This window comes from Triturus cristatus, chromosome 12 (genome assembly GCF_964204655.1).
Source record: "Triturus cristatus chromosome 12, aTriCri1.1, whole genome shotgun sequence".
In the NCBI taxonomy this organism is placed as follows: Eukaryota; Metazoa; Chordata; class Amphibia; order Caudata; family Salamandridae; genus Triturus; species Triturus cristatus.
Window position 1 is genome coordinate 424,460,845 of NC_140595.1, and position 72,089 is coordinate 424,532,933.

Sequence of the window (72,089 nt, forward strand, 5' to 3'; positions counted from 1 at the left end):
AAGGTCATCCTATTAAACTCAGGGTGAATGCCACTTGTGAATCCAGCAATTTAATTTATGGGATAAGATGCCCATGTGGGAAGATGTACGTGGGTAAGACAGAGCGTCGCATTAAGATACGACTAACAGAACATAAATCCAACATTCGATTGAAGAACACAAAATCAGCCCTATCATCTCATTTCGTAGAAGAAAATCATAATGTTTCCCAAATCAAATATATTATACTCGAAACAGTCCGGAAATTTGAGGGGAGAGACAATTCTAAACATCTCCTTAGAAGAGAGAACCACTGGATTCAAAAACTTTCCACCCAAAAACTGACAGGTTTGAATGAAAGAATTGAATTTTCTTGTTATTTGTAATTAATTGCTCCGCAGACTGTACCTTCGTGAACACTGTGTTCGTTCACAATCATATCTGACACCCACCGTATCATTGTTTATTGTACTCGCACTTTCCCTGTAAACCTGCCAGATGCGCTAGTGGCACCACTCACAAAACGAGATGATATGTACACATATCTACACAGGTTTGCGCCCCGATGAGTTCCCAACACCTTTTCATTTTTTCGTTTCCTTTATTTTCATACCACTTTTTTTTGGAAGCTGATGACCACCTCCGTTTTACAGTGTCAACTCCCTGATGAAGAGCATGACCCTAATGCCCGAAATGCATTGGATAGGATAAATGATGATGACATTGCCTGGGATAAAAACGTTTGAGAATATGTGAAAGAATAACAAATTATGCTCGAAATTAAGCCAAAGTGCTAATGAAATAAATTACCTGCAAACCATTGATTTAACAGAGTGGAAGTCTTTCTTTCTGTGGAAAAGACAACAAAATGTGTGACCATAAAGGGATGACTCTAGAGAACCTCTAGTATCACTTTTTCAACTTATGTTCTAGACGCCGTTGGACCCTCGGCGCCACCTTTTGGTGCACCATAAAAATCAACTAAACCTAATATAATCACAGGTACAACAAATTTGCTGTGCATCTATCCAACCAAACAATGAAATGGAGTTTGACATAGGAGCCAGGCCCTGGGGACAATCCAGCACTGCATCTGCACCACACAGCGTTCCCGAAAATAGGGATGAGCAGGGACCATATCCATGAACTTGAGGCACATGCTGCATAGGTAATACTGAAAACATGCCCACCATGACTGGCTCACTGCACCTTGAGTGTATGTCCAGACAAACATCACACACTGGCCAGACCTAGAAAGTGGAATTCTGGTTTTGACACGTAGGCTTTGCCCGCACCAACCACCCCCTACATGAGACAATTTGTTGAGACACAGGTGGCACTTACATCTCTTAGTCTGGGTGAAATACACAGGGGCTGCATAAATGCAAGATTGGACGCCAAATACCCAAGGTGCGCCTGTCCAAATAATCATGTACAAATGGCCATCATCAGATGATTGTAACAAGACACACAGGCACTGGCCACCGTGAGTATGAACAAGGAAATTCAGGTCAGGCTGTACAGTGGACACTTGTACTACATTTTACGTCAATATACATGGTGCCAGGGGACAATGGCACAGAGCACAACCTATGCTGTAGACACTGAGAGTGTCCACGTTTTGTGATGACACACATGACACCTATGAAAACATGCCCCAGGGGACAGTAGTGGCCACACAACTCCATGGTCCTGAATGGGAATGACTGCAACACACGCCACCATCCCTATGCGTATCGCACACTCATGCACATCATGTCACAGGCCACAACATAGGACATGCGTGCTGTGAGGCATGACACTTGAGAGACTAACTCCCATGTCTGGACTCAGCATCAGTGCCAACTGACATGGAACCCACATGTACTGAACTGGACAGGGCACAGGCAAGTTCCCAAAACCTGTTACACACCACCCCCACACATGATGCTACAGGCATAGTTCACGTGGAGAAAGCGCCAGCCTACATTACCTTGTGAAGGAGTGACTACACACAGACCAGGGAACACATTGCAAGGAGGGGAAGGGAGGCAGGAGAGCACCGCTATACTGTGGGTAACTGGATCTGCACAGGACCTTTAAACCCTGGCAGTGTATCCATGCAACTGTGCACTTACAAATGCTGGTGACACACAACAAACACACATGTACCTACCCCCTTCCTGCTGCTGCTTCTCCTGTAAGCGCCTGTCCAAGTCTGCAAATACCACCGCCAGCACACGCTTGTGGATGAGGGTCAGACGGCGGCGCCCGCGGTTCTTATGGGTCTCAGGTGAGTCCCACAGCAGGACCCGTGCGATCCTCCGCATCCAGCACCGGATATCCTGCCAGCGTTTCCTCACCTGGGCCAGGCGTCGCTTGCGACCATCCGCACTCCTCACGGCACTGACGGCGGTCAACCATAGGTCAACCATATCTGCTTCTTGGCAGAGGCGCCTACCTGTGAGGATGAACAAGTGACACTACATCAATACACCAGGCACATGTCACAGAGAGACATATTGGAACAAATTTGCTGTTTACAACAAGGCATAGTATGCATCCAACGCATTGCACCTTTGTCATAGGGACATGATCCTCTGGGGAAGGGCAAAAGCAGTACGTGCCATTGAAAGTACACAGGTGGAATGAGGGCAACGACACAATCAATGATCCAGGCTCACACTGTGCATCACAAGCTACACCAGGATAATGTGCAGCACCTCTAAGCAGTCACATGCCACAGGCCACTGACGCTACCGCAGCAGAGTACACAGACACACACAGGCACAGGACATGCACCTGCCATTGCCACATGCAGCGACAAACCTCACTCTGCACATGTGCCACTAGACGGGGGGGGGCTCACAGGTGTGGGGCTGGCCCTGCACATCAGACACACAGCACTGCTCCCTGCTCACATCACATGGGCAGGGTATATCCATCCCTCATGCAGCCCGGGGGCCACACTCCACATATGCACCCACCCACATGACAGGGGACTTACACACACACCGATGTCCAGGGTACGAACACATCATGTGTACACTCTCAACACAGGTACACAGAACTAACACACATCTGTGGGTACAGTCACCTGTCACACTGGGCTGACCACATCATAAAATGAGGACTGTAGAGGCTACATTCCCAGGAGGACAAGACAGGCAGAATGTGGCATGCACCATGCAGGGATTGTCACAGTAAACACAATGCAAGTGAGGATGGCAGACATGCACCACAGCATGCACTGGCTGGGAGACAGCAGGCATTCCCCCCCCGGGACCCTCCCTACAGTACATAGCATGTGTGCCACACCTGGACACAATGCCAGAAGTCACAGTCACAAACAAGGGACACAGTCTGTGCTAGTAGACTCTGCACTCACCTGATACCCTGGTCGGCCATACAGCAGGGGGTACTGTGGGAGCATCACATCCAGCAAAGCCAGGTTCTCCTCCAGGGTGAAAGGCTGTGACCTCTCCACAGACCTTGACATGGTTCCAGGGAATCAGTAGCAGCAGCTGGGTCGTCGAATACAAAGATGTGCAGGCAAGTGCTCCCTCATGGGACCTGGCTGCCTTATATCTGCCTTGCTGGCCTGTTTCATGCACAGGAGTACAGAGTGATTGGTCACTCACATTTGCATCCTATGTTTCCTCCAATCCCTTCAAACCTAGCACAGTCAGTGGGTTCTTATTGTGTTTTTTTCTTGAGCATGATGTCAACTCCAGAACCACATTGCAACAAAGTAGATTCATTCAAACTGACTACTGCTGTGCACCTGCTTAAAAAAATTCAAACTTTAAACTTGGTCTCCATGACAACCAGCATGCATGTAGGCCTTTATACTTGTCCCTCATGTGTCCCCTATGTAATTTGGAGTTTCACACACAGGTACGGTGCGTACCGGGGCCCTAGGGCACCACAAATGCATAGCAACGGCCCATACAGGCGTGTGTACGGTCCGTACCACTATGGGTACGCATACGCGAGAACACCCATAGTGACAGTGAGCGTACGCGCGTGTGTACGGTCGTATCACTATGGGTGTTCTCGCGTATGCGTACTCATAGTGGTACGGACCGTACACACGCCTGTACGCTCACTATCACTATGGGTGTGCTCGCGTTTGCGTACTCATGGTGGTACGGACCGTACACACGCCTGTACGCTCACTATCACTATGGGTGTGCTCGCGTATGCGTACTCATAGTGATAGTGAGCGTACAGGCGTGTGTACGGTCCGTACCACTATGAGTACGCATACGCGAGCACACCCATAGTGATAGTGAGCGTACAGGCGTGTGTACGGTCCGTACCACTATGAGTACGCATACGCGAGCACACCCATAGTGATAGTGAACGTACAGGCGTGTGTACGGTCCGTACCACTATGAGTACGCATACGCGAGAACACCCATAGTGAGACTGACCGTACACACGCCTGTACGCTCACTATCACTATGGGTACACATACGGCAGCACTCCCATGGTGATAGGGAACGTACATAGGGCTGACATACTTGTCCATGGATGGACATCGAGGCATTGTCTGGGCAGTACTACATGTGTGGGGCACAGGTGTGAAAGGCTGTGATGTGGCACATCACTCCTGAGTGGAGAAGGCACCAGATGTATGATGAGATGTGTACAGATGTTATGTGTGACGGTGCAATGTGTGCCAAGCATGGCCTTAACTCCTTTGACATGTGTGCATGTCGTACTGCACACTTGGGATGAGCGTCACTGGCATGGCACAGTCAACAACACACGCAAGTGTCCCCTGATGCCCGCTACTGGGGTTACCACACCAGAAATGTGACTACCCACGGTGCACGATGTGACTATGTCATGTATGTGTGGGGGGTGGCCATTTGCTTGATGTTGGAGCTCCCTCAAAAGCATCAGCTGTTGCAGCAACCAACATGTGTCTGTGTGTAGATGGACATGGCACACTGTTCTGCACACCAGGCCACATGTGGTATCGGATGTGAGGTGCGTATGTATGCATGGGACACGGAGTAGCGTAACAAGGACATGTCTGCATCCTCTCTATGAATGTGTGGTGAGTCATTAGATGTACACCTTATTGGCAAGGTGTGTGGGCTGTCCTAGTGTAATGTCATGTGACCTGTGGCTCTAGTGTTCCGCTACCAGTCTCTGCAATCGACATCCTATTTCTGCTGATGTGTTGATGTATGTCACTCCTGTGTTGCGTCTGGCTGTTCACTTACACTGGGACACAGCTAATCCCATGCCATGGCATGTGGAGGTTCACAATCTCTGTTAGAAGGCGACCTCAGAGGAGCCCGGAGGGGGCCCTGACTATCCTGAGACCAACCCTCGAGGTATCGTAGCCAGGCACTGGCGGGAGGCTCCTCAGGGGAGGAATCTCGTATCTAGGATCGTACACTCGGCACCACACGACAAAGAGACACCACACCGGGAGTTCTTAAGAACAAATCTTTATCCGATCGGAGTTGTAGGATCTTTATGATCAGCAAGGCAAATATATACAAGTGGAGCGCGGGCTCACAGAGTCTTGGAGGGGGGTAGGAGGTAGCGGGACAGTCTTTGGGGATATGGATCAAATGCAGGGGCGTACCCGTCGCACAGCTCACAATCCTCGAGCTGGGGGATACACTTGTCGTCGTCGGGGTCCGGCGGGACCAAGAGAGTCTGTGGGAGCCGCGAGTCACTCAGCAGGGCTCAAGCACAAGTCGGGGGTCTTACGATCTTTCCGGGGAGCCGCGAGTCACTCAGCAGGGCTCAAGCACAGGTTCGGAGGTCTTACAATCTTCAGGGAGCCGCGAGTCACTCAGCAGGGCTCAAGCACAAGTTCGGAGATCTTACGCTCTTCAGGGAGCCGCGAGTCACTCAGCAGGGCTCAGGTGTTTCCAAAGGCGAATCTGCCGGACAGTCCCAGAGTGTAACGCCCTGAACGCCTCAGGATCGTTTAACAGACACGATAATGAGGACGCAACCACTTGTGAAGGGTTAGTTATTTTAATGAAGGCAAAAATAATACAAAGATAAACAAAAGTTATAGTCACTGGAATCCTCCAGGCTAAGTACGTTACCAGCCCACCGCACGGATGGTCCTAACCGTCCTCTGCATATACGCCGATCCCGGCGTATGCCAACAGAGGGCAGAAATGAAATGGCCGACAATGCCAATCGGTAGGCTGTGAGGGGCACGAAGAGTGTTGGGGAGAATCGAGGAGTCAGGGAAACACCCAGCCGGGGTCTCTACCTGAAGGGAGCAGCCGCTCAACCTCTTCCTCAGACTGCACCGGGACGCGGAGTCACCTCCTGGTGATGCGCCACCGATACCCCAATCAAATAGCAAGAAGACTGAACCGAGAGCAGCCGCTCGATCGATCGATCCTGTGGACTTCCGAGTCTGTAACGCGGCAAACACCTCCTGGTGTGCGTTACAGCTGGCAGTCCCTGTATCTCTGGTCTGGCTGGCAGTTACGACTCCAACCAGCAAAAGCGCCACTGCGCTTTGACTCAGCCGAGTCAAGAAGCGAAGCTCAATGGTGGACCGGTAGAGCTTCCGGGTCCTTCACAGGTGACGATGGGGCAAGACACGGCCCAGGGAGTAACGACTCGACCTACCTCCGTTCTTGCCTTACTGGAGCACCACTCCGGAACACTGCTCTTCACGAAGCAGGTACGTCGGTGTAAACACAATATCCGACAGCGTTGTACCTCCCGGTTCCTCCCTTTATAGGGCGTGTTTTTCTTGAGTTATGTAACAGCTCTCCTGTTTACATAAGGGCGTGCTTTCCTTGAGTTATGTAACAGCTCTCCTGTTTACATAAGGGCGTGTTTTCCTTGAGTTATGTAACAGCTCTCCTGTTTACATAAGGGCGTGTTTTCCTGGAGTTATGTAACAGCTCTCCTGTTTACATAAGGGCGTGTTTTCCTGGAGTTATGTAACAGCTCTCCTGTTTACATAACCTCTCAACCGCTAAGCATCCTGGGAGATGTAGTCCGTTTTCGCTGGTTACCGTTTTCTTCCCCTCGCATGACAGGAATTCTTGACAGTACATCCTCCCTCTCAGCGGCTCCCCACGGGTCCAGCGCTGGCAGGAAAACGCCGATGGAACAAGGAGACCAAGCGCGGAGCATGAACCCCTTCAGCCGGTTCCCATGATTGCTCCTCCGGGCCATAGCCTTTCCACGCAACCAGGTACCACAGCTTCCCCCTGCGCCATTTGGACGCCCGTATGCCCGATACTTCATACTCCACCTCCGACTCCACGCATACCGGCCTAGGTGTCCCAGACGGCTTGGAGGGTGCAGGTTTGAGCAATGATACATGAAAGACAGGGTGAATCCGCAAGGACTGGGGCAAGCACACCTTCACGTTCACGGGACCCATACACTTGGCAATTCGATAGGGGCCCATGTACTTGGGATGGAACACACTGTTCTTTCGAAACCTCATGTTTCTTGTGGATATCCAGACGTAGTCTCCAGTGCGGTACAGTGGCCCGGGCCTTCTCTTCCTGTCTGCCGCAGCCTTGTATTTTCTCTTGGCCTCTATTAGGACAGCCCTTGAGCGCATCAACGTGTCTTTTATGTGTGCCACCCTGTCTGCTGTGGCGGGTATCCTGTCCTCTCTGAACGGATGTAGAAATGGCAAGAACCTGGGATGTTGGCCATAGTTGCTATAGAACGGAGATGACTGTGTGGAGCTGTGAGTGGCGTTTTTATAGGCTATCTCTGCAACCCATAGCAAGTCGACCCATTCTTCCCTGCCCTGGTCCACAAAACATCGCAGATACTGTTTGAGCGTTTGGTTCAGGCGCTCGGTCTGGCCGTCCGTTTGAGGGTGGTAGCTGGTGGACAGGGCGGTCTTAACATGCAGCGCAGTGCACCAAGTCTTCCAGAATTGCGCAGTAAACTGCGACCCCCGGTCCAACACGATCACCCCAGGTAATCCATGCAGTCGTACCACATTCTTTAGAAGTAGTGACGCCAATTCCCCGGCCGTAGGGACTCTCTTGCAGGGGATGAAGTGCCCCATTTTCGTCAAGTAATCCACCACCACCAGTATTGCCGTCATCCCCTGGTCTACCGGTAGGCCCACCACGAAGTCCAGTGATATGCTATCCCATGGTCTATCCGGGGTCGGAAGTGGATGTAAGAGCCCTTGGGTTCGGCCATGGTCGGCCTTCATGGTAGCACACGTAGGACACTCCTGTCCCCACCTCCTGACATCCACTCTCATGGTTGGCCACCAGAAATGCCGTCCCATGCTAGCCACCGTTTTTTCAAAGCCCAAATGACATGCGCATGGAGAGTCATGGCACCAGGTGAATGCTTGTTTCCTTAGCCTAGGCATGGGTATCAATAGGCACCTGCCCTTTAGGGGTATCCCGTCCTTCAGCTGCCATTCTCTGTGACTGAGGAGCCACCTCCGCCATGCGAACGACCTGATCCCTCTCTTTATTCCCCTCAGGAAAGTATCCGGTTGGATAACCCCCAATACCATCCTCGGGGAAATGATGGAACGCTCGGTCGCAGGCAACGGTTCCTTAACTGCAGATTGACGGGACAGGGCGTCCGCCTTCCGGTTTTCCGTCCCCGGCCGATATGTGATGCGGAAGTTGAACCCCGCAAAGAAGATCATCCACCGCAGCTGCCTGGGAGAAAGGTGTCTTGCGGCCGTCATGAACTGTAGATTCCGATGGTCCGTGTACACCGATACCACATGTCTTGCCCCCATCAACCAATGCCTCCATTCGGTGAAGGCGTCCTTGATTGCAAGAAGCTCCTTCTCCGCAATATGGTAGTTGCGTTCGGCGTCGTTGAGTTTGCGGGACATGTACGCAACGGGATGAAGCACCCCTGTGTCGTGCTTGCGTTGGGACAAGATAGCCCCCAGCGCCACATCCGAAGCGTCTGCTTCCACCACGTAGGGGAGATCCGGATCGGGGTGAGCCAACACCGGCGCCTTACCAAAGGCGCTTTTCAGGGCCTCAAAGGCTGTGTTCGCTTCAGGGGACCAGACAAACTCCTTGGACTTCCTCAGTAGCTGTGTGATTGGGGCCACCAATCCTGAAAATCCATCTATAAACCGCCTGTAAAAGTTGGCGAAGCCAATGAAACTTTGGACGTCCTTCACGCTTTGGGGCACCGGCCATTCTTTCACCGCCTTGATCTTTCGTTCTGCCATCTCCTGTCCCTCTGGACTCAGCATCACTCCGAGGAATTCCACGGACGTGACATGGAAGTCACACTTGCTGAGTTTACAAAACAGCTTGTTTTCCCTCAGCTTTTGGAGCACAGCTTTGACGTGGTGTACGTGCTCCTCCACACTGGACGAGTAGATGAGAATGTCGTCGATATATACGACCACGTAGATATCCAACTCCTCTCTGAATACCTCATTCAAAAAGTACTGAAAGGCTGCCGGGGCGTTGGACAGACCGAACGGCATGACGAGGTACTCAAAAAGGCCGAACCTGGTCTTAAAGGCGGTCTTCCACTCGTCTCCGTCCCTCATGCGCACCAGATGGTATGCCCCTTTCAAATCCAACTTGGTGTAGATACGAGCTTTCTTGACCTGTTCCAGAAGTACACTGATGAGAGGCAAGGGGTACCAATTCTTTATGGTGATCGCATTCAATGCCCTAAAGTCCACACAGGCTCTCAGCTCCCCATTAGCTTTCGGGATGAAGAAGAGTGGCGAGGCGGCCGGAGACTTGGACGGGCGGATGAATCCTAGCTTGAGGAGTTTATCCAGGTACCCCCGGAGATGCACGTTTTCAGGCTCTGTCAGGGCATACAGCCTGCCGCTGGGAACGCTGGCCCCTGGCACCAGGTCGATCTGGCAGTCAAACTGTCTATGTGGTGGTAGCACTTCCGCCTTCACCTCATCAAATACAGCCTCAAAACTGTGATAAGCCTGGGGGAGAGCCACATCTTTTTCTGCCGCTGTAGCCACCGTCTGACTCCCGCTCTCATCTGCGTCAAGGGATTCCGTTCTTTTTCCACAATGCAGGATGCAATACGGTGACGTCATTTCGACGCGATGTGTTGGCCAATCCACAGAGGGGTTGTGTTTCTGTAGCCAAGGCAATCCCAATATGACGCCATATTGGGGCGCTCGGATGATGTTAAAATCGATTTGTTCCAAATGGTTCCTCCCATATCTCATCGGAAGGACCCCCGTGTGCGGCCCGATGGGCCCCGTCACCAATCGCCTTCCGTCTACAGCATAGACGTCTTCGGGTACGGCTTTGGGAAGAAGCACTAGCCCTAGCCTGCATGCCTCGTTGTGGTCCATAAACATGCCAGTGGCCCCGGAATCCACCATGGCCACAATGGGTATCCACTGGTCATGCACTCCCACGTGCACCGTGAGAAACAGGTGTCGGTGTCCCTTAGTGACCGAGTTGGAAAGTGAAGGGATGGATGAGTGACTCCGAGATGCCCCTTCTTTGGTCTGGGAGTTCTCTAGTTTTCCGCCGGTATGTCCACCACGGCTGTTACCGACCGGTTGGCCCGATAACATGACGTCTTCGGTTTGGCAGGGCATTCCCGTACGTAGTGGCCTTTTTTGCCACAATATAGGCACAATCCTTGTTTACGGCGTGACTCTTTCTCCGTGGCTGTGAGGCTCGCTCGTATTGCGCCGATGTCCATGGGTTCTCCCTTGGATGCGGTGGAAGTTTCAGGACTTCCCACCGTCACATAGGATGGAAGGGATTTTCCTTTTCTCCCATGATCCCCTTTTCTTTCACTTAGCCTATGTTCCATCCGTAATACCAGGTTGATAAGGCCCTCACATGTCTTGGGTTGAGGGTCAATATGAGCCACGGCGTCTTTGAGCTCATCGCACAGCCCGTGATGGAAGAGCGCCGTCTGTTTAGCAACAGGCCACTTGGTTTCCGCAACCAGCCGTCGGAACGCGTTGAGATACTGCACCAGGTCGTTGGATCCCTGTCTCAACTCAAGCATTTCAAGGTCCGCCGTGTACGAGTCAGCCCTTCTGTCGAATACCTTCAGGAATTCCTCGCAAAAAGCACCCCAATCACATAAGATGGGGTCGTCCCTGCTCACCAGAGGTACGGCCCATTGTGCCGCGTTTCCAGCCAAATAGGAAATAAGGAAAGCCACACGAGCCTGACTCGTGGGGAACGCCTTTGGTTTGCACGATAAATGTAGCGCTACTTGTGTGAGGAATACCTGCACTGTGTTAGGATCCCCGCTGTACCTCTCCGGTGTTGCCAAGGGGACGGCTACCGGCATTTCCACTACTACAGCAGGGGTCTGGTCCGTGAGGGAGGTGCTGGGCGTGAGCGGGTCCAAGTGGATAGCATCCAGTCTGGCTTTTACATCGGCTGTTTCTTGCCTAGAGGCAGCCAATTCAACTTGCACAGTCACTAAAGCAGCCAGCACATCATCAAGTGTTACCATGTCTGTTATCGACCGGGAGACAGTTAGTGTATTAAGGTCGGATATTTTGTAACGCCCTGAACGCCTCAGGATCGTTTAACAGACACGATAATGAGGACGCAACCACTTGTGAAGGGTTAGTTATTTTAATGAAGGCAAAAATAATACAAAGATAAACAAAAGTTATAGTCACTGGAATCCTCCAGGCTAAGTACGTTACCAGCCCACCGCACGGATGGTCCTAACCGTCCTCTGCATATACGCCGATCCCGGCGTATGCCAACAGAGGGCAGAAATGAAATGGCCGACAATGCCAATCGGTAGGCTGTGAGGGGCACGAAGAGTGTTGGGGAGAATCGAGGAGTCAGGGAAACACCCAGCCGGGGTCTCTACCTGAAGGGAGCAGCCGCTCAACCTCTTCCTCAGACTGCACCGGGACGCGGAGTCACCTCCTGGTGATGCGTCACCGATACCCCAATCAAATAGCAAGAAGACTGAACCGAGAGCAGCCGCTCGATCGATCGATCCTGTGGACTTCCGAGTCTGTAACGCGGCAAACACCTCCTGGTGTGCGTTACAGCTGGCAGTCCCTGTATCTCTGGTCTGGCTGGGAGTTACGACTCCAACCAGCAAAAGCGCCACTGCGCTTTGACTCAGCCGAGTCAAGAAGCGAAGCTCAATGGTGGACCGGTAGAGCTTCCGGGTCCTTCACAGGTGACGATGGGGCAAGACACGGCCCAGGGAGTAACGACTCGACCTACCTCCGTTCTTGCCTTACTGGAGCACCACTCCGGAACACTGCTCTTCACGAAGCAGGTACGTCGGTGTAAACACAATATCCGACAGCGTTGTACCTCCCGGTTCCTCCCTTTATAGGGCGTGTTTTTCTTGAGTTATGTAACAGCTCTCCTGTTTACATAAGGGCGTGCTTTCCTTGAGTTATGTAACAGCTCTCCTGTTTACATAAGGGCGTGTTTTCCTTGAGTTATGTAACAGCTCTCCTGTTTACATAAGGGCGTGTTTTCCTGGAGTTATGTAACAGCTATCCTGTTTACATAAGGGCGTGTTTTCCTGGAGTTATGTAACAGCTCTCCTGTTTACATAACCTCTCAACCGCTAAGCATCCTGGGAGATGTAGTCCGTTTTCGCTGGTTACCGTTTTCTTCCCCTCGCATGACAGGAATTCTTGACAGTACATCCTCCCTCTCAGCGGCTCCCCACGGGTCCAGCGCTGGCAGGAAAACGCCGATGGAACAAGGAGACCAAGCGCGGAGCATGAACCCCTTCAGCCGGTTCCCATGATTGCTCCTCCGGGCCATAGCCTTTCCACGCAACCAGGTACCACAGCTTCCCCCTGCGCCATTTGGACGCCCGTATGCCCGATACTTCATACTCCACCTCCGACTCCACGCATACCGGCCTAGGTGTCCCAGACGGCTTGGAGGGTGCAGGTTTGAGCAATGATACATGAAAGACAGGGTGAATCCGCAAGGACTGGGGCAAGCACACCTTCACGTTCACGGGACCCATACACTTGGCAATTCGATCGGGGCCCATGTACTTGGGATGGAACACACTGTTCTTTCGAAACCTCATGTTTCTTGTGGATATCCAGACGTAGTCTCCAGTGCGGTACAGTGGCCCGGGCCTTCTCTTCCTGTCTGCCGCAGCCTTGTATTTTCTCTTGGCCTCTATTAGGACAGCCCTTGAGCGCATCAACGTGTCTTTTATGTGTGCCACCCTGTCCGCTGTGGCGGGAATCCTGTCCTCTCTGAACGGATGTAGAAATGGCAAGAACCTGGGATGTTGGCCATAGTTGCTATAGAACGGAGATGACTGTGTGGAGCTGTGAGTGGCGTTTTTATAGGCTATCTCTGCAACCCATAGCAAGTCGACCCATTCTTCCCTGCCCTGGTCCACAAAACATCGCAGATACTGTTTGAGCGTTTGGTTCAGGCACTCGGTCTGGCCGTCCGTTTGAGGGTGGTAGCTGGTGGACAGGGCGGTCTTAACATGCAGCGCAGTGCACCAAGTCTTCCAGAATTGCGCAGTAAACTGCGACCCCCGGTCCAACACGATCACCCCAGGTAATCCATGCAGTCGTACCACATTCTTTAGAAGTAGTGACGCCAATTCCCCGGCCGTAGGGACTCTCTTGCAGGGGATGAAGTGCCCCATTTTCGTCAAGTAATCCACCACCACCAGTATTGCCGTCATCCCCTGGTCTACCGGTAGGCCCACCACGAAGTCCAGTGATATGCTATCCCATGGTCTATCCGGGGTCGGAAGTGGATGTAAGAGCCCTTGGGTTCGGCCATGGTCGGCCTTCATGGTAGCACACGTAGGACACTCCTGTCCCCACCTCCTGACATCCACTCTCATGGTTGGCCACCAGAAATGCCGTCCCATGCTAGCCACCGTTTTTTCAAAGCCCAAATGACATGCGCATGGAGAGTCATGGCACCAGGTGAATGCTTGTTTCCTTAGCCTAGGCGTGGGTATCAATAGGCACCTGCCCTTTAGGGGTATCCCGTCCTTCAGCTGCCATTCTCTGTGACTGAGGAGCCACCTCCGCCATGCGAACGACCTGATCCCTCTCTTTATTCCCCTCAGGAAAGTATCCGGTTGGATAACCCCCAATACCATCCTCGGGGAAATGATGGAACGCTCGGTCGCAGGCAACGGTTCCTTAACTGCAGATTGACGGGACAGGGCGTCCGCCTTCCGGTTTTCCGTCCCCGGACGATATGTGATGCGGAAGTTGAACCCCGCAAAGAAGATCATCCACCGCAGCTGCCTGGGAGAAAGGTGTCTTGCGGCCGTCATGAACTGTAGATTCCGATGGTCCGTGTACACCGATACCACATGTCTTGCCCCCATCAACCAATGCCTCCATTCGGTGAAGGCGTCCTTGATTGCAAGAAGCTCCTTCTCCGCAATATGGTAGTTGCGTTCGGCATCGTTGAGTTTGCGGGACATGTACGCAACGGGATGAAGCACCCCTGTGTCGTGGTTGCGTTGGGACAAGATAGCCCCCAGCGCCACATCCGAAGCGTCTGCTTCCACCACGTAGGGGAGATCCGGATCGGGGTGAGCCAACACCGGCGCCTTACCAAAGGCGCTTTTCAGGGCCTCAAAGGCTGTGTTCGCTTCAGGGGACCAGACAAACTCCTTGGACTTCCTCAGTAGCTGTGTGATTGGGGCCACCAATCCTGAAAATCCATCTATAAACCGCCTGTAAAAGTTGGCGAAGCCAATGAAACTTTGGACGTCCTTCACGCTTTGGGGCACCGGCCATTCTTTCACCGCCTTGATCTTTCGTTCTGCCATCTCCTGTCCCTCTGGACTCAGCATCACTCCGAGGAATTCCACGGACGTGACATGGAAGTCACACTTGCTGAGTTTACAAAACAGCTTGTTTTCCCTCAGCTTTTGGAGCACAGCTTTGACGTGGTGTATGTGCTCCTCCACACTGGACGAGTAGATGAGGATGTCGTCGATATATACGACCACGTAGATATCCAACTCCTCTCTGAATACCTCATTCAAAAAGTACTGAAAGGCTGCCGGGGAGTTGGACAGACCGAACGGCATGACGAGGTACTCAAAAAGGCCGAACCTGGTCTTAAAGGCGGTCTTCCACTCGTCTCCGTCCCTCATGCGCACCAGATGGTATGCCCCTTTCAAATCCAACTTGGTGTAGATACGAGCTTTCTTGACCTGTTCCAGAAGTACACTGATGAGAGGCAAGGGGTACCGATTCTTTATGGTGATCGCATTCAATGCCCTAAAGTCCACACAGGCTCTCAGCTCCCCATTAGCTTTCGGGATGAAGAAGAGTGGCGAGGCGGCCGGAGACTTGGACGGGCGGATGAATCCTAGCTTGAGGAGTTTATCCAGGTACCCCCGGAGATGCACGTTTTCAGGCTCTGTCAGGGCATACAGCCTGCCGCTGGGAACGCTGGCCCCTGGCACCAGGTCGATCTGGCAGTCAAACTGTCTATGTGGTGGTAGCACTTCCGCCTTCACCTCATCAAATACAGCCTCAAAACTGTGATAAGCCTGGGGGAGAGCCACATCTTTTTCTGCCGCTGTAGCCACCGTCTGACTCCCGCTCTCATCTGCGTCAAGGGATTCCGTTCTTTTTCCACAATGCAGGATGCAATACGGTGACGTCATTTCGACGCGATGTGTTGGCCAATCCACAGAGGGGTTGTGTTTCTGTAGCCAAGGCAATCCCAATATGACGCCATATTGGGGCGCTCGGATGATGTTAAAATCGATTTGTTCCAAATGGTTCCTCCCATATCTCATCGGAAGGACCCCCGTGTGCTGCCCGATGGGCCCCGTCACCAATCGCCTTCCGTCTACAGCATAGACGTCTTCGGGTACGGCTTTGGGAAGAAGCACTAGCCCTAGCCTGCATGCCTCGTTGTGGTCCATAAACATGCCAGTGGCCCCGGAATCCACCATGGCCACAATGGGTATCCACTGGTCATGCACTCCCACGTGCACCGTGAGAAACAGGTGTCGGTGTCCCTTAGTGACCGAGTTGGAAAGTGAAGGGATGGATGAGTGACTCCGAGATGCCCCTTCTTTGGTCTGGGAGTTCTCTAGTTTTCCGCCGGTATGTCCACCACGGCTGTTACCGACCGGTTGGCCCGATAACATGACGTCTTCGGTTTGGCAGGGCATTCCCGTACGTAGTGGCCTTTTTTGCCACAATATAGGCACAATCCTTGTTTACGGCGTGACTCTTTCTCCGTGGCTGTGAGGCTCGCTCGTATTGCGCCGATGTCCATGGGTTCTCCCTTGGATGCGGTGGAAGTTTCAGGACTTCCCACCGTCACATAGGATGGAAGGGATTTTCCTTTTCTCCCATGATCCCCTTTTCTTTCACTTAGCCTATGTTCCATCCGTAATACCAGGTTGATAAGGCCCTCACATGTCTTGGGTTGAGGGTCAATATGAGCCACGGCGTCTTTGAGCTCATCGCACAGCCCGTGATGGAAGAGCGCCGTCTGTTTAGCAACAGGCCACTTGGTTTCCGCAACCAGCCGTCGGAACGCGTTGAGATACTGCACCAGGTCGTTGGATCCCTGTCTCAACTCAAGCATTTCAAGGTCCGCCGTGTACGAGTCAGCCCTTCTGTCGAATACCTTCAGGAATTCCTCGCAAAAAGCACCCCAATCACATAAGATGGGGTCGTCCCTGCTCACCAGAGGTACGGCCCATTGTGCCGCGTTTCCAGCCAAATAGGAAATAAGGAAAGCCACACGAGCCTGACTCGTGGGGAACGCCTTTGGTTTGCACGATAAATGTAGCGCCACTTGTGTGAGGAATACCTGCACTGTGTTAGGATCCCCGCTGTACCTCTCCGGTGTTGCCAAGGGGACGGCTACCGGCATTTCCACTACTACAGCAGGGGTCTGGTCCGTGAGGGAGGTGCTGGGCGTGAGCGGGTCCAAGTGGATAGCATCCAGTCTGGCTTTTACATCGGCTGTTTATTGCCTAGAGGCAGCCAATTCAACTTGCACAGTCACTAAAGCAGCCAGCACATCATCAAGTGTTACCATGTCTGTTATCGACCGGGAGACAGTTAGTGTATTAAGGTCGGATATTTTGTAACGCCCTGAACGCCTCAGGATCGTTTAACAGACACGATAATGAGGACGCAACCACTTGTGAAGGGTTAGTTATTTTAATGAAGGCAAAAATAATACAAAGATAAACAAAAGTTATAGTCACTGGAATCCTCCAGGCTAAGTACGTTACCAGCCCACCGCACGGATGGTCCTAACCGTCCTCTGCATATACGCCGATCCCGGCGTATGCCAACAGAGGGCAGAAATGAAATGGCCGACAATGCCAATCGGTAGGCTGTGAGGGGCACGAAGAGTGTTGGGGAGAATCGAGGAGTCAGGGAAACACCCAGCCGGGGTCTCTACCTGAAGGGAGCAGCCGCTCAACCTCTTCCTCAGACTGCACCGGGACGCGGAGTCACCTCCTGGTGATGCGTCACCGATACCCCAATCAAATAGCAAGAAGACTGAACCGAGAGCAGCCGCTCGATCGATCGATCCTGTGGACTTCCGAGTCTGTAACGCGGCAAACACCTCCTGGTGTGCGTTACAGCTGGCAGTCCCTGTATCTCTGGTCTGGCTGGGAGTTACGACTCCAACCAGCAAAAGCGCCACTGCGCTTTGACTCAGCCGAGTCAAGAAGCGAAGCTCAATGGTGGACCGGTAGAGCTTCCGGGTCCTTCACAGGTGACGATGGGGCAAGACACGGCCCAGGGAGTAACGACTCGACCTACCTCCGTTCTTGCCTTACTGGAGCACCACTCCGGAACACTGCTCTTCACGAAGCAGGTACGTCGGTGTAAACACAATATCCGACAGCGTTGTACCTCCCGGTTCCTCCCTTTATAGGGCGTGTTTTTCTTGAGTTATGTAACAGCTCTCCTGTTTACATAAGGGCGTGCTTTCCTTGAGTTATGTAACAGCTCTCCTGTTTACATAAGGGCGTGTTTTCCTTGAGTTATGTAACAGCTCTCCTGTTTACATAAGGGCGTGTTTTCCTGGAGTTATGTAACAGCTCCCCTGTTTACATAACGGCGTGTTTTCCTGGAGTTATGTAACAGCTCTCCTGTTTACATAACCTCTCAACCGCTAAGCATCCTGGGAGATGTAGTGCGTTTTCGCTGGTTACCGTTTTCTTCCCCTCGCATGACAGGAATTCTTGACACAGAGTACCCCTTGTTATAGGACGACTCCTCTTTGATGTCCGGAGTCTGTGCAGGCAGGGGTCTTGTCACCTGGGGGTCGCTTGTCGGGGTTTCCTGCCACTGTCTTTTGATCCTTTCAGGGCCGGGTCGGGAGGAGTCCCAGACACCCAGCAGGCGTGGAGCCAGCCCTCGGGGAGGCCAGCGGGCCGATCGAAACCCACCTTCCCAGGGGAGCTCAGAGGTGCGATGGAAACTGCTCCTCCCTCTCTCATCCCAATGGGAGCGCGATGTCCCCCAGCCGGAGTGGCGCCTCTAGGCCAGGGTCGCGCTGGGGCCGGGCGGCCATCCTGGTGCATGAAGTGGGCTCGCGGGCCCGGTGTGGCCGAAAGGAGGAAGGCCACGGACGGGGAAGTCCGGGTCAGGTGTGTGTGTGTTCTGGTGGGAAGGATCGGCTAGGCCGTGGGCTCGGGGGCTGCGTGAGGTGCATGGGTCAGGTTATGTGGTGCGGGGACAGGGGTGGCTAGGCTACGAGGCCGGGTCTAACACGCGTCCCCCCCAGCTGAAACCCGGAGAGAACTACCCATCCTCTTGGGGGTTCTCTTCGCTGAGGCGGAAGAACCGGGAGAGGCCATCGGCGTTGGCGTGGTCAGTACCAGGGCGATGTTCCACGGTGAAATATATCCCCTGGAGGGAGATTAACCACCGCAGTAGCTCGGGGTTTTCTCCTCTCATCTGCATGAGCCATCGCAAGGGGCGATGGTCGGTTTGGACCTTGAAATGGGTGCCGAACAGATAAGGGCGTAACTTCTTGAGGGCCCAGACTACGGCGAACGCCTCGCGCTCGATGGTGCTCCATCTCTGTTCTGTGGGCAACAGCCTTCGGCTGAGGAAGGCTACGGGCTGGTCTAGGCCTTAGTCATTCACCTGGGACAGGACGACCCCAATTCCATGCTCGGAGGTGTCCGTTTGTACCACAAACTCCTTGGAGTAGTCGGGAGCCTGAAGGACGGGGGCTGTGCACATGGCCGTTTTTAGGGCATCGAACGCCTCTTGGCAGGCAGGGGTCCACTGCACTTTCTTGGGCTGTTTCTTGGACGTGAGTCCCGTGAGGGGACCGACTAGGCTGCCGTACCCCCGGATGAATCTCCGGTAGTAGCCCGTGAGGCCCAGAAAGGCTCGGACCTCCGTTTGGGTAGTGGGGGGTTCCCAGGCTAGGATGGCGTCGATCTTGGGCTGTAGAGGGGTGACCTGGCCGCTTCCGACCTGGTGCCCCAGGTAGGTTACCGAACCTTGCCCAATCTGGCACTTGCTGGCTTTCACGGTGAGGCCTGCCTGGCGCAGGGCGGTTAGCACCCTCCGGAGGTGCTGGAGGTGCTCACTCCATTCGGAACTGAAAACTGCGATATCGTCTAGATAGGCAGCGCTGAATTTTTCCAGCCCGGCCAGGACTCTATTTACCAGTCGCTGGAAGGTGGCCGGGGCATTTTTCATCCCGAAGGGCATCACGCGAAATCGATAGTGCCCATCCGGGGTGGAGAAGGCGGACCGCTCCTTGGCTCCTTCTGTGAGCGCAATTTGCCAGTAGCCGCAGGTGAGATCGAAGGTGCTGAGGAACCGAGCAGCCCTGAGTCGGTCAATGAGCTCGTCGGCTCGGGGAATGGGGTGGGCATCGGCTCGGGTGACTTCATTGAGTCCCCGGTAGTCCACGCAGAAGCGGAGTTCTGGGGCGACTCCGGGGGCAGCTGCGTTCGGGACCAGGACCACGGGGCTGGCCCAGGGACTGTCTGAGGGTTCGATCACTCCTAAGGTCAACATCTTCGAGACCTCGGCTTGAATGCAGGACCGAACCCGATCAGGGACTCGGTAGGCTCGGTGTTTTACCGGTGGGCTGTCTCCGGTATCCACGTCATGGACACACCAGTCGGTGACTTGGGGGACCAGGGAGAAGAGGTCAGAAAACTGCCCTAGGAGCTGGCGGCAATCCTCACGTTGCTGGGAAGTGAGGGATGGGGAGAGGTTCACTCCCTCTACGGAGCCGTCCTTCTCTTTGGTGCACAGGAGATCAGGGAGGGGATCCGACTCCTCCTCGGCCCCGGCATCAGTGGCCAGCAGGAGGCTCAGCTCCGTCCGCACAAAGTGGGGCTTGAGGCGGTTCACGTGGAGGACCCGGAGGAGGTCCCGTGGTGACTGGACGTCCACCAAGTACGTGACCTGGCTCTTCCGCTCAATCACTTTGAAGGGCCCGGTCCATTTATCCTGGAGGGCGCAGGGTTTCACGGGGGCCATGACCCATACCTGCTGTCCCGGCTGGAACTTGACCAGAGTGGCATTCTGGTCGTACCAGTGCTTCATCTCTTCCTGGCTCGCCTTCAGGTTGGCCTCGGCCATCTCTCGGAACTTCCTAGTCTGGTTTCGGAGGGTCAGGACGTACCGGAACACATCTCGGGGGTGGCCTCGGTGCGCCGCCTCCCACCCTTCCTTGACCAGGCTGAGGGGCCCCCGGACGGGGTGCCCGTAGAGTAACTCAAAGGGGCTGAACCCCAAGGATTTCTGGGGAACCTCTCGGTAGGCGAACAGGAGGCAGGGGAGCAGGACGTCCCACTTACGCCGGGGGGGCTCTTCCAGGCCCGCGATCATCCCTTTCAGAGTCCGGTTAAACCGCTCTACCAGGCCGTTTCCTTGGGGGTGGTACTGGGTGGTGAATTTATAGGACACTCCGCATTGTTGCCACAAGGACGTCATGTATCTGGAGATGAAGTGCTTACCGCGATCGCTCACGACCTCGCGGGAAAAACCCATACGGGAAAAGATTCCCATCAACGCCCGGCCCACCACGGGGTCTGTGACGGTGCGCAGGGGTATGGCCTCAGGGTATCGGGTGGCATGATCCACCAGGACGAGGATAAAGCGGTGCCCTTGGGAGGTTGGGGGGTTCAGTGGCCCCACGATGTCGATCCCGACCCGTTCAAAAGGGGTACTGACGACAGGGAAGGGTTGGAGGGGAGCCTTGCGCTTTCCTCCACTCTTCCCACTGGCCTGGCACGTGGGACAGGACTTGCAGTGGGCTTCTACATCTGCTTTCATTCTGGGCCAGTAGAAGTAAATCACGAGGCGACTGTAGGTTTTGTCCTGGCCCAAGTGGCCTGCGAGGGGAACGTCGTGGGCCAAGCCCAGGAGGAGGTCTCGGAAGCGTAGGGGTACCACCAGCACCCGGGCGGATCCTAGCTCCACCGACTTCTGCTCGCTGTACAAAAGGTCATTCTCCCAATACACCCGGTGCGTTCCAGTTTGGTCGCCCGCGGCCTGGGCCTCTGCCTGTTGCCGGGGCCCGACCAGAGAAGGATAGGTAGCGTGCTCTCGGCAGAACTCCTCTCGGGAGGGGCCCCCCTCGTGGCGCCACTGGGCCAATTCGGGCAGATCGCCTAACTCGGTGACCTGTGCGGAGTCGGAAGGTGGGGGTTCGTCACTGGCGACCGACCCTCCTTGTGGGGGGATATGGGGACCCTCGGCGGGGACCATCCTGTCTTCAGTGGTCGGGGCGTCGTCGACTTCCCCAAGGGGGGTCAGTCGGGCTGCCATGGATCGGGTGGTGGCGCACACCCACTCAGGGAGACCCATCATCCCTAGGTGGGCCTTGCGCTCGACTTGTTTCCAGGGGGAACTTTCCAGGTCGTTCCCCAGGAGACAGTCGACTGGCTGGGAGGTTCTCACTGCGACTTTCAGTTTACCGACCACCCCTCCCCATTCAAAAGGAACCAGGGCTACCTTACACAGACTTTCCGTATTATCAGCGGAAATGACCGGGCAAAAGACGTTGGGGAGGACCTGGTCTTCGTTGACCAAATGACTGAGGACCCCCGGTGATGCTGGCCCCGGTGTCACGAAGGGCTTCTACTTGGTGGCCATTGATCGTTACAAGCTGCCCATATTTCTTCGTGTTGGAGGGCAGGAGGCTTCCAGGGACCATTTCTCTATCTCCTAAGGATACTAGGGCCATGGCTGCGGGTTCCCACGCTACGGTCTCCTCAACCTCCTCCCCTAGTGCTACATTGGCTATCTGTCTAGCGGGGGGTGCTGCCTGGGTGATGTGTGGGGCCATGGGGCATTCAGGGTTGTTAGCGTAATGCCCGGGCTTCTGACAACGGAAACAAGTGATGGTCACCCGGTGCCCCCGTCTCAGGGGGGGGCCGGATACAGCTGGTGGGGGTGCCGGGAAAGGTGGAGGTTGGGTTTTCGGGGGATTGGACTGGGACTCTCTCTGCCCTCCCTGGTTCCCCCCCCTCTCTGGCGGGGTGGTCCCTGACTGGCTCGGGGGTACTCTCCTACAGGGCCCCGGGAGACCCGGGTGTTGGTCCAGCGATCCGCCTCGACAGCCAGCTTTCTCGGATCTGTGAGCTTGCTGTCGAGCAGATGCTGGCGCAGTTCCACAAAGCAGGTCGCAGCCAGGTGTTCCCACAACATAAGGTCGGTTAGTTCTTCTAGGGTGGTTACCTTGCTGCCCTTGATCCACCCATCGAATGCGCGGCTGAAGAAGTTTACATACTCCACCCAGGTGGTGCCCGGGATCTTCCTGCAGTCCTGGAACCGCTGGCGGTACATCTACAGGGTGAGGCCGTACCATGTGAGGAGGGCCTCTTTCATGTGGTCGTAGGAGGTCTGCATGGAGGTTGGTAGGTCGAGCAGGGTATCTCTCCCCTCGCTCAGGAATCGTCCCCACAACCCGGCCCCCCAATCCTTCTGCGGGACCCGATGGGAGGTCATGGCGACCTCGTAGGCCCTGAACCACTGTTGAATGTCATCGTTTTTGTAATATTCTTTGACCACATCCTTGGGGATGTGGACCTTCTGCTCCGCCGGGGAGGCCGCCTCTCGGTTCCCCGGGGGCCGCGCTTCTTCGCTTTTTGCTTTTAGCTCCATTTCCTTCAAGCTGCGTTCGTGCTCCAGTTGAAGTCTCCTTCCTTCGTGTTCCCGTTGGAGTTTCTTCTCTTCTAGTTCTCCTTGCACCCGCATCTGTTCCACTGCTAGCTTTTTCTCGGCTAATTTCAATTCGCCCTCGATTTTGAGTTTGGCTAATTCGAGTTCGTGATGGCGACTTCTTTCTTTGTCTGCGAGTTTCTCCGGGGATAGGCCCCCGTCTGGTACGAAGCTCCGCACCTGGTTGCTGCTGCGTTCTCCTTGGGAGGATCCAGCTTCGTCGTGGGGCTCCACCGCTCCTTCTGGGCGGGGCGCTCCAGAATCCATCCAAGCTTTCAGTGCCTTCTGCATATCTTCTTTGGTGTTGAGACCAGTGGTAGCGATTTTGAGTTCTTTGCAGAATTGCTTCAGTTCTCTGTGTGTGTACTCCTCCAGTTGTTCCGCCTGGAACACGGTACTGGTGTTGTTTTCTGTGAGAACCACGGCGTTTCCTTCTGCCATCTTTGTCGGTAGTGCGTCAGCCATTCACGGTACGATCTCTAGATTATGGGCCCGAATCCCGTCGCTTGCCACCAATGTTAGAAGCCGACCTCAGAGGAGCCCGGAGGGGGCCCTGACTATCCTGAGACCAACCCTCGAGGTATCGTATCCGGGCACTGGCGGGAGGCTCCTCAGGGGAGGAATCTCGTATCTAGGATCGTACACTCGGCACCACACGACAAAGAGACACCACACCGGGAGTTCTTAAGAACAAATCTTTATCCGATCGGAGTTGTAGGATCTTTATGATCAGCAAGGCAAATATATACAAGTGGAGCGCGGGCTCACAGAGTCTTGGAGGGGGTAGGAGGTAGCGGGACAGTCTTTGGGGATATGGATCAAATGCAGGGGCGTACCCGGCGCACAGCTCACAATCCTCGAACTGGGGGATACACTTGTCGTCGTCGGGGTCCAGCGGGACCAAGAGAGTCTGTGGAAGCCGCGAGTCACTCAGCAGGGCTCAAGCACAAGTCGGGGGTCTTACGATCTTTTTGTGGAGCCGCGAGTCACTCAGCAGGGCTCAAGCACAGGTTCGGAAGTCTTACGATCTTCAGGGAGCCGCGAGTCACTCAGCAGGGCTCAAGCACAAGTTCGGAGGTCTTACGATCTTCAGGGAGCCGCGAGTCACTCAGCAGGGCTCAGGTGTTTCCAAAGGCGAATCTGCCGGACAGTCCCAGAGCACCCCTTGTTATAGGACGACTCCTCTTTGATGTCTGGAGTCTGTGCAGGCAGGGGTCTTGTCACCTGGGGGTCGCTTGTCGGGGTTTCCTGCCACTGTCTTTTGATCCTTTCAGGGCCGGGTCGGGAGGAGTCCCAGACACCCAGCAGGCGTGGAGCCAGCCCTCGGGGAGGCCGACGGGCCTATCGAAACCCACCTTCCCAGGGGAGCTCAGAGGTGCGATGGAAACTGCTCCTCCCTCTCTCATCCCAATGGGAGCGCGATGTCCCCCAGCCGGAGTGGCGCCTCTAGGCCAGGGTCGCGCTGGGGCCGGGCGGCCATCCTGGTGCATGAAGTGGGCACGCGGGCCCGGTGTGGCCGAAAGGAGGAAGGCCACGGACGGGGAAGTCCGGGTCGGGTGTGTGTGTGTTCTGGTGGGAAGGATCAGCTAGGCCGTGGGCTCGGGGGCTGCGTGAGGTGCATGGGTCAGGTTATGTGGTGCGGGGACAGGGGTGGCTAGGCTACGAGGCCGGGTCCAACAATCTCCGTGTGTAGCTGGGTCTTGGTAGGAGTGTCACCTGGCAGCCATACGTGTCCAGGGCATGTGGCACATACCTCACTCCGTATTTCGCATATGTGTATTGACAGATTAACATGTGCTCAGCACCCAAAAATTGTTGTAGTAGTGCACTCACTCTTCCTTGTCACTTCCAAATTACTGCAGAGCGCCGCCTCTTCCCCGAGCAATTCCGGACTTGGCTGACATGCGGGAGAATGACTGTATCCGGTGCTACCGCTTCCCCCAACCGTTGATTCTGGATTTGACGGCGAGGCTGGCACCACACCTGCAACCGCTGCACAGGTATCCTACGGCACTGACACCCAAGCTGAAGGTAATGGCAGCCCTACATTTTCTTGCCACGGCTACCTTTCAAAATACCATTGCTCATGTTGGTGGCATGTCCCAGAGCATGTTCTGCCGTGTGCTGCATGATTTCTTAGAGGCCATGTTGCTTCACCTGGATGAGTTCATCCATTTCCCAACCCCTGAAATGTTGACTGGTGTCAAGCGTGGATTCTATGCCCTGGGAGGGATGCCCCATGTCATTGGGTCCATAGATGGGACACATGTGGCTTTGGTACCACCACAGGCACAGGAGGTAGCGTACAGGAATCGCAAACACTACCACTCCATCAATGCCCTTGTGGTGTGTCTGACCAACATGGTGATTTCACATGTCTGTGCTCGTTTTCCAGGATCAGCACATGATGCCTACATCATGAGGCGTAAGCAGGGTGCCTGAAATGATGACGCAGCTGCGCAACGAACGAGCATGTGTTGTTGGTGGGTACACTCTGTCTGTCCTGTATTTTGCGTAGACTTCCAGCACGACCGCTTCTCCTGTCCTACTTATGTCCATGTGCTTTCCATGTAGGGGATGCTGGCTATCCCAACATGCCATGGCTGATCACACCTCTCCGCAACTCCATCACGCCGGCCCAGCTCCGCTACAACACCGCCCATGGCCGGACAAGGCGAGTGATAGAGAGGACATTTGACCTCCTGCAAGAGCCGATTCCGATGCCTCCACAAGACCGGCGGCGCCCTCCCATATGCCCCGGCGAACGTCTGCAAAATCTTCATGGTCTGCTGCATGCTGCACAACATGGCAGTTGAGAAAGCTGTGCCACTCATCCTGGATCAAGATGATCAGGACCATCCACCCGTGGAGGACGAAGGTCTTGGCAATGGGGCTAGTGATGTGGAGGATGTGGTTCCGCAAGAGGACATCTGGACTCGGCTCATACGTGACTTCTTTGCTTAGTGGTGAGTACCAGTGTCTGTGTGTGCACGCATTGGTCTCCGTGTGGCATGTGTTGCGATGTGTGTGTCCATCTGCATGTATGGCACCTGAGTCAGAGGTGTGTGTGGATGTGTCACTGGAGTGATGGTGCCAGTGATGTGTATTTCCCCAGTCATAATTGTGACCTAGCATGTTGTCATCCATACATGTGTCGAGTACATGCACATGCAAGTGGCTGTGCTTTTTGTGGCTGACTTCTTGTGTGTCTCTCTTCCCCAGGTACTTGCGCATGCCGTCTGCTGCTTGCATTGTTGTGGCACTGCTATTCCTCATGGACACGTCATCGTGTGCTGACTCAGCGTTACACGCACGGACAAGTTTGGAAGTCTCCTTAGGGTAAGGGATGCATCAGGGGTGTATTGGGTGTGGCAGTTGTTTACGATGTATGCACACTGCCCCTGTCGATGTTTGGTTCCTCTGCAGACATGTCGCATCACCATGGTACACATGACATGCTGCTGGGTACACCTGAATAGATGGTCAGACTTGTTGACAGTCATCAGTGATGGGATTGTGGAATGTGATGATGGCATCAATGTGTGTTACACTGCCCTCGGACACATACGCTTTGCATTGGCTTGACATGGTGTGGGACTTCCACATCAGCGGATCAATGGTGTATGGCAGTCTCTCCGTGAGCAGCAGGGGGTGTTTAGCTGTTAGACGACACTTGTGTGCCAGTTCCATGGCTATCACGCATTTGTGCTGCAGAAGGGGGGTTCCAGTGTTGGACCCACATGTTACTCCACATGTCCCGTTCATGTGTACTCCGAGTTGCCTCTGCAATCCCGAATACATGACTAATAAATGTGTCCCTATGCCTCCAAGGTGCCTATTCTCAGTCAATGCTGGTGTGTTGCCACGGTGCATCCGGCATGTCTGGCATGGTTTTCCGTGACAGTGGCTATGTGTCTATGTGTAGAGTGGCAAGATGCAAGCTGTTTGTGTGGGATTAGACTGTGTATTGTGCATGATGTCCATGACTGTGTGGGTATTGTGGTTTTAAAATATATGTATATAATTTTTATATGTTAATAATGGTTTTTAAGTTAATTTTGTGTTTTAGTACCGTAGCGGGTTGTGGGTTTATAGGGGAATAGGGTGGGAAGTAATTTAATTATTAGTCTTGGTTTGTTTAGAAATAGGGAAAGACATCCAAGAAGGAGAAAATACTCTACATGCCAAGACATTCGAAAGCCTTTTGCAAGAGCTCAAACAGACTAACATTGTCAACTTTGCTGACAATTGTTTACGGGACAGGTCCTCATTACAAGGCCAATTTTTCAAATATTTAAGGACCTTATTCACATCCAACAAAACGAAATATCTAGGTTCGGGGGGAAAATTTATCTGAATCCCTCTCATCAGTTTACAAACAAAATGGTGATTTCCAACTGGCATATCTTCCAGTGGAGAATGCCCTACTGAAATAGCTGATCGCTAATTATTCACTGACCTATACGCCAGACCAGGGCAGAACATTAACTATCATGCTTAATTCCTCCTCCTTGGGATCAGTTTCCCGTTCAATACACCAACTAATCCATTTGCGCCATGCTGAAGAATATTGTTTTAAAGCATTTGATGACCAGGCTTGTTGAATATATAAGTGAGCTTGTGGAAAAAGCCTGGCAGACACCAGTGCTCCGTGAAACTCTCCAAGCCACGAGGCTCAGTTGTCCTGTTAGAATCAACGAGTGCTCCATCCTGAGAGGATCTGTCAGAAGTCCCTGGCACATTGGGATCCTCTCGAGAACATTTCATGCCATGTTTAGGAGGACGAGGAACCATGGCTGTGCCCTCCACAAGAGAGTTGTGAGAAGTTGGTCTAGTATATGCTGTCCACTAGTTATAGTGGGCATCTTCCACCAGTCCAAATGACCCTTATTGATGATTAGGTCAAAAACAACCTTTAAAGAAAGCTATCCTAGTGGTAGCTGTGGAGAGCAGCCTTCAGGATAAGTCTCAAAGGAATGTAAAACAGCTTGTTTTACCACTCTATAACTTCCTGCATGACCAAATTAATAGAGAACCACACCAGATATATATATAAAATATATGTATTTAGGTTAACATACACTCCTCTAGTCTCTTTATGAGACTGGAGTTCGAAGTACTTAAGTTACAAGTGAGCAATCATCAGTAATAGCACAAATACACGTTTGGGCCCTAGGGGCGTACCAAACCACATACCAAAAAAAGTGGTATAAGAACCACAACTGAACTAGACACAAGGCCTAGAGCCTGTAGAATCGCTGGGACCCCAAGGAACCACCCAAGGTAGTGACACAGAGGACCCACGGGTACTGTATTCAGTGCATAAACACAACCGCGGGTTCCCGTTATCTTGTACGGGCAATGTCGCGGTTGGAATCTGAGTCAGGACCAAACTCTTTTGGACTTAAGAAGTTCTAGGGCTGGCACCCACGGGAGGACCGGAGTACTCGAGTTACCTCACCCAGGAAAGCCGGGTGCATAGGTGTCTTTTGGTGTCAAGTCGTGTCGTCGATTGCAATGGAAGCCTGCAAAGAACTGCTGCTGCCGTGAAGAGGAGAAGTGTCCGAAGAGATCCAAGCCTGGATCTAGGATGTAAGGAACCTGAAAGCAGAGGGGACAGAGTCTGGGTCACTAGCCAGTGACCGAAGGCAGGATGGACCAATGCCCACAGATGTCGGGTGCTTCAGGTGAGTTGATGGGTGTTTTGACTCTTCAGCCACGAGGTCCAGGAGGTGTCAACGAAGTCCACGAGCCGGATTCGAGCAGTCCCACGAAGTCTGTCGAGTGCTGCTGCATCGGCGACCAGATTGGACCCAACAAGCCTTGGCAACGGCAAGTCTCAGGAATTCAGAGAAAGGACTGCGGTGCAGACCAGCAAGGTCTGAGGGACTCACCCAGTGAAGGAAAGTCAGGGCACGTCTGGAGCAACCAGGAAAGCCTACTTAGAAGAGGAGTTGCTTTCGTGGAGACCTACTAGCCAACGGGCTAGCGATCGCGAAGGAGCCTCGAGCGGTCGCACTTGAAACTGGCCCACGGGTCACTCGTGGAGTGGAGGCTAGCAATCTTTGGTGCAGGAGGTACTCAAGGCTGGGGCTACTCGGAGCCCAAAGCACAACTTCAAGGAGGACCAGGAAGATAGTGTTGCTGCAAAAGTTCACGGTGTCCCGGGGTCACAGTTCCACGTCACCCACGGGCCTCAGCTTTCCTGTGGACTCAGGGTAGCCTCAGGGATGTCTGGACATCCACCTCTAGTGATGCAAAGACTTTGGCATCCGTAGGGAGCTTCAGCGATGCAGACCTGTCAGGTGCTTCTTTGGTGCCTGCCAAGCAGGGGAGTCACTCCTTGACCCCAAGGGAGATTTCTTCAGTCTTCTAGTCAGGATATAACATCGAAGGTCCAGGATATATGATGCAGAGTTTCGTCCAGGGTAATCTAAAGTCTTAGGGACTGGATTCCTATACTTATACTAAGTTTAGGGGATGAACTAACTTTAAGGCCCCACCTATGGGTGGGTTTGGAAAGAAGGGTGGTTACACCCATTTCCTTTGTCCAGTTTCACGCCAGAGCAGGGGCAGGTAGCCCCTGCAACCGATTTGAACTGGACTATACACAGGGACACCAAGGTGCCGATCACGATCCGGTAAAAAATTTCCCCGTACGACTCGTATCCGTTCTTTTTACCGTACGAATCGTACAAGTGCCGTACAAACTGCCAATCACGATTCGCATGGTAAAAAGTCCATACGAACCGCATTGGGAATTATTCCCCACACGTCCTCAGGTCGGAAATTGTGTCCGACACGCCCTCGGACGATTTACCGTACAAATGTGAAAAGTGAAGTCCGACCGCGGAATCACGATCCATCCCATGCGTCCGATGTTACAACCGTATGGAAAAAACACCGTCCGCACCGAACTCCCATTGCAACCATGGAGACATTTGCCCGCATACGCGCCAAACACCCCCCAGCCCTCCTATGTACGAGTCGAATCCCCACCCGTGTATGTACACCCGTGTATGTACGAGACATACCCCCACCCGTGAATGTATGGAGCGTACCCCCACCCCAACCATGTATGTACGACCCGTACCCTCACCCACGTATGCATGGAGCGTACCCCCACCCCAACCGTGTATGTACGACCCGTACCCTCACCCGCGTATGCATGGCGTACCCCCACCCCAACCGTGTATGTACGACCCGTACCCTCACCCGCGTACGTATGGAGCGTACCCCCACCCCAACCGTGTATGTACGGACCGTACCCCCACCCCAACCGTGTATGTATGACCCGTACCCTCACCCGCGTACGTATGGAGCGTACCCCCACCCCAACAGTGTATGTACGACCCGTACCCCCACCCCAACCGTGTATGTACGACCCGTACCCTCACCCGCGTACGTATGGAGCGTACCCCCACCCCAACCGTGTATGTACGACCCGTAAACTCACCCGCGTACGTATGGAGCGTACCCCCACCCCAACCATGTATGTACGTACCGTACGCCCACCCCAACCGTGTATGTACGACCCGTACCCTCACCCATGTATGTATAGAGCGTACCCCCCACCCCAACAGTGTAAGTACGACCCGTACCCTCACCCGCGTACGTATGGAGCGTACCCCCACCCCAACAGTGTATGTACGACCCGTACCCCCACCCCAACCGTGTATGTACGACCCCTACCCTCACCCGCGTACGTATGGAGCGTACCCCAACCGTGTATGTATGTACCGTACCCCCACCCCAACCGTGTATGTATGACCCGTACCCTCACCCACGTGCGTATGGAGCATACCCCCCACCCCAACAGTGTAAGTATGACCCGTACCCTCACCCGCGTACGTATAGAGCGTACCCCCACCCCAACAGTGGATGTACGACCCGTACCCCCAACCCCACCGTGTATGTACGACCCGTACCCTCACCCGCATACGTATGGAGCGTACCCCCACCCCAACCGTGTATGTACGTACTGTACCCCCACCCCAACCATGTATGTACGACCCATACCCTCACGCGCGTACGTATGGAGCGTACCCCCACCCCAACTGTGTATGTACGTACCGTACCCCCACCCCAACCGTGTATGTACGACCCGTACCCTCACCCGCGTACATATGGAGCGGACCCCAACCCCAACATTCTAAGTACGGAGCGCACCCCAGGCCCCAACACCACCACCTTCACACAACATCGCGCATGTACGAGTCGTACCAAGCCAGACAAGAGGACAGCACTGTACAACAAAATGGCCGAAGTACACACCGTACACACGTTAAAAACGCACGTACACAACCAGGACAAAGCAAAACAACACAAGAATACACCATTCGAATGGCACAAAGCCACAAAACATGTCCAACAAGCACAAAAACAACACATTCACTGACCTGCAACTGCCAAAATCCCAAACAGAGGCCCAAAACACAACCACTCCTTATAACACACCCACCCAAACTTCAAACACAGCCACACCCACCAATGGACCAATAAAAAGGGCCCACACACACAAACCATGAGCCTTTGCAACAGACTCACTGCTGCCAGACCCCACAGACAACCTACAGCACCATACTAGAACATTTACTACACCTTACACTTGCTCACCTTCACACAACCACCTTCACAAACACCCCCTCATCAGATTCACACACACGCCCAAACAACCACACCCACACACCCACAACCATCCACACACACCCCCCCCACCATCCACACCCACACCCCTCACCATGCCCACTAACAAGAATCCAAAGTTCACTAGCCGAGAGTTGGAGGTCCTTGTCGATGAAATCCTCAGAGTCGAGCCACACCTCTTTGGAACATTGGTCAGACAGACCAGCATTTCTGAAAAAACAGCCATGTGGCAGACGATTGTCGATGCTGTGAATGCTGTTGCGGACAACAGAAGGACCTGGCATGAATGCCAAGCCAGGTGGTACGATCTGCGGAGGGGGGTCCGAGCCAAAATGACCGACGACCACAACCAGGCCAATGTCACTGGAGGAGGGCCGCCCCGCAGACCCGTACACTACCATCCCTGGGAGGAGAGGGTGATGGCCATACTGCCGGTGGTGGCAGTGGACGGATTAGAAGGACTCTGAGACCCGGGTGAGTACACAAACAACTCACCTCACATGGGGGGCACGTCATCCACAACCAAACTCACAAACAGGCACGCAACCACCACAAGCCATCGCATGACTCAACCACATTCCATGAACATGCACATGCCACTGGCGCCACCATGCCCCATGCACCCAGCTGGACAATGCCAAGTCACAGGCCACAGAAAAACACCAACACAAGACACGGTAAGCCGGATGGCGGGAGTGTGGGCCCCAAAAATCACATAGTGCAACTCAGAAGCAGACAAATATGCCCCCTGCCCATATGGCCTAGGTCACAGCCAGACAAACAGTGTGTCCCCACACAGGAAAGACTTGCCAGCAAATGGCGGATGCCTTGCATTAACACATGGGAGTGACGGCACGTTCTTGCACATGACAGCAGCTAATGAACAGCCAACACTGTGAAAGAGTGGCAGCACACACCACCACAGCAGCAGCACAGACACAGACACTACACCCAATGGGTGCCTAGAGATCAGAAACAAACTCACATGAACAAGCCAAGGGCCATTCAAAGATCTGCAAAAAGTGTGTGCCTAGGAAGCTGGGCTGAGGTGCCAGAGGGTGACACACAGAGGGAGGGAGAGGGGGAGAGAGAGGGAGGGAGACACAGGGAGACGGACAGAGGGAGGAGGCTGACACACAGAGGGAGGGAGAGGGGGACAGAGAGGGAGCGAGAAAGGGACACACAGGGAGAGAAAATCAGCCTTGGGGGATGTGGGAATGTCTGCTCGTCAGCAGGTGGACTGCGTGCATGTAGACAAGGGTGGCCAGTGCCAGAACCCCCCCTCTTCTCCATGGCAAAACACAGGGCCATGTCACAACCTGTGCACGAGCACAACGACAGCTACCTGCATTATCTAAGTGTGTGGAACCACTCCATGTGCCCACGTACAGTGCAACACGGAAGGCGCCAATGCACGGCTCGCCACACCTGCCCACTCCACTGCTGACTGCAGTCACAATTGACGCAGCAAGTAAGACTGTGCCACACATAGGTAAAGTCGCAAAAGCTGTGGCCAAGGGACATACCCATGCACAAGTGCACTGTGAGTGGAATGCAAGACAAATCCAAATTACCAGAGGAAATGTGCCAACTTAGAAACCAATGAAACATGGATGTTGCATGGAACAAAATTAACATTGTCTCTCTCACACACAGGTCAACGTCGTGGATCACCCCCCAACACTGGGGGGGAAGACTCACAGGACCCGGCTCGGCGTGATGACGGAGCCACCGGCAGCGACGACTCTCACCACTCTGTGGACGAACCCGACCCCGACCAACCTGGCCCCTCTGGTGTCCAACGACCTGCAGCACCTGCGTCAGGTACAACTGGGCCAATCAGCACCCCCACTCCTGCCACATCCCAGGAGACACCCAGGATCCCTGCCCCACCACCACAATGCAGCCAGGTTGGCCAGGAGGGACACGGTCTACCGGGCACCCAGGAGGAGGCAGGCGACAACGCCAATGCCACCCCTCAGGGGTCCCGGAGACCCGATGTGCCCACAAGGGCAGGCCAGGCGCAAGTGGGCAGGGGTGGTGGGAGTGGAGGACGGCGGAGGCGCGAGCCTGACCAGTTGGCTGGGGAACCGGTATATTCCCATGTCCGAAACATCCTGGACACATACCGGCAGGACACCACGGGCATGGCCCAGGTTGTGTCCACCCTCAACGAGATGAAGAGGACCCTCGATGAGATCAAGACCCAGCAGGCCCAGCAACATGCGGAGCAACATGCCTGTCTACTGCGACACCAACGGCGGATGGAGGACTGACAGGCTGAGCTCGTGACGGTGTTCACGGGAATTCACAGTACACTCCGTCGGATGGCCGACAACATGGGCAACCCTCCCTGTGCCACCAGGCGTAGAACATCACCACCCACAGGGAGGGATGAGGAGGAGGAGGAGACATCCGACGGAGCATCCCAAACATCGTCACGGCCTGCTTCTGAGGGTCCCCGCAAGAGGGCGGGTCGTCCACGGAAAAGACCGTGAGGGTCGGCGCAACAGCACCATCTCCCAGGACACCTGGCCTGGCACCTGGCCCACTGGAGCAACAGCAGCACAGCAGCAAAAGACATTCTCTGCCACATGGACTTGCTGGTCACTGTCTGACCAATGTTGACAAAGACTGTGGCATGGACTCTGAGGATTTCAAATGGCAAGGACACCAACTCCCCTAGTAAACTTTGGATTCCACAAACCCGGAAAGCCCCTCATGTCATACCCCCCTCCCCCCGGTACCCCAACCAAAATAAAAAGTTACACCATAAAGAGAAGATGCCTACCTTTTGCATTATTACCTTACATGTGTCTTGTAAAGTCTAACCATGCCTGAGTTCTCATTTGACTTCAACCATCCACACCCTGGGGCCTGAGTCTGGCACAGGACACACATGGGTTACATTGTATTAGGCAAGACAGACATGGAGCACCATACACACCCGTGATGGGCCCAACCAGCTGAGGGGGTGGCCGCACAACCGTGCCGACAGACATTTTGAGTACAGCGACAGCCATGCGCAGAGGTCAGGGATCATGTGGAGTGTCCTGGGGGGCACCCAGGTATGTGTGGACAGGTGGCAGAACCATGTCCTGCAAGCTTGAGTCAGGTGGATGCAGAGAATGGTGGCCTGGCCAACGTTGGATGCATGGGGATGGCACATGTCACAATACCCACACAGTCATGGACATCATGCACAATACACAGTCTAATCCCACACAAACAGCTTGCATCTTGCCACTCTACACATAGACACATAGCCACTGTCACGGAAAACCATGCCAGACATGCCGGATGCACCGTGGCAACACACCAGCATTGACTGAGAATAGGCACCTTGGAGGCATAGGGACACATTTATTAGTCATGTATTCGGGATTGCAGAGGCAACTCGGAGTACACATGAACGGGACATGTGGAGTAACATGTGGGTCCAACACTGGAACCCCCCTTCTGCAGCACAAATGCGTGATAGCCATGGAACTGGCACACAAGTGTCGGCTAACAGCTAAACACCCCCTGCTGCTCACGGAGAGACTGCCATACACCATTGATCCGCTGATGTGGAAGTCCCACACCATGTCAAGCCAATGCAAAGCGTATGTGTCCGAGGGCAGTGTAACACACATTGATGCCATCATCACATTCCACAATCCCATCACTGATGACTGTCAACAAGTCTGACCATCTATTCAGGTGTACCCAGCAGCATGTCATGTGTACCATGGTGATGCGACATGTCTGCAGAGGAACCAAACATCGACAGGGGCAGTGTGCATACATCGTAAACAACTGCCACACCCAATACACCCCTGATGCATCCCTTACCCTAAGGAGACTTCCAAACTTGTCCGTGCGTGTAACGCTGAGTCAGCACACGATGACGTGTCCATGAGGAATAGCAGTGCCACAACAATGCAAGCAGCAGACGGCATGCGCAAGTACCTGGGGAAGAGAGACACACAAGAAGTCAGCCACAAAAAGCACAGCCACTTGCATGTGCATGTACTCGACACATGTATGGATGACAACATGCTAGGTCACAATTATGACTGGGGAAATACACATCACTGGCACCATCACTCCAGTGACACATCCACACACACCTCTGACTCAGGTGCCATACATGCAGATGGACACACACATCGCAACACATGCCACACGGAGACCAATGCGTGCACACACAGACACTGGTACTCACCACTAAGCAAAGAAGTCACGTATGAGCCGAGTCCAGATGTCCTCTTGCGGAACCACATCCTCCACATCACTAGCCCCATTGCCAAGACCTTCGTCCTCCACGGGTGGATGGTCCTGATCATCTTGATCCAGGATGAGTGGCACAGCTTTCTCAACTGCCATGTTGTGCAGCATGCAGCAGACCATGAAGATTTTGCAGACGTTCGCCTGGGCATATGGGAGGGCGCCGCCGGTCTTGTGGAGGCATCGGAATCGGCTCTTGCAGGAGGCCAAATGTCCTCTCTATCTCTCGCCTTGTCCGGCCATGGGCGGTGTTGTAGCGGAGCTGGGCCGGCGTGATGGAGTTGCGGAGAGGTGTGATCAGCCATGGCATGTTGGGATAGCCAGCATCCCCTACATGGAAAGCACATGGACATAAGTAGGACAGGAGAAGCGGTCGTGCTGGAAGTCTACGCAAAATACAGGACAGACAGAGTGTACCCACCAACAACACATGCTCGTTCGTTGCGCAGCTGCGTCATCATTTCAGGCACCCTGCTTACGCCTCATGATGTAGGCATCATGTGCTGATCCTGGAAAACGAGCACAGACATGTGAAATCACCATGTTGGTCAGACACACCACAAGGGCATTGATGGAGTGGTAGTGTTTGCGATTCCTGTACGCTACCTCCTGTGCCTGTGGTGGTACCAAAGCCACATGTGTCCCATCTATGGACCCAATGACATGGGGCATCCCTCCCAGGGCATAGAATCCACGCTTGACACCAGTCAACATTTCAGGGGTTGGGAAATGGATGAACTCATCCAGGTGAAGCAACATGGCCTCTAAGAAATCATGCAGCACACGGCAGAACATGCTCTGGGACATGCCACCCACATGAGCAATGGTATTTTGAAAGGTAGCCGTGGCAAGAAAATGTAGGGCTGCCATTACCTTCAGCTTGGGTGTCAGTGCCGTAGGATACCTGTGCAGCGGTTGCAGGTGTGGTGCCAGCCTCGCCGTCAAATCCAGAATCAACGGTTGGGGGAAGCGGTAGCACCGGATACAGTCATTCTCCCGCATGTCAGCCAAGTCCGGAATTGCTCGGGGAAGAGGCGGCGCTCTGCAGTAATTTGGAAGTGACAAGGAAGAGTGAGTGCACTACTACAACAATTTTTGGGTGCTGAGCACATGTTAATCTGTCAATACACATATGCGACATACGGAGTGAGGTATGTGCCACATGCCCTGGACACGTATGGCTGCCAGGTGACACTCCTACCAAGACCCAGCTACACACGGAGATTGTTGGACCCGGCCTCGTAGCCTAGCCACCCCTGTCCCCGCACCACATAACCTGACCCATGCACCTCACGCAGCCCCCGAGCCCACGGCCTAGCTGATCCTTCCCACCAGAACACACACACACCCGACCCGGACTTCCCCGTCCGTGGCCTTCCTCCTTTCGGCCACACCGGGCCCGCGTGCCCACTTCATGCACCAGGATGGCCGCCCGGCCCCAGCGCGACCCTGGCCTAGAGGCGCCACTCCGGCTGGGGGACATCGCGCTCCCATTGGGATGAGAGAGGGAGGAGCAGTTTCCATCGCACCTCTGAGCTCCCCTGGGAAGGTGGGTTTCGATCGGCCCGCCGGCCTCCCCGAGGGCTGGCTCCACGCCTGCTGGGTGTCTGGGACTCCTCCCGACCCGGCCCTGAAAGGATCAAAAGACAGTGGCAGGAAACCCCGACAAGCGACCCCCAGGTGACAAGACCCCTGCCTGCACAGACTCCAGACATCAAAGAGGAGTCGTCCTATAACAAGGGGTGCTCTGGGACTGTCCGGCAGATTCGCCTTTGGAAACACCTGAGCCCTGCTGAGTGACTCGCGGCTCCCTGAAGATCGTAAGACTTCCGAACCTGTGCTTGAGCCCTGCTGAGTGACTCGCGGCTCCACAAAAAGATCGTAAGACCCCCGACTTGTGCTTGAGCCCTGCTGAGTGACTCGCGGCTTCCACAGACTCTCTTGGTCCCGCCGGACCCCGACGACGACAAGTGTATCCCCCAGTTCGAGGATTGTGAGCTGTGCGCCGGGTACGCCCCTGCATTTGATCCATATCCCCAAAGACTGTCCCGCTACCTCCTACCCCCTCCAAGACTCTGTGAGCCCGCGCTCCACTTGTATATATTTGCCTTGCTGATCATAAAGATCCTACAACTCCGATCAGATAAAGATTTGTTCTTAAGAACTCCCGGTGTGGTGTCTCTTTGTCGTGTGGTGCCGAGTGTACGATCCTAGATACAAGATTCCTCCCCTGAGGAGCCTCCTGCCAGTGCCCGGCTACGATACCTCGAGGGTTGGTCTCAGGATAGTCAGGGCCCCCTCCGGGCTCCTCTGAGGTCGGCTTCTAACATTGGTGGCAAGCGACGGGATTCGGGCCCATAATCTAGAGATCGTACCGTGAATGGCTGACGCACTACCGACAAAGATGGCAGAAGGAAACGCCGTGGTTCTCACAGAAAACAACACCAGTACCGTGTTCCAGGCGGAACAACTGGAGGAGTACACACACAGAGAACTGAAGCAATTCTGCAAAGAACTCAAAATCGCTACCACTGGTCTCAACACCAAAGAAGATATGCAGAAGGCACTGAAAGCTTGGATGGATTCTGGAGCGCCCCGCCCAGAAGGAGCGGTGGAGCCCCACGACGAAGCTGGATCCTCCCAAGGAGAACGCAGCAGCAACCAGGTGCGGAGCTTCGTACCAGACGGGGGCCTATCCCCGGAGAAACTCGCAGACAGAGAAAGAAGTCGCCATCACGAACTCGAATTAGCCAAACTCAAAATCGAGGGCGAATTGAAATTAGCCGAGAAAAAGCTAGCAGTGGAACAGATGCGGGTGCAAGGAGAACTAGAAGAGAAGAAACTCCAACGGGAACACGAAGGAAGGAGACTTCAACTGGAGCACGAACGCAGCTTGAAGGAAATGGAGCTAAAAGCAAAAAGCGAAGAAGCGCGGCCCCCGGGGAACCGAGAGGCGGCCTCCCCGGCGGAGCAGAAGGTCCACATCCCCAAGGATGTGGTCAAAGAATATTACAAAAACGATGACATTCAACAGTGGTTCAGGGCCTACGAGGTCGCCATGACCTCCCATCGGGTCCCGCAGAAGGATTGGGGGGCCGGGTTGTGAAGGACTGGGTTATTCTTAAGACCCAGCGGTGCCAGGGAACAACACCTGAAACCTTCGTGGGTTACCTGTTCTGGCGTACCAAACACAGAGACACGGGACACTTCCAGCGACGTCAGAGATCAGCGTTTATTACTGCAGGGATACAGAAGTCACAAGAAGTACACAACGTGTAGGTTCTCGGAGACTGCTTCAAATTCGTAGAAGTGGGTCGCTCCTTTTATACACGTTTTTGCCATAGCACAGTATGGCGAACAAAGGTTACAACTCAGTTCCCACAATAAACTTCAAAAGGGTCGCATTCATGTTTCAGGAGGCCGGAACATAATTACAACAGTCCTGCCGGTTCCCAACTGTAAAAACATATTCCCTCCGCAATAAACACATTTCCTCCCAACCATAAACGCATTAAGGAAGGACGAAAAACAGAATGCAGGGAAAGAACGAGGATGCACAACAGGTTAGAAAAGAGTGTTAGGGGCAATAAAGGAAACTCGATAGAGGGATCAAAGACCTCGTGTCTAATGTATGCGTGACTGTAACAATAGACCGGAGCGGCAAGATGGGCCTTGAGCGGGGCCATCTGCCTCACTCGTGTCATTCCCCTCATCGTAAAAGTCACCTCAAAGAAACACGTGTCCTTCGCGCAAGCTTGGGAGTCCCAGGGTCACGAAGCGGACAAAAAGCCCGTTCGCTGGCTACCTGAGGGCAAGAAACAAAATGGACGCTGTATCTAAAATGGAACCCGAGGGTTCGGATGAACGAACCCAAAAATGAGGCGAACCATACGTGGCTGTGTTGCGAAACTTCGTACACCCACTATACTCGTCATTTGCGGTTCATAGATACCAAACTCGTCCATATTCGTCACCACTCAAAAAGTGCCGTCCCGTCTCACACGGAACCTCAGACGCTCCTTTTGCCCTCATGTAGGCAAGCACTAGTCAAGATCAGAATCTATATCAATATTCATCAGATCGTTCAGATGCTGCTGGAACATCATTCTATTCATCAACGTCTCCTTGGTAACAGATGGCCGCCTTATACACGTCGCAGCACATAGGCCACATAAGGCAGGACCACACTGTACACAAAGACAACACGTGAATAGAAACGCTACAACAGCCCCTACGATCATTAGAATCTTCCAACCCCAGGTTGACATCAGGCCCCAAAACCATCCTAGGAGCGTCCAATTACCTTCGTCCACGTGTATGGACTCGGAAATCTTGTGCAACTTCGAGATGGCTTGGTAAACAGTCGGAGCATTGTCAGGAATAAAAATGCAACAACTTGAATGGATAATTTTACACACACCCCCTCTATCTGCAAGAACGACGTCTAGAACCATACGGTTCTGCAACGTCATGAGTCTATCCGCCTGTAGTTCAGCTGTCAGATTACCAAGGGCATTTGCAGTAAGATTAGCAGTCGACTCAACCACACGGGTCAACTGTCTTAGGTTCCTACTATTAACCATAGGTCCCCAAAACGGCAAGAAACCCTTAAAGAAGTCTCCTGCTTCTTGACCAGCAGTATCCTCTTTGCTAATGACGCCTCTCACGACTCTAGTTTTGTGGTAGTCCGAAGCAACTGTGAAGGTCGGAGGTAAGAGATTCGCAATATAACAGGTACCCGAAAAGTCGCGGGGTAACCATGTATATGCGCGCTCATAACACACAAAATAGGTGCCCTTAGCAGTCAGAAAAACAGGGGAGGAGAGCATCGGTAGAACATATGTTTCAGTGCAAGCACTGTTCCCAAGTTGTGCTCTCGGATTCCGACCCAAACCTTGCAAGCAGAAATTACCAAGGTGCGGTACAATCCATATAGGGGACGAGCTCTTAAGCTGTCTATCACCCACTGATGTACTATATTCAGCCTCGCTCAGATCCTTATAAGCCTGCACTTCTTCGTCTGGAATGAGTGATGCATCGAAAACATCTCTGTCCAGATCTGCTATGGCTATCGCCAAAGGCTTGTGGTACGGCCCAGGACCAAAGTTGACAGACCGTGGCTCTCGACTGGGGTAGGAATCTAGTGCACTGCGGAACATAGTTTGGAATGCTCGAGCTGAACCCTGGGAGCTGTATGGAAGGACCAAATACGGAATACCCCTATCCATAGTGTGTGGCATTAACCCACATACCCAACAATTGGTAGTATTCACCACCAATTGATGCTGATTTAGGAGTTGAACAAAGGAATTATTCATGAATTCCGCACGTCTAACCTGCTCATGTTGAGGCAAAGGATGAAAGGAATGTGGGGAGACAGTGGTGAGGGAACTTAGGTTAAGAGAAGAGGTAGGTGAAGCAGAAGGCAAGAACAACGATACCCCGAAATACACTCCACCCACCAATAACATAGATACAGTTAGGAACAATAGAAACACCTGAAACAGAAAACATTTTGTTCGTACAACCCTCCATAACTCTGATCTCTGTGCCAACACCCTTTCTTCTTCCATCAGCTTAGAGAATGCCATCCTCTACAAACCGTCCGTGACGTACTTGACGCACTTCGTTCTGAGTAGCGATTATCAATCCCCAGGAGTTCCCAGAGATCGACAAAAGTAACCAACCTAGCGTCAGAAACCTGCTAAACAGAAAAAAAGTACCCGCACGGCCCTACGGTAATCCGGATGGCAAGGTTTCCTCGAAACGTTCAAATTTTACTACAAGTCTCTTAGCAGTGGAAAGCACAAATACTCAAAAAGAAAGGATGTAATTGTCCATAATATGCGTAATGTCAAAACCACTATATTGTCAATTTTTATTAGTCCTTGAAGTCCTTGAACGAAGAAAGTATCGATTTCTTCCAGGTCGAGTTTGCTCTACGAACAATTGTTCAGCTGGCGCAACAGTGTTCAATGAAACAGATGATGAGTCGGACCTTGGGTTCTCTGCTACTGATGACTCCACCTGTGGATCTGGCAATGACGAATCCTCCTCCACAAGTTGAGCGTCACTAAATGGCACAAAACGCGAAGGAGTCTCAGTTTCTTCGGTCGAAATCCCAGTTCTCACCCAACCGTCGGTTGGTAAGGGGATCGGTACCTTCTTTGTGTGACTGGCATGGACCCAATTCTTCCGGCCCTCCAGTCGAACCGCTGTCCTCGTTGTCAACAAGACTAGGTGGGGTCCGACAAATCTTGGCTCCAAGTTACGCTTCCGACCGAAGTTTCGGGTAACAACCCAGTCACCTGGCCGGAGCTGATGTCCAGGACCCTCTGTCTGCGCTGGTAGAGCTTCGAAGACCTGTTGATGAATTAATCGTAGTTTAGTGGTCAAATCGTACAAGTAATCGATCAACATTGGATATTCAAGACTATCAAAAGCCCTAGGTCTCGGGACTCCCCAAATATTTGCAGGGCGACCGAACACAATCTCATATGGGCTGAGCCCTACTCGAGAGTGTACAGTTGCTCTGGTCGATAGGAGAGCCAAAGGCAAGGCGTCAGGCCATGACAGACCAGTCGTAGCTTGAATCTTAGCGAGTTTCAGCTTCAGGGTACCATTGTACCCTTCGACCAAACCCGCTGCCTGAAGATGGTTGGCACTGTGGAATTTCTGACGAATTCCAAGGCCCTTACACACACTCTGCATTACACTCCCCACAAACTCACTCCCATTATCCGACCATACAATCCGCGGCATTCCATACCTAGGAAAATACTCCTTTAACAGGATTTTTGCTGTGGACAGGGCAGTATTGTCCTTAAGAGGATAGGCCTCGATCCATCTGGAGAACGCGCAAACCACAACCAAAACATACTTCAGGTTATTGCATCTCTCCATATGGATAAAGTCTAGCTGGATAACCTCAAAGGGACAAGCAGGAGGAGCAAAATGACCAGGTGGAGTGGGGGTGCCTTTTCCGGGATTGTGCATCAAACACACCATACAATTCTTAACCACCCTTTCGGCACACTTAGCAATACCATCATTCCTCCATACAGGAGACAAGAACTTACATATTCCTTTCGCACTAATATGTGACAACCCATGAGCCATCGTCACAACAGCTAGTACATACGCGTCTGGTAACATCCACCTCTGACATTCCGTCAGGTCAACCCAACATCCATGCATATCCAATTTCCCTGTACTTTCTTTCCACTTGGTCTTTTCAGCTTCAGTAGCTTCGTTCTGAATTTCTTTCACACTTTCAACAGTATTTTCACACATACCAGTCTCCGTCGGCCACCTTACTGAACTCGTAACATACATTCGAGTCGCAAGATTCTTAGCCGTTTCCTTAGCAATCTCATCCGCAAATGCATTACCACGACCAACATCATCCGTCACTTTCCGATGTGCACTACATTTGACAATCGCCACTTGTTTAGGCAACGTAAGTGCATCCAACAGCTCATTCACGAGATGCCCGTGTTGGATCTTCGTACCATGCGATGTCATAAATCCTCTTTCTCTCCACAATCTTCCAAAATTGTGCGCAACACCAAACGCATACTGACTATCGGTAAACACATTCACACGCTTCCCTTTCGACAGAACACACGCTCTTGTCAATGCAACTAATTCTGCCGCTTGCGCGGAATTCTGGTTCAATCTCGCCGTTTCCACAATCGTGCTTAACGTCACCACAGCATACGCAGTCGTCACATCGCCATTCGGCAATTTGAAGCAAGAGCCATCCACATACAAAGTACCATCGGGATCTGACAAGGGAGTGTTTTTCAGGTCCACACGACCTTTTGTTTCTTCCTCAGTCCGTAAATAACAATCATGTGGCAGCACATCATCTGATTCCATATTAATCGGCAACAATGTCGCCGGATTCAGTACATTACAACGCTTAATCTGTATATGACTTGCCAAAAGGGTCAGCTCGTACCCAGACAACCTTGCACTCGTCAGATGTTGAGTCTTTGTCCGATTCAAGAGCGTATCAACCGCATGCGGAACCATTACTATGAGCATATTGTCCATGACCAAACCTGCGGACTGCCGAATAGACGCCGCAGCTGCCGCTGTCGCCCTCAAGCAACTTGGCAACGCTCTAGCTACCGGGTCTAAGGTCGAGGAAAAATATGCACACGGACGCTGCTTATCACCAAATTGTTGCGTTAGAACACTCAACGCACAACCGTCCCTCTCATGGACGTATAATGTGAAAGGCTTACTGTAATCAGGAGTACCTAACACAGGAGCCGAACACAGCGCATCACGTAGTTCAGAAAAACTTTTCTGACATTCCTCCGTCCAAGGCAAAGGAGTTGAAACGTCCTTGCACGTGAGGGCTACCAATGGCTTCGCTAACAGTGAAAAGTTCGGGATCCACTGTCTGCAGTATGATGTGATACCTAAAAAGGCACGCACATCTCTCTGAGTTGCTGGCACAGTCATTCGAGCAATTGCTGCAATTCTTTCAGGGGTCAACCTTCTTCCCGCCTTTGACAATAAGTGACCGAGGTAGGTAACTTCTTGACAACAATATTGTAGTTTAGAAGGTGACACTTTATGATGCAAGTCGCAAAGATGCTGTAACAAAGACACTGTAGCAGCTTTACAAAGCTGTTCAGTGTCAGCAGCAATTAACAGGTCATCAACGTACTGAATCAAGGCTGCACCAGCCGGTAACACAAATGCATCAAGCTGACTCTTAAGAGCTTGGCTGTAGATTGATGGACTCTCACAGTAGCCCTGTGGAGCGCGTTTGAATCTGAAGCTGCGACCACCTAATGAGAAACCAAACAAGTCTCTGCTTCCCTCAGCAATCGGAATGCTAAAGAACGCATTCTTCAGATCGATCACCGAGAACCACGATGCAGTGGCTGGAATCAGAGTCAGTAAAGCTGTAATGTCTGGCACCACAGGAAACTGCGGGACAACGACTTTATTTACCTCCCGTAAGTCGATAACTAGACGATACACGGGAGGCTTGGAGGGATCCGTTCGTTTCAGAATAGGCAACACGGGACTATTGCACACATTACCTCGTGTCTCCTCAATAACATCTTTGCCGATCAGATCGTAAATGATCGCTAACAGTGCCCTTTCACCATCAAGGGAAATACGATACTGAGGTATGCGTGGCAAACGCGCACCAACTTTTAGTTGGACAACATAAGGTGGTATATCCAACAGGCCCACATCATTGGGACCTGTCGCCCACAAGGAGTCTGGGAGAGATCTCAATTCCGATGGGAACTTATCGATCGATAAATACATAGGGGAAATCACGCTCTTACCTAATGTAAGCTCCACACCCGTAGGAGAACAGTACAAAGTCGCATGTAACCTTTTCAACAAATCTAAACCCAAAAGATTCTCACCACAACCAGTAGTCAAAATCAAAGGAGCTTTCAGCTCATGAGTCCCAATTGTAAGGGGCAAAGGGCTAGAGACCGGATTGCTAACGGGGGCGCCAGAAAATCCAACGGAAACATTCGTTAAGCCAGACAAAGGCGCGCCAGGGAGTTTCGAATGCATGATGGAACTTTTTGCTGCACCAGTGTCCAACAGAAAAGGCTCAACAACGCCCAAAGTGGCTACTGCAACATAAGGCCCTCTCTGATCAACCGGAACTGATACTTCTCCCTTCCTTTGTCTATGGCTGTCCTAGTAGATACCATCCGCATCACCATCACATTCAACATAACAATCATCCACATGATACTGTGCAGACCGGCCGGACGACGGTTCGCGCCGATCGAAACAATTTTGCGAATCCGACGACGTCGCAAAACGTTCGGCCTGATTCTGGGTAACTCCGCGACCTCTACCACGAGAAACCTGTTGAGGACCACTACGTCCTCCTCGAGCCGACACGCCATTAGTCCTATCACGAAGAACCGGACAGTCGAACTTCAGATGGCCTTCCCCACGACAATACGCGCACTGATTATATCCCAGCACAAAACGAGGCGCAGGCGAAGCATTGCGCGACTGTGATTTAGAGAACTGTGATTGCGATCTGTTTGGCTGCTGTGTATCACTGAAATTCGAACGCGGTGGATAGGCTTGCTGCAACAAGACCTTAGTTTTGAGATCCTTAGTTTTCTTTTCTGCACGCTCATTGTCCTCTTTTTCTCTATTCTCGTAATATTGGGCCGTAGCCAATATTTGGGCAGTGGTAGAAACAGCCCACGCACTCTCTGAATTCTTCAACTTGTTGCCAAGGTCGGGCGACAAATTTGATACAAACTTATCAACGAACAGCCGCTGACCACCCTCGGAACCCATGTCCTGACCACTATGATCAATGAACGCTTCCTCAAATCTCGTAAAGAAATCAGAAACACTTTCATCCCTCTTTTGCCTGCACGCTGATAATTTGTCCCAATTGACGCGCATCGCTGGCATAAGCGTCTTCATGAGGGTAATTATCCTCTGGGGCAAAGCCACAATAACCTGTTCAGGTTTAGCCCCACCAACCTGCCGGGCATCTGCCGCTGTAAGGGCAGCCCAGTCACCGCCTAACTCGGCTACATGATTCTCGTGACGAATTTTCGCCCAAATCGGCTGAGGCACCACATTGCCGAACAACATATCAATATCAGCTAGGTTCATAACAGTAGCATCCACCAATTGGGACAACTCCTTATAATAACCCGCAGGATTCTTACGGGGGTCAGGTAGGGATTGCTTTACTTGCAACACTTCCGATCGTTTCCAAGGGAGGTGTATCCACACTCTCTGGAAATGGCCTGGGACAGCAGGGACAGCAGCAGGATCACCTGGCATCCATACCGGGGGAACTTCCCGCATAGGATATTGACCAGGTTGTGCCATCCATTCCGCGGTCGCGTCCTTAAACAGCGCACGTGGTTGAACCGTACATCGAAAGGATAACAAACGTTCCAAAGCCTCTCGAACTTTGTCACCTACAATTGTACCCGTGGCAAACCGAAGCTGTAGCTCGGAAACCTCAGGTGGTATATCATCAGCTACATCATCGTCCCACTCCTCTTTCAATGACTTACACAATTCTTCGAACACGAATCGTTGCGTGGGCACATTAAACTGAGAAAACGTTTCAAACACTACACGTGGGGTGTATTTAACAGGGTTACGAATCCATCTACGTGCCGTTTTCACCAACGATTCTCGTTCCCTATCATCAGGAAGCTGGCTGCGTCTTTGAGCAACATCTGAAAGAGTCGAGCCAAGTATCGGCCCAAAGAGCGGAGAATAAAGAGAAGCAACAGCAGTCAAGAGACGACTACGAACAGAAGGAGAAGAGGACGAAGATGCAGGCGTAGCCGCCATAGGGGTGGAAACAGTAGAAGTAGACGCAGCAGCAGGAGTAGCGGGAACAACAGGCTGAGGAGGGACTTGGAGAGGCGCAATAGGGAGAGAAGCCGGAACAAGAGGATGTACGATCTGTGGCCCAAGGGGATTCGGGAGTACGGGAGGAACGACGGGCTGACCAGCAGCCGCCAAAGCAGCGGGTTGAGGAAGAGGTGGATGAACGGGACCCATAACACCAGGAGCATAGGGAGGTGGCGATTTCATCAGATAAGACAAAAGCGAATCTTCCACCGATTCTTCTCCTGTCTTATCGATCGTAGAAGGTAGCGTCGGATAACATTTGTCCACTGCCATATGGTGAAGCCGAGCACTAACTTCCTGCTCTTTCTCATCTTTGTCTAACTGATATTGTTCCGCATTGCGCATCACCGCAATGACACCTTCTCGTTTATTTTTCTTATTCTGTTTGATTTCTTTCTGCTTGGCCTCTTTCCGCCATAACCGGAAGGAATCAAACATGGCCGGCCTAGCTTTCTTTTTAAATAATTTAGCTTCCAAGTTATCTAAAATGGCAGTCTCGAAACTACCATGAGGTGGCCAACTAAGGACGCCATCCTTTTTAGTATAACGAACCCAATATTCATTATATACGATAGGACCCACGCCATGGCGACTATAGAGCTCGTAAAGCGGAGTTCCAGCTGGAGGTATCGGACATGAATCCTCCAGCCGGGAATCCATGCTGCAACATTTAAGAAACCCAAACAAAGTACTACGGCCAGGCATCGTGCACACTAGCCAAGTATACAAACTTCAAGGGCTATCGAATTACGATGTCCTCGCAAAAATGCAAGACCCTCGGTTTTTGGCAATTGCAATCGTCAAATAATACCCAACAACTAAGAACCACGAATGCTATGGAACCATGCAAACAACAAAGCAATACTGGGAGCGACCCACAAATACTTAACTGAGAGAGCAATGGCGTCACCAGGAAGGCCCGTTGATCGTCTCGCCGTACAAAGGACTACGCCAGGCGCCAAAACAGGTCGACAGTCAGGGCATCGGTCCGTCGCAGCCGTCAGGAGGCGGGGATCTTCGCGGGAAAAGACGTCGGGCCACTTATTTCGACAACTGGATCGATGAAGCGGGGTGCACCTTCCCTCGGAGATTTCACACGAAGTTCCTCACGATCGTCGGGCTTGGACCGGTACCGTTGATGTCGCCCCACGTTGGGCGCCAACTGAAGGACTGGGTTATTCTTAAGACCCAGCGGTGCCAGGGAACAACACCTGAAACCTTCGTGGGTTACCTGTTCTGGCGTACCAAACACAGAGACACGGGACACTTCCAGCGACGTCAGAGATCAGCGTTTATTACTGCAGGGATACAGAAGTCACAAGAAGTACACAACGTGTAGGTTCTCGGAGACTGCTTCAAATTCGTAGAAGTGGGTCGCTCCTTTTATACACGTTTTTGCCATAGCACAGTATGGCGAACAAAGGTTACAACTCAGTTCCCACAATAAACTTCAAAAGGGTCGCATTCATGTTTCAGGAGGCCGGAACATAATTACAACAGTCCTGCCGGTTCCCAACTGTAAAAACATATTCCCTCCGCAATAAACACATTTCCTCCCAACCATAAACGCATTAAGGAAGGACGAAAAACAGAATGCAGGGAAAGAACGAGGATGCACAACAGGTTAGAAAAGAGTGTTAGGGGCAATAAAGGAAACTCGATAGAGGGATCAAAGACCTCGTGTCTAATGTATGCGTGACTGTAACAATAGACCGGAGCGGCAAGATGGGCCTTGAGCGGGGCCATCTGCCTCACTCGTGTCATTCCCCTCATCGTAAAAGTCACCTCAAAGAAACACGTGTCCTTCGCGCAAGCTTGGGAGTCCCAGGGTCACGAAGCGGACAAAAAGCCCGTTCGCTGGCTACCTGAGGGCAAGAAACAAAATGGACGCTGTATCTAAAATGGAACCCGAGGGTTCGGATGAACGAACCCAAAAATGAGGCGAACCATACGTGGCTGTGTTGCGAAACTTCGTACACCCACTATACTCGTCATTTGCGGTTCATAGATACCAAACTCGTCCATATTCGTCACCACTCAAAAAGTGCCGTCCCGTCTCACACGGAACCTCAGTTGTGGGGACGATTCCTGAGCGAGGGGAGAGATACCCTGCTCGACCTACCAACCTCCATGCAGACCTCCTACGACCACATGAAAGAGGCCCTCCTCACAAGGTACGGCCTCACCCCGTAGATGTACCGCCAGCGGTTCCAGGACTGCAGGAAGATCCCGGGCACCACCTGGGTGGAGTATGTAAACTTCTTCAGCCGCGCATTCGATGGGTGGATCAAGGGCAGCAAGGTAACCACCCTAGAAGAACTAACCGACCTTATGTTGTGGGAACACCTGGCTGCGACCTGCTTTGTGGAACTGCGCCAGCATCTGCTCGACAGCAAGCTCACAGATCCGAGAAAGCTGGCTGTCGAGGCGGATCGCTGGACCAACACCCGGGTCTCCCGGGGCCCTGTAGGAGAGTACCCCCGAGCCAGTCAGGGACCACCCCGCCAGAGAGGGGGGGGAACCAGGGAGGGCAGAGAGAGTCCCAGTCCAATCCCCCGAAAACCCAACCTCCACCTTTCCCGGCACCCCCACCAGCTGTATCCGGCCCCCCCCCTGAGACGGGGGCACCGGGTGACCATCACTTGTTTCCGTTGTCAGAAGCCCGGGCATTACGCTAACAACCCTGAATGCCCCATGGCCCCACACATCACCCAGGCAGCACCCCCCGCTAGACAGATAGCCAATGTAGCACTAGGGGAGGAGGTTGAGGAGACCGTAGCGTGGGAACCCGCAGCCATGGCCCTAGTATCCTTAGGAGATAGAGAAATGGTCCCTGGAAGCCTCCTGCCCTCCAACACGAAGAAATATGGGCAGCTTGTAACGATCAATGGCCACCAAGTAGAAGCCCTTCGTGACACCGGGGCCAGCATCACCGGGGGTCCTCAGTCATTTGGTCAACGAAGACCAGGTCCTCCCCAACGTCTTTTGCCCGGTCATTTCCGCTGATAATACGGAAAGTCTGTGTAAGGTAGCCCTGGTTCCTTTTGAATGGGGAGGGGTGGTCGGTAAACTGAAAGTCGCAGTGAGAACCTCCCAGCCAGTCGACTGTCTCCTGGGGAACGACCTGGAAAGTTCCCCCTGGAAACAAGTCGAGCGCAAGGCCCACCTAGGGATGATGGGTCTCCCTGAGTGGGTGTGCGCCACCACCCGATCCATGGCAGCCCGACTGACCCCCCTTGGGGAAGTCGACGACGCCCCGACCACTGAAGACAGGATGGTCCCCGCCGAGGGTCCCCATATCCCCCCACAAGGAGGGTCGGTCGCCAGTGACGAACCCCCACCTTCCGACTCCGCACAGGTCACCGAGTTAGGCGATCTGCCCGAATTGGCCCAGTGGCGCCACGACGGGGGCCCCTCCCGAGAGGAGTTCTGCCGAGAGCACGCTACCTATCCTTCTCTGGTCGGGCCCCGGCAACAGGCAGAGGCCCAGGCCGCGGGCGACCAAACTGGAACGCACCGGGTGTATTGGGAGAATGACCTTTTGTACAGCGAGCAGAAGTCGGTGGAGCTAGGATCCGCCCGGGTGCTGGTGGTACCCCTACGCTTCCGAGACCTCCTCCTGGGCTTGGCCCACGACGTTCCCCTCGCAGGCCACTTGGGCCAGGACAAAACCTACAGTCGCCTCGTGACTCACTTCTACTGGCCCAGAATGAAAGCAGATGTAGAAGCCCACTGCAAGTCCTGTCCCACGTGCCAGGCCAGTGGGAAGAGCGGAGGAAAGCGCAAGGCTCCCCTCCAACCCTTCCCTGTCGTCAGTACCCCTTTTGAACGGGTCGGGATCGACATCGTGGGGCCTCTGGACCCCCCAACCTCCCAAGGGCACCGCTTTATCCTCGTCCTGGTGGATCATGCCACCCGATACCCTGAGGCCATACCCCTGCGCACCGTCACAGACCCCGTGGTGGGCCGGGCGTTGATGGGAATCTTTTCCCGTATGGGTTTTTCCCGCGAGGTCGTGAGCGATCGCGGTACGAACTTAATCTCCAGATACATGACGTCCTTGTGGCAACAATGCGGAGTGTCCTATAAATTCACCACCCAGTACCACCCCCAAGGAAACGGCCTGGTAGAGCGGTTTAACCGGACTCTGAAAGGGATGATCGCGGGCCTGGAAGAGCCCCCCCGGCGTAAGTGGGACGTCCTGCTCCCCTGCCTCCTGTTCGCCTACCGAGAGGTTCCCCAGAAATCCTTGGGGTTCAGCCCCTTTGAGTTACTCTACGGGCACCCTGTCCGGGGGCCCCTCAGCCTGGTCAAGGAAGGGTGGGAGGCGGCGCACCGAGGCCACCCCCGAGATGTGTTCCGGTACGTCCTGACCCTCCGAAACCAGACTAGGAAGTTCCGAGAGATGGCCGAGGCCAACCTGAAGGCGAGCCAGGAAGAGATGAAGCACTGGTACGACCAGAATGCCACTCTGGTCAAGTTCCAGCCGGGACAGCAGGTATGGGTCATGGCCCCCGTGAAACCCTGCGCCCTCCAGGATAAATGGACCGGGCCCTTCAAAGTGATTGAGCGGAAGAGCCAGGTCACGTACTTGGTGGACGTCCAGTCACCACGGGACCTCCTCCGGGTCCTCCACGTGAACCGCCTCAAGCCCCACTTTGTGCGGACGGAGCTGAGCCTCCTGCTGGCCACTGATGCCGGGGCCGAGGAGGAGTCGGATCCCCTCCCTGATCTCCTGTGCACCAAAGAGAAGGACGGCTCCGTAGAGGGAGTGAACCTCTCCCCATCCCTCACTTCCCAGCAACGTGAGGATTGCCGCCAGCTCCTAGGGCAGTTTTCTGACCTCTTCTCCCTGGTCCCCCAAGTCACCGACTGGTGTGTCCATGACGTGGATACCGGAGACAGCCCGCCGGTAAAACACCGAGCCTACCGAGTCCCTGATCGGGTTCGGTCCTGCATTCAAGCCGAGGTCTCGAAGATGTTGACCTTAGGAGTGATCGAACCCTCAGACAGTCCCTGGGCCAGCCCCGTGGTCCTGGTCCCGAACGCAGCTGCCCCCGGAGTCGCCCCAGAACTCCGCTTCTGCGTGGACTACCGGGGACTCAATGAAGTCACCCGAGCCGATGCCCACCCCATTCCCCGAGCCGACGAGCTCATTGACCGACTCAGGGCTGCTCGGTTCCTCAGCACCTTCGATCTCACCTGCGGCTACTGGCAAATTGCGCTCACAGAAGGAGCCAAGGAGCGGTCCGCCTTCTCCACCCCGGATGGGCACTATCGATTTCGCGTGATGCCCTTCGGGATGAAAAATGCCCCGGCCACCTTCCAGCGACTGGTAAATAGAGTCCTGGCCGGGCTGGAAAAATTCAGCGCTGCCTATCTAGACGATATCGCAGTTTTCAGTTCCGAATGGAGTGAGCACCTCCAGCACCTCCGGAGGGTGCTAACCGCCCTGCGCCAGGCAGGCCTCACCGTGAAAGCCAGCAAGTGCCAGATTGGGCAAGGTTCGGTAACCTACCTGGGGCACCAGGTCGGAAGCGGCCAGGTCACCCCTCTACAGCCCAAGATCGACGCCATCCTAGCCTGGGAACCCCCCACTACCCAAACGGAGGTCCGAGCCTTTCTGGGCCTCACGGGCTACTACCGGAGATTCATCCGGGGGTACGGCAGCCTAGTCGGTCCCCTCACGGGACTCACGTCCAAGAAACAGCCCAAGAAAGTGCAGTGGACCCCTGCCTGCCAAGAGGCGTTCGATGCCCTAAAAACGGCCATGTGCACAGCCCCCGTCCTTCAGGCTCCCGACTACTCCAAGGAGTTTGTGGTACAAACGGACACCTCCGAGCATGGAATTGGGGTCGTCCTGTCCCAGGTGAATGACTAAGGCCTAGACCAGCCCGTAGCCTTCCTCAGCCGAAGGCTTTTGCCCACAGAACAGAGATGGAGCACCATCGAGCGCGAGGCGTTCGCCGTAGTCTGGGCCCTCAAGAAGTTACGCCCTTATCTGTTCGGCACCCATTTCAAGGTCCAAACCGACCATCGCCCCTTGCGATGGCTCATGCAGATGAGAGGAGAAAACCCCGAGCTACTGCGGTGGTTAATCTCCCTCCAGGGGATATATTTCACCGTGGAACATCGCCCTGGTACTGACCACGCCAACGCCGATGGCCTCTCCCGGTTCTTCCGCCTCAGCGAAGAGAACCCCCAAGAGGATGGGTAGTTCTCTCCGGCTTTCAGCTGGGGGGGACGCGTGTTAGACCCGGCCTCGTAGCCTAGCCACCCCTGTCCCCGCACCACATAACCTGACCCATGCACCTCACGCAGCCCCTGAGCCCACGGCCTAGCCGATCCTTCCCACCAGAACACACACACACCTGACCCGGACTTCCCCGTCCGTGGCCTTCCTCCTTTCGGCCACACCGGGCCCGCGAGCCCACTTCATGCACCAGGATGGCCGCCCGGCCCCAGCGCGACCCTGGCCTAGAGGCGCCACTCCGGCTGGGGGACATCGCGCTCCCATTGGGATGAGAGAGGGAGGAGCAGTTTCCATCGCACCTCTGAGCTCCCCTGGGAAGGTGGGTTTCGATCGGCCCGCTGGCCTCCCCGAGGGCTGGCTCCACGCCTGCTGGGTGTCTGGGACTCCTCCCGACCCGGCCCTGAAAGGATCAAAAGACAGTGGCAGGAAACCCCGACAAGCGACCCCCAGGTGACAAGACCCCTGCCTGCACAGACTCCGGACATCAAAGAGGAGTCGTCCTATAACAAGGGGTACTCTGTGTCAAGAATTCCTGTCATGCGAGGGGAAGAAAACGGTAACCAGCGAAAACGCACTACATCTCCCAGGATGCTTAGCGGTTGAGAGGTTATGTAAACAGGAGAGCTGTTACATAACTCCAGGAAAACACGCCGTTAAGTAAACAGGAGAGCTGTTACATAACTCCAGGAAAACACGCCCTTATGTAAACAGGAGAGCTGTTACATAACTCAAGGAAAACACGCCCTTATGTAAACAGGAGAGCTGTTACATAACTCAAGGAAAGCACGCCCTTATGTAAACAGGAGAGCTGTTACATAACTCAAGAAAAACACGCCCTATAAAGGGAGGAACCGGGAGGTACAACGCTGTCGGATATTGTGTTTACACCGACGTACCTGCTTCGTGAAGAGCAGTGTTCCGGAGTGGTGCTCCAGTAAGGCAAGAACGGAGGTAGGTCGAGTCGTTACTCCCTGGGCCGTGTCTTGCCCCATCGTCACCTGTGAAGGACCCGGAAGCTCTACCGGTCCACCATTGAGCTTCGCTTCTTGACTCGGCTGAGTCAAAGCGCAGTGGCGCTTTTGCTGGTTGGAGTCGTAACTCCCAGCCAGACCAGAGATACAGGGACTGCCAGCTGTAACGCACACCAGGAGGTGTTTGCCGCGTTACAGACTCGGAAGTCCACAGGATCGATCGATCGAGCGGCTGCTCTCGGTTCAGTCTTCTTGCTATTTGATTGGGGTATCGGTGACGCATCACCAGGAGGTGACTCCGCGTCCCGGTGCAGTCTGAGGAAGAGGTTGAGCGGCTGCTCCCTTCAGGTAGAGACCCCGGCTGGGTGTTTCCCTGACTCCTTGATTCTCCCCAACACTCTTCGTGCCCCTCACAGCCTACCGATTGGCATTGTCGGCCATTTCATTTCTGCCCTCTGTTGGCATACGCCGGGATCGGCGTATATGCAGAGGACGGTTAGGACCATCCGTGCGGTGGGCTGGTAACGTACTTAGCCTGGAGGATTCCAGTGACTATAACTTTTGTTTATCTTTGTATTATTTTTGCCTTCATTAAAATAACTAACCCTTCACAAGTGGTTGCGTCCTCATTATCGTGTCTGTTAAACGATCCTGAGGCGTTCAGGGCGTTACAAAATATCCGACCTTAATACACTAACTGTCTCCCGGTCGATAACAGACATGGTAACACTTGATGATGTGCTGGCTGCTTTAGTGACTGTGCAAGTTGAATTGGCTGCCTCTAGGCAAGAAACAGCCGATGTAAAAGCCAGACTGGATGCTATCCACTTGGACCCGCTCACGCCCAGCACCTCCCTCACGGACCAGACCCCTGCTGTAGTAGTGGAAATGCCGGTAGCCGTCCCCTTGGCAACACCGGAGAGGTACAGCGGGGATCCTAACACAGTGCAGGTATTCCTCACACAAGTGGCGCTACATTTATCATGCAAACCAAAGGCGTTCCCCACGAGTCAGGCTCGTGTGGCTTTCCTTATTTCCTATTTGGCTGGAAACGCGGCACAATGGGCCGTACCTCTGGTGAGCAGGGACGACCCCATCTTATGTGATTGGGGTGCTTTTTGCGAGGAATTCCTGAAGGTATTCGACAGAAGGGCTGACTCGTACACGGCGGACCTTGAAATGCTTGAGTTGAGACAGGGATCCAACGACCTGGTGCAGTATCTCAACGCGTTCCGACGGCTGGTTGCGGAAACCAAGTGGCCTGTTGCTAAACAGACGGCGCTCTTCCATCACGGGCTGTGCGATGAGCTCAAAGACGCCGTGGCTCATATTGACCCTCAACCCAAGACATGTGAGGGCCTTATCAACCTGGTATTACGGATGGAACATAGGCTAAGTGAAAGAAAAGGGGATCATGGGAGAAAAGGAAAATCCCTTCCATCCTATGTGACGGTGGGAAGTCCTGAAACTTCCACCGCATCCAAGGGAGAACCCATGGACATCGGCGCAATACGAGCGAGCCTCACAGCCACGGAGAAAGAGTCACGCCGTAAACAAGGATTGTGCCTATATTGTGGCAAAAAAGGCCACTACGTACGGGAATGCCCTGCCAAACCGAAGACGTCATGTTATCGGGCCAACCGGTCGGTAACAGCCGTGGTGGACATACCGGCGGAAAACTAGAGGACTCCCAGACCAAAGAAGGGGCATCTCGGAGTCACTCATCCATCCCTTCACTTTCCAACTCGGTCACTAAGGGACACCGACACCTGTTTCTCACGGTGCACGTGGGAGTGCATGACCAGTGGATACCCATTGTGGCCATGGTGGATTCCGGGGCCACTGGCATGTTTATGGACCACAACGAGGCATGCAGGCTAGGGCTAGTGCTTCTTCCCAAAGCCGTACCCGAAGACGTCTATGCTGTAGACGGAAGGCGATTGGTGACGGGGCCCATCGGGCAGCACACGGGGGTCCTTCCGATGAGATATGGGAGGAACCATTTGGAACAAATCGATTTTAACATCATCCGAGCGCCCCAATATGGCGTCATATTGGGATTGCCTTGGCTACAGAAACACAACCCCTCTGTGGATTGGCCAACACATCGCGTCGAAATGACGTCACCGTATTGCATCCTGCATTGTGGAAAAAGAACGGAATCCCTTGACGCAGATGAGAGCGGGAGTCAGACGGTGGCTACAGCGGCAGAAAAAGATGTGGCTCTCCCCCAGGCTTATCACAGTTTTGAGGCTGTATTTGATGAGGTGAAGGCGGAAGTGCTACCACCACATAGACAGTTTGACTGCCAGATCGACCTGGTGCCAGGGGCCAGCGTTCCCAGCGGCAGGCTGTATGCCCTGACAGAGCCTGAAAACGTGCATCTCCGGGGGTACCTGGATAAACTCCTCAAGCTAGGATTCATCCGCCCGTCCAAGTCTCCGGCCGCCTCGCCACTCTTCTTCATCCCGAAAGCTAATGGCGAGCTGAGAGCCTGTGTGGACTTTAGGGCATTGAATGCGATCACCATAAAGAATCGGTACCCCTTGCCTCTCATCAGTGTACTTCTGGAACAGGTCAAGAAAGCTCGTATCTACACCAAGTTGGATTTGAAAGGGGCATACCATCTGGTGCGCATGAGGGACGGAGACGAGTGGAAGACCGCCTTTAAGACCAGGTTCGGCCTTTTTGAGTACCTCGTCATGCCGTTCGGTCTGTCCAACGCCCCGGCAGCCTTTCAGTACTTTTTGAATGAGGTATTCAGAGAGGAGTTGGATATCTACGTGGTCGTATATATCGACGACATCCTCATCTACTCGTCCAGTGTGGAGGAGCACGTACACCACGTCAAAGCTGTGCTCCAAAAGCTGAGGGAAAACAAGCTGTTTTGTAAACTCAGCAAGTGTGACTTCCATGTCACGTCCGTGGAATTCCTCGGAGTGATGCTGAGTCCAGAGGGACAGGAGATGGCAGAACGAAAGATCAAGGCGGTGAAAGAATGGCCGGTGCCCCAAAGCGTGAAGGACGTCCAAAGTTTCATTGGCTTCGCCAACTTTTACAGGCGGTTTATAGATGGATTTTCAGGATTGGTGGCCCCAATCACACAGCTACTGAGGAAGTCCAAGGAGTTTGTCTGGTCCCCTGAAGCGAACACAGCCTTTGAGGCCCTGAAAAGCGCCTTTGGTAAGGCGCCGGTGTTGGCTCACCCCGATCCGGATCTCCCCTACGTGGTGGAAGCAGACGCTTCGGATGTGGCGCTGGGGGCTATCTTGTCCCAACGCAACCACGACACAGGGGTGCTTCATCCCGTTGCGTACATGTCCCGCAAACTCAACGACGCCGAAAGCAACTACCATATTGCGGAGAAGGAGCTTCTTGCAATCAAGGACGCCTTCACCGAATGGAGGCATTGGTTGATGGGGGCAAGACATGTGGTATCGGTGTACACGGACCATCGGAATCTACAGTTCATGACGGCCGCAAGACACCTTTCTCCCAGGCAGCTGCGGTGGATGATCTTCTTTGCGGGGTTCAACTTCCGCATCACATATCGGCCGGGGACGGAAAACCGGAAGGCGGACGCCCTGTCCCGTCAATCTGCAGTTAAGGAACCGTTGCCTGCGACCGAGCGTTCCATCATTTCCCCGAGGATGGTATTGGGGGTTATCCAACCGGATACTTTCCTGAGGGGAATAAAGAGAGGGATCAGGTCGTTCGCATGGCGGAGGTGGCTCCTCAGTCACAGAGAATGGCAGCTGAAGGACGGGATACCCCTAAAGGGCAGGTGCCTATTGATACCCACGCCTAGGCTAAGGAAACAAGCATTCACCTGGTGCCATGACTCTCCATGCGCATGTCATTTGGGCTTTGAAAAAACGGTGGCTAGCATGGGACGGCATTTCTGGTGGCCAACCATGAGAGTGGATGTCAGGAGGTGGGGACAGGAGTGTCCTACGTGTGCTACCATGAAGGCCGACCATGGCCGAACCCAAGGGCTCTTACATCCACTTCCGACCCCGGATAGACCATGGGATAGCATATCACTGGACTTCGTGGTGGGCCTACCGGTAGACCAGGGGATGACGGCAATACTGGTGGTGGTGGATTACTTGACGAAAATGGGGCACTTCATCCCCTGCAAGAGAGTCCCTACGGCCGGGGAATTGGCGTCACTACTTCTAAAGAATGTGGTACGACTGCATGGATTACCTGGGGTGATCGTGTTGGACCGGGGGTCGCAGTTTACTGCGCAATTCTGGAAGACTTGGTGCACTGCGCTGCATGTTAAGACCGCCCTGTCCACCAGCTACCACCCTCAAACGGACGGCCAGACCGAGCGCCTGAACCAAACGCTCAAACAGTATCTGCGATGTTTTGTGGACCAGGGCAGGGAAGAATGGGTCGACTTGCTATGGGTTGCAGAGATAGCCTATAAAAACGCCACTCACAGCTCCACACAGTCATCTCCGTTCTATAGCAACTATGGCCAACATCCCAGGTCCTTGCCATTTCTACATCCGTTCAGAGAGGACAGGATTCCCGCCACAGCGGACAGGGTGGCACACATAAAAGACACGTTGATGCGCTCAAGGGCTGTCCTAATAGAGGCCAAGAGAAAATACAAGGCTGCGGCAGACAGGAAGAGAAGGCCCGGGCCACTGTACCGCACTGGAGACTACGTCTGGATATCCACAAGAAACATGAGGTTTCGAAAGAACAGTGTGTTCCATCCCAAGTACATGGGCCCGATCGAATTGCCAAGTGTATGGGTCCCGTGAACGTGAAGGTGTGTTTGCCCCAGTCCTTGCGGATTCACCCTGTCTTTCATGTATCATTGCTCAAACCTGCACCCTCCAAGCCGTCTGGGACACCTAGGCCGGTATGCGTGGAGTCGGAGGTGGAGTATGAAGTATCGGGCATACGGGCGTCCAAATGGCGCAGGGGGAAGCTGTGGTACCTGGTTGCGTGGAAAGGCTATGGCCCGGAGGAGCAATCATGGGAACCGGCTGAAGGGGTTCATGCTCCGCGCTTGGTCTCCTTGTTCCATCGGCGTTTTCCTGCCAGCGCTGGACCCGTGGGGAGCCGCTGAGAGGGAGGATGTACTGTCAAGAATTCCTGTCATGCGAGGGGAAGAAAACGGTAACCAGCGAAAACGGACTACATCTCCCAGGATGCTTAGCGGTTGAGAGGTTATGTAAACAGGAGAGCTGTTACATAACTCCAGGAAAACACGCCCTTATGTAAACAGGAGAGCTGTTACATAACTCCAGGAAAACACGCCCTTATGTAAACAGGAGAGCTGTTACATAACTCAAGGAAAACACGCCCTTATGTAAACAGGAGAGCTGTTACATAACTCAAGGAAAGCACGCCCTTATGTAAACAGGAGAGCTGTTACATAACTCAAGAAAAACACGCCCTATAAAGGGAGGAACCGGGAGGTACAACGCTGTCGGATATTGTGTTTACACCGACGTACCTGCTTCGTGAAGAGCAGTGTTCCGGAGTGGTGCTCCAGTAAGGCAAGAACGGAGGTAGGTCGAGTCGTTACTCCCTGGGCCGTGTCTTGCCCCATCGTCACCTGTGAAGGACCCGGAAGCTCTACCGGTCCACCATTGAGCTTCGCTTCTTGACTCGGCTGAGTCAAAGCGCAGTGGCGCTTTTGCTGGTTGGAGTCGTAACTCCCAGCCAGACCAGAGATACAGGGACTGCCAGCTGTAACGCACACCAGGAGGTGTTTGCCGCGTTACAGACTCGGAAGTCCACAGGATCGATCGATCGAGCGGCTGCTCTCGGTTCAGTCTTCTTGCTATTTGATTGGGGTATCGGTGACGCATCACCAGGAGGTGACTCCGCGTCCCGGTGCAGTCTGAGGAAGAGGTTGAGCGGCTGCTCCCTTCAGGTAGAGACCCCGGCTGGGTGTTTCCCTGACTCCTCGATTCTCCCCAACACTCTTCGTGCCCCTCACAGCCTACCGATTGGCATTGTCGGCCATTTCATTTCTGCCCTCTGTTGGCATACGCCGGGATCGGCGTATATGCAGAGGACGGTTAGGACCATCCGTGCGGTGGGCTGGTAACGTACTTAGCCTGGAGGATTCCAGTGACTATAACTTTTGTTTATCTTTGTATTATTTTTGCCTTCATTAAAATAACTAACCCTTCACAAGTGGTTGCGTCCTCATTATCGTGTCTGTTAAACGATCCTGAGGCGTTCAGGGCGTTACACTTTGGGACTGTCCGGCAGATTCGCCTTTGGAAACACCTGAGCCCTGCTGAGTGACTCGCGGCTCCCTGAAGAGCGTAAGATCTCCGAACTTGTGCTTGAGCCCTGCTGAGTGACTCGCGGCTCCCTGAAGATCGTAAGACCTCCGAACCTGTGCTTGAGCCCTGCTGAGTGACTCGCGGCTCCCCGGAAAGATCGTAAGACCCCCGACTTGTGCTTGAGCCCTGCTGAGTGACTCGCGGCTCCCACAGACTCTCTTGGTCCCGCCGGACCCCGACGACGACAAGTGTATCCCCCAGCTCGAGGATTGTGAGCTGTGCGACGGGTACGCCCCTGCATTTGATCCATATCCCCAAAGACTGTCCCGCTACCTCCTACCCCCCTCCAAGACTCTGTATATATTTGCCTTGCTGATCATAAAGATCCTACAACTCCGATCGGATAAAGATTTGTTCTTAAGAACTCCCGGTGTGGTGTCTCTTTGTCGTGTGGTGCCGAGTGTACGATCCTAGATACGAGATTCCTCCCCTGAGGAGCCTCCCGCCAGTGCCCGGCTACGATACCTCGAGGGTTGGTCTCAGGATAGTCAGGGCCCCCTCCGGGCTCCTCTGAGGTCGCCTTCTAACAGAGATTGTGAACCTCCACATGCCATGGCATGGGATTAGCTGTGTCCCAGTGTAAGTGAACAGCCAGACGCAACACAGGAGTGACATACATCAACACATCAGCAGAAATAGGATGTCGATTGCAGAGACTGGTAGCGGAACACTAGAGCCACAGGTCACATGACATTACACTAGGACAGCCCACACACCTTGCCAATAAGGTGTACATCTAATGACTCACCACACATTCATAGAGAGGATGCAGACATGTCCTTGTTACGCTACTCCGTGTCCCATGCATACATACGCACCTCACATCCGATACCACATGTGGCCTGGTGTGCAGAACAGTGTGCCATGTCCATCTACACACAGACACATGTTGGTTGCTGCAACAGCTGATTCTTTTGAGGGAGCTCCAACATCAAGCAAATGGCCACCCCCCACACATACATGACATAGTCACATCGTGCACCGTGGGTAGTCACATTTCTGGTGTGGTAACCCCAGTAGCGGGCATCAGGGGACACTTGCGTGTGTTGTTGACTGTGCCATGCCAGTGACGCTCATCCCAAGTGTGCAGTACGACATGCACACATGTCAAAGGAGTTAAGGCCATGCTTGGCACACATTGCACCGTCACACATAACATCTGTACACATCTCATCATACATCTGGTGCCTTCTCCACTCAGGAGTGATGTGCCACATCACAGCCTTTCACACCTGTGCCCCACACATGTAGTACTGCCCAGACAATGCCTCGATGTCCATCCATGGACAAGTATGTCAGCCCTATGTACGTTCCCTATCATCATGGGAGTGCTGCCGTATGTGTACCCATAGTGATAGTGAGCGTACAGGCGTGTGTACGGTCAGTCTCACTATGGGTGTTCTCGCGTATGCGTACTCATAGTGGTACGGACCGTACACACGCCTGTACGTTCACTATCACTATGGGTGTGCTCGCGTATGCGTACTCATAGTGGTACGGACCGTACACACGCCTGTACGCTCACTATCACTATGGGTGTGCTCGCGTATGCGTACTCATAGTGGTACGGACCGTACACACGCCTGTACGCTCACTATCACTATGAGTACGCATACGCGAGCACACCCATAGTGATAGTGAGCGTACAGGCGTGTGTACGGTCCGTACCACTATGAGTACGCAAACGCGAGCACACCCATAGTGATAGTGAGCGTACAGGCGTGTATACGGTCCGTACCACTATGAGTACGCATACGCGAGAACACCCATAGTGATACGACCGTACACACGCGCGTACGCTCACTGTCACTATGGGTGTTCTCGCGTATGCGTACCCATAGTGGTACGGACCGTACACACGCCTGTATGGGCCGTTGCTATGCATTTGTGGTGCCCTAGGGCCCCGGTACGCACCGTACCTGTGTGTGAAACTCCAAATTACATAGGGGACACATGAGGGACAAGTATAAAGGCCTACATGCATGCTGGTTGTCATGGAGACCAAGTTTAAAGTTTGAATTTTTTTAAGCAGGTGCACAGCAGTAGTCAGTTTGAATGAATCTACTTTGTTGCAATGTGGTTCTGGAGTTGACATCATGCTCAAGAAAAAAACACAATAAGAACCCACTGACTGTGCTAGGTTTGAAGGGATTGGAGGAAACATAGGATGCAAATGTGAGTGACCAATCACTCTGTACTCCTGTGCATGAAACAGGCCAGCAAGGCAGATATAAGGCAGCCAGGTCCCATGAGGGAGCACTTGCCTGCACATCTTTGTATTCGATGACCCAGCTGCTGCTACTGATTCCCTGGAACCATGTCAAGGTCTGTGGAGAGGTCACAGCCTTTCACCCTGGAGGAGAACCTGGCTTTGCTGGATGTGATGCTCCCACAGTACCCCCTGCTGTATGGCCGACCAGGGTATCAGGTGAGTGCAGAGTCTACTAGCACAGACTGTGTCCCTTGTTTGTGACTGTGACTTCTGGCATTGTGTCCAGGTGTGGCACACATGCTATGTACTGTAGGGGGGGTCCCGGGGGGGAATGCCTGATGTCTCCCAGCCAGTGCATGCTGTGGTGCATGTCTGCCATCCTCACTTGCATTGTGTTTACTGTGACAATCCCTGCATGGTGCATGCCACATTCTGCCTGTCTTGTCCTCCTGGGAATGTATCCTCTACAGTCCTCATTTTATGATGTGGTCAGCCCAGTGTGACAGGTGACTGTACCCACAGATGTGTGTTAGTTCTGTGTACCTGTGTTGAGAGTGTCCACATGATGTGTTCGTACCCTGGACATCGGTGTGTGTGTAAGTCCCCTGTCATGTGGGTGGGTGCATATGTGGAGTGTGGCCCCCGGGCTGCATGAGGGATGGATATACCCTGCCCATGTGATGTGAGCAGGGAGCAGTGCTGTGTGTCTGATGTGCAGGGCCAGCCCCACACCTGTGAGCCCCCCCCGTCTAGTGGCACATGTGCAGAGTGAAGTTTGTCGCTGCATGTGGCAATGGCAGGTGCATGTCCTGTGCCTGTGTGTGTCTGTGTACTCTGCTGCGGTAGCGTCAGTGGCATGTGACTGCTTAGAGGTGCTGCACATTATCCTGGTGTAGCTTGTGATGCACAGTGTGAGCCTGGATCATTGATTGTGTCGTTGCCCTCATTCCACCTGTGTACTTTCAATGGCACGTACTGCTTTTGCCCTTCCCCAGAGGATCATGTCCCTATGACAAAGGTGCAATGCGTTGGATGCATACTATGCCTTGTTGTAAACAGCAAATTTGTTCCAATATGTCTCTCTGTGACATGTGCCTGGTGTATTGATGTAGTGTCACTTGTTCATCCTCACAGGTTGGCGCCTCTGCCATGAAGCAGATATGAATGACCTATGGTTGACCGCCGTCAGTGCCGTGAGGAGTGCGGATGGTCGCAAGCGACGCCTGGCCCAGGTGAGGAAACGCTGGCAGGATATCCGGTGCTGGACGCGGAGGATCGCACGGGTCCTGCTGTGGGACTCACCTGAGACCCATAAGAACCGCGGGCGCCGCCGTCTGACCCTCATCCACAAGCGTGTGCTGGCGGTGGTATTTGCAGACTTGGACAGGCGCTTACAGGAGAAGCAGCAGCAGGAAGGGGGTAGGTACATGTGTGTTTGTTGTGTGTCACCAGCATTTGTAAGTGCACAGTTGCATGGATACACTGCCAGGGTTTAAAGGTCCTGTGCAGATCCAGTTACCCACAGTATAGCGGTGCTCTCCTGCCTCCCTTCCCCTCCTTGCAATGTGTTCCCTGGTCTGTGTGTAGTCACTCCTTCACAAGGTAATGTAGGCTGGCGCTTTCTCCACGTGAACTATGCATGTAGCATCATGTGTGGGGGTGGTGTGTAACAGGTTTTGGGAACTTGCCTGTGCCCTGTCCAGTTCAGTACATGTGGGTTCCATGTCAGTTGGCACTGATGCTGAGTCCAGACATGGGAGTTAGTCTCTCAAGTGTCATGCCTCACAGCACGCATGTCCTATGTTGTGGCCTGTGACATGATGTGCATGAGTGTGCGATACGCATAGGGATGGTGGCGTGTGTTGCAGTCACTCCCATTCAGGACCATGGAGTTGTGTGGCCACTACTGTCCCCTGGGGCATGTTTTCATAGGTGTCATGTGTGTCATCACAAAACGTGGACACTCTCAGTGTCTACAGCATAGGTTGTGCTCTGTGCCATTGTCCCCTGGCACCATGTATATTGACGTAAAATGTAGTACAAGTGTCCACTGTACAGCCTGACCTGAATTTCCTTGTTCATACTCACGGTGGCCAGTGCCTGTGTGTCTTGTTACAATCATCTGATGATGGCCATTTGTACATGATTATTTGGACAGGCGCACCTTGGGTATTTGGCGTCCAATCTTGCATTTATGCAGCCCCTGTGTATTTCACCCAGACTAAGAGATGTAAGTGCCACCTGTGTCTCAACAAATTGTCTCATGTAGGGGGTGGTTGGTGCGGGCAAAGCCTACATGTCAAAACCAGAATTCTCCTTTCTAGGTCTGGCCAGTGTGTGATGTTTGTCTGGACATACACTCAAGGTGCAGTGAGCCAGTCATGGTGGGCATGTTTTCAGTATTACCTATGCAGCATGTGCCTCAAGTTCATGGATATGGTCCCTGCTCATCCCTATTTTCGGGAACGCTGTGTGGTGCAGATGCAGTGCTGGATTGTCCCCAGGGCCTGGCTCCTATGTCAAACTCCATTTCATTGTTTGGTTGGATAGATGCACAGCAAATTTGTTGTACCTGTGATTATATTAGGTTTAGTTGATTTTTATGGTGCACCAAAAGGTGGCGCCGAGGGTCCAACGGCGTCTAGAACATAAGTTGAAAAAGTGATACTAGAGGTTCTCTAGAGTCATCCCTTTATGGTCACACATTTTGTTGTCTTTTCCACAGAAAGAAAGACTTCCACTCTGTTAATTCAATGGTTTGCAGGTAATTTATTTCATTAGCACTTTGGCTTAATTTCGAGCATAATTTGTTATTCTTTCACATATTCTCAAACGTTTTTATCCCAGGCAATGTCATCATCATTTATCCTATCCAATGCATTTCGGGCATTAGGGTCATGCCCTTCATCAGGGAGTTGACACTGTAAAACGGAATGGGATACCGTAAATGTGGTATAAAACAATTTGTATCATAAGTAATATCATTGTGGTGTGACATCATGAAAATTAAATAAGGCAATACGAGCAAAAAACATGAACAGGCTTACAAACAGACATGATAATGGTGTACACTCAAGGTGAACATTGACATGAGAATGAAAACGTCACTTACATGCCTTTCTGTGTCTTGTTTTTAAGATCTGTAAAAGAATGGTAGGGTTCGGTTAAACTATGGGTGTTGGGAGCTACGGCATTGTGCTGAATAAATATGGGTCTATCCTAGCTGATGGACTAACCTGAAAAGGAACTCAAACGTGCTCGAGTCCGTTACTCGTCTTCCGTAGCGACGGCACGAAGATTATCGGCCGCGCTTTGCTATTTTAAAATGATTCCGATCATGTGATGTGTCACATGACCATTGACGGGAAAGAAAGACTACAGCTAATCGGTATTCTACGGCCGGGGGGTCAATCTTAATTGCGGGAATCACCCGTTAGATGAGAAAGTGGACACATTAAACAGGTGGAGGGTGTGTGAAATTAATTTAGGTGGTCATCAGCTTCCAAAAAAAAGTGGTATGAAAATAAAGGAAACGAAAAAATGAAAAGGTGTTGGGAACTCATCGGGGCGCAAACCTGTGTAGATATGTGTACATATCATCTCGTTTTGTGAGTGGTGCCACTAGCGCATCTGGCAGGTTTACAGGGAAAGTGCGAGTACAATAAACAATGATACGGTGGGTGTCATATATGATTGTGAACGAACACAGTGTTCACGAAGGTACAGTCTGCGGAGCAATTAATTACAAATAACAAGAAAATTCAATTCTTTCATTCAAACCTGTCGGTTTTTGGGTGGAAAGTTTTTGAATCCAGTGGTTCTCTCTTCTAAGGAGATGTTTAGAATTGTCTCTCCCCTCAAATTTCCGGACTGTTTCGAGTATAATATATTTGATTTGGGAAACATTATGATTTTCTTCTACGAAATGAGATGATAGGGCTGATTTTGTGTTCTTCAATCGAATGTTGGATTTATGTTCTGTTAGTCGTATCTTAATGCGACGCTCTGTCTTACCCACGTACATCTTCCCACATGGGCATCTTATCCCATAAATTAAATTGCTGGATTCACAAGTGGCATTCACCCTGAGTTTAATAGGATGACCTTGTGAGGGATGGCATATGGTGTTTCCTCTGATTATGCTGTTGCAATTGCCACAGTTGAGGCAAGGTATGGTTCCTGAGTGTGATGTAGTATCTGGGGGTTTATTCTGTAAAATTTCACCCAAGTTCTTTGCTCTAGTGAACGCAAATATTGGTGATAGGCTAAATGACTGTTTGAAGTCTGGTTCCATGTTCAAAATTGACCAGTGTTTCAAAATGGTTTGTTTGTATTTCTTACTAGCTGTAGAATATTTTGATACCACCACAGTGCGTGTTTGATCTGTTTTGACCTTGGGGGTTAAGAGTTTAGATCTGTACATTTTATCGATTCTTGTTTTGGATTCTTTCACTAGAGTTGGTGGGTAACCTCTCGAGATGAATTTGTTGGTCATGTCTTTAAGTCTGGTTTTGAGGGTCTTTTCGTCAGAGGTGATTCTTTTCACTCTAGCCATTTGTGAGAATGGTAAATTCCTGATGAGGTTAGGTTCATGAAAGCTTGAGTATAGTAGCATGTTATTCCTATCAGTGGGTTTGACATATAGGTCAGTCGTGAATCCATCTGGGGTAATTGATACTCTAACATCCAAAAAGTTGACCATGGTATCTGATATGTCCCATGTCAATTGAATTCGTTGGTCTATATCATTGAATTTAGTCAATTCCATTATTAGTTTCTCCTCTGTGTTTGTCCAGATGATAAAGAGATCGTCAATGTATCTGATTATCATTTTGAGGTTGTCTGTCCATTCTTTTTTAGAAAGTATGTATTGACTTTCATACCACTGCATGAATATGTTAGCATACACGGGTGCTGCCAAATTGCCCATAGCCATGCCGGTGAGCTGTTGGTACCAAGATTCATTAACTTTAAAATAACTATGATACAGTATAAAGTGCATCAGCTCCATGAGAAAAGTCTGAAAATCAAGGTCTAGTGCTGTGTTGAGAAGGGCAGTTTCCATTGCTTCTATGCCCATGTCATGAGGTATGCTGGTGTATAAGCTACGTACATCTGCTGTGCATAAAATCACTTTTTCAGTAGGGTTCAAAGATATCTGTTGTGGTTTCCGTAAGAATTGTGAGGTATCTTTGACATAAGTTTGCATGGATTGTACTGTGGGTTGCATATATTTGTCTATCATTTGACCGATTGGTTCGTGTAAGCTCCCTCTTGTTGATACGATCGGCCGCATTGGTGGGTCATAGGTATTTTTGTGAATCATCGGAACCATCCGTAGTGTTGGACTTTTTGGATTCGATGTTGTGAGAAAATTCTTCGTTCTTTCAGTGATGATGCCTTGTTTCTGAGCTCCATCGATGATGATTTTTAGGGTTTTGGAATATTCCAATGTTGGATTGTAGTCAAGTTTACTGTAGGTGTTGATATCTGTGATGTGTTCCATCACTTTAGCGTTATACATCTCAGTGTTCATGATAACCATGGCTCCCCCCTTGTCAGCTTTGGTGAATGTTATATTGTTATCAGTAGCCATTTTGTGAAGTGTATCCAGATCCTTTTGTGTGGTGTTTCTTCTTTTTGGTTTAACATGTTTGATCTTGTGGAGGTCTTGCTTGACTAAATTTTCAAATAAATCCAGTGTCTTGTGGCTTATCGGAGCTTGAAAGGTACTTGGGGGTCGTAGTCCTAACAATTGGTCTTTTTCAGGTTGTGGACGATCCGGTAATGTATTATCGAAAAAATGTCTCAATCTGAGTTTACGCATCAGCTTGAAGAAGCTTACTTCCAGTTCCAAGTTATCCGTTGTGGTGGTAGGTACAGAAGATGTTCCCTTTTGTAGTAATTCTAGTTCGTAAGAGTTGAAGTGTTTATCACTTATGTTAATAACTAGTTGTTCTGTGGTTGGTTCTTTTTGGACCTTTTCTCTTTCTCCTTCTCCTTGGTTGTTGCTGACGTGCTCCGTGTGGTCGGTGGTTCTCTTTCTTTGTCCTTTTCTTGTGCTTCTCCTGGGTCTCCTTTTTGGGCTTGGCCCTGATCTAAAAAAGGATTAGTTTCAGTGGTTCTACTGGTGGTAGGTTCTTCAATTGGTGTTTTGTCTTGTGCTGTTCGAGTAGGTTGAGGTTTACGTGGTTTTTGGCTAGTCTCACTGTCAGTAGATGATGTTTCTGTGTTGGAGTTGTATGGACGATTCCTGCGTTTTTGGGCGTAAATATCAGCCCATGTATAGACTTCCCCTAACTGGTAGTCGAGGGTGTCCCTCTTAAATTTACGGATTTTCCGTTCATTGATTTCTTTTGAGTGTCGATCTATTTGATTTTTGATATCGTCCAAGGTTGTTCTTAATTCATCTTCCGTCATCATTTTGGAGAGCTCAGATGGTGTTTCCTCTATTTCCGTGCTAAGTTCTTCTAGTATAGTGGATAGTTCTTGTATGATCAATAAGATCAAGTCTAGTGAACATTTGTTCAAAATTTCATACCAGCGTTCTTGAAACTTTTTAGAATGTTTGCAAAGAGAAGGTTTCAGTGCAATTCTTAAGCCTCGTGGTATGCGTAAGTTGCGGTGATATTTTATGAGAGTACTGGCGTGAAGTTGTTGATTGGTTTTCCTTTTAAAAAGATACAGTAATTGTTTGATATTTTGCTCCTTGGACCGGCTTGTGGTTTCCTGTGTAAGTTCTTCCCTGATTAAAGAATACATTTGATCCGCGTCCTTGGCTTCAAACGCAAAAGTGGAGGCTCTGGCCTCTGTGCTTTTAGATATGTCCTCGTAATAGCTCATTATGTAAGTTAGTTGTATTGCTGTTTCGTGCGTGCTATCTTTGCTGGGGACTCTGCGTGAGTAAATATAATTGTTTGATTGGATAGATGCACAGCAAATTTGTTGTACCTGTGATTATATTAGGTTTAGTTGATTTTTATGGTGCACCAAAAAGTGGCGCCGAGGGTCCAACAGCGTCTAGAACATAAGTTGAAAAAGTGATACTAGAGGTTCTCTAGAGTCATCCCTTTATGGTCACACATTTTGTTGTCTTTTCCACAGAAAGAAAGACTTCCACTCTGTTAATTCAATGGTTTGCAGGTAATTTATTTCATTAGCACTTTGGCTTAATTTCGAGCATAATTTGTTATTCTTTCACATATTCTCAAACGTTTTTATCCCAGGCAATGTCATCATCATTTATCCTATCCAATGCATTTCGGGCATTAGGGTCATGCCCTTCATCAGGGAGTTGACACTGTAAAACGGAATGGGATACCGTAAATGTGGTATAAAACAATTTGTATCATAAGTAATATCATTGTGGTGTGACATCATGAAAATTAAATAAGGCAATACGAGCAAAAAACATGAACAGGCTTACAAACAGACATGATAATGGTGTACACTCAAGGTGAACATTGACATGAGAATGAAAACATCACTTACATGCCTTTCTGTGTGTTGTTTTTAAGATCTGTAAAAGAATGGTAGGGTTCGGTTAAACTATGGGTGTTGGGAGCTACGGCATTGTGCTGAATAAATATGGGTCTATCCTAGCTGATGGACTAACCTGAAAAGGAACTCAAACGTGCTCGAGTCCGTTACTCGTCTTCCGTAGCGACGGCACGAAGATTATCGGCCGCGCTTTGCTATTTTAAAATGATTCCGATCATGTGATGTGTCACATGACCATTGACGGGAAAGAAAGACTACAGCTAATCGGTATTCTACGGCCGGGGGGTCAAACTTAATTGCGGGAATCACCCGTTAGATGAGAAAGTGGACACATCAAACAGGTGGAGGGTGTGTGAAATTAATTTAGGTGGTCATCAGCTTCCAAAAAAAAGTGGTATGAAAATAAAGGAAACGAAAAAATGAAAAGTGTTGGGAACTCATCGGGGTGCAAACCTGTGTAGATATGTGTACATATCATCTCGTTTTGTGAGTGGTGCCACTAGCGCATCTGGCAGGTTTACAGGGAAAGTGCGAGTACAATAAACAATGATACGGTGGGTGTCAGATATGATTGTGAACGAACACAGTGTTCACGAAGGTACAGTCTGCGGAGCAATTAATTACAAATAACAAGAAAATTCCATTCTTTCATTCAAACCTGTCGGTTTTTGGGTGGAAAGTTTTTGAATCCAGTGGTTCTCTCTTCTAAGGAGATGTTTAGAATTGTCTCTCCCCTCAATTTTCCGGACTGTTTCGAGTATAATATATTTGATTTGGGAAACATTATGATTTTCTTCTACGAAATGAGATGATAGGGCTGATTTCGTGTTCTTCAATCGAATGTTGGATTTATGTTCTGTTAGTCGTATCTTAACCGAACCCTACCATTCTTTTACAGATCTTAAAAACAACACACAGAAAGGCATGTAAGTGACGTTTTCATTCTCATGTCAATGTTCACCTTGAGTGTACACCATTATCATGTCTGTTTGTAAGCCTGTTCATGTTTTTTGCTCGTATTGCCTTATTTAATTTTCATGATGTCACACCACAATGATATTACTTATGATACAAATTGTTTTATACCACATTTACGGTATCCCATTCCGTTTTACAGTGTCAACTCCCTGATGAAGGGCATGACCCTAATGCCCGAAATGCATTGGATAGGATAAATGATGATGACATTGCCTGGGATAAAAACGTTTGAGAATATGTGAAAGAATAACAAATTATGCTCGAAATTAAGCCAAAGTGCTAATGAAATAAATTACCTGCAAACCATTGAATTAACAGAGTGGAAGTCTTTCTTTCTGTGGAAAAGACAACAAAATGTGTGACCATAAAGGGATGACTCTAGAGAACCTCTAGTATCACTTTTTCAAACTCCATTTCATGTCATTTGCTATTGTGTCATGCTCTCCATGGATTTTCA